Here is a 72,089-nt window from a genome sequence, read left to right as displayed (position 1 = left end):
TACAAAATGTACCATTTCTATATTTATCAAACTGCCTTCTGACCTACATACAATAAAGCTTAACCACAGTTATGAATACAAAATTATTTTAAAAGCCTCTGAGTTATTTTCTGGTACAACCAAATAGAGTTCTGAAAAACTTTTACTAAATCTAGAATTCTATCCTGTAAGTAGGGGTTTTTTAGTTAATAGTGGAGCTATGTTACAGCATAGGTTTATACCTGTCAGTTATGTGCTGCACTGTAAGATGTGTTTGACATATCCTATGAAGATGAAACGCATTATTCTTTGCCAGACTTCAGGGCAACAGTATTATGCGTTATATTGGATGTATAGGATAGCTATGGTGTATAACTGGGTGTTAAGGGAGCAATAGGAAGAGTGGAATTCCTATTACAAACAACTCAGTAAGAGTTCTATCCCCAGCATGCTGGTTGGTGACACATTGGTGTCAGCAAGAGCAATGTATTCAAATAAAAAGCATAATATGGCCATCATATCAGTGGAACTAAAATACAGTTTGGATGTTTACAAAGCTTTAAGAAATTGTAGATGTGAATAAAAAGCTGCACCTGAATTTTACAACCCATGAAGGTCCTCTGTGATCTATCTCAACTAAATCCATTTGTTCACAATGCATGATGCTAAGGAAAATTTTGCTTATAGGGACTTCCTACATGCTTATAAAATTAAAATAGGTAAAACCATTACATACTGGGAATGAATACTTTGGGATTTTTTTAGTATTTTGATCTCCAACTTGAAAATATGAACAAATGCATTTTATAGGGGCACTTGCCCCTATAATTAAAGATAGGGGTGGTTAATAAAACAACAAAGGCATTTTTAGATAGGTCACAGCACTGGCTAGATACTCAAGAGGTCCTTAATTATTACACACTTGTGCTATTGGGGCTGTCTTGAGCAGGCAGTAATCCTCAGTGCCTAGGTTCCCTGTCTGCCACATTTCGCTTCTCACATGATTCCCAAGGCTACTGATGATACCTGGGCTCTGCAATGCTTCATGAGTGTTTAGCTGTGCTGGATTTACAATGCACTCTCCAAAGCGTCTGTTAGTTGAGAGGAGACATTCAGATTTTCTAAGAGACTTTAACCACAATTACCCTTTACTTTAAATAGGACAGAAAATAGCTGTAGCCAAAATAATAAACATATCATTCTGCATGGTTTAGCTTGTTAGGAAAATGGTCAGCTTTTAGGAAGTGAGTCAAAGTCTTCTGGGAGTCTTTTGTGCCTGGTACATAGTTTCTTCCCTGAATCATAGAATCAGAGAGTCTTGTCTACTTATTGATTACCTGTTTATTTTTGTGTCCAAACACCTACAGGGAAAAGGACAGTTTATTTTATAAATGTTACATATACCATTGTCTAAAGTTTCTCTAGTCAGCCTATTCAAGTAATTAAGTTCCTTCCTCACATGCTGGCTACCAGTCCACAAGGCATAATAAGATTGATTGACCTACAGAAGTGCACAGTTAAATCTATTCAAATGTCATTGAGCCCAGATAGTTCACCCTTCCAACCTAGAACTGCTAGTGTGCCTCATGTTAGTCCATTGACTGCCTTTTCCTCAATCCCAGAAGAGTCTCTTTGAACAGAAATTAATCCCTTGAAGTCAGTTAAGCAACCAAGATCACACACTTACACTTAGTGACACTTAATATTTCATAAAAACACTGCAAAAAAAATCCCGTATGGTCTCCAGAAGTTGACATTTGTTGGAATAATTTATGCCTAGGCTTCTAAAGGCATTCAGGGGGGAGAGTTCTGTCCACGTGAGGTTTTAAATGTATTTTTTCTAATTCAGGTATCTTTAAGAATTCCTCAAAGGCTCCAGGTTTGCCTGCAAGCCTGTAATATCTGCAGGATTTGAGTGTCCAGTGGTAAGTAGTGAGTTATTATAGTATATTCAACAGTGAGAAGTAGTTTTAGGCTTATTCATCTCATCATGTTTGTGTTGTACAGAACTCTAAAGTAACTTACATTTCCAGGTCTTTCTGTGGTTGTGTTTTTTATGAAGTTCCACTTGGCTTTTAAGTGCTAGTATTCCTTCTGTCCTGCCACATCCATTTTCGCAGCACTCATTTTACCTCTTGATGAGACAATCAGGTGGCCAGTCTGCTGTGGCAGGAAGTTTAGTAAATGCTAAGGGACTCTCTCAAAATGACATGCAAGTTCTGAGAAAAGTAATTTGGTGGCTGTAGATTTTTAGTGATTTGTGTGATTATATGAAACTTCTTTCTTCGTGAGCCTCTCTGCAGAAAGGTGTGATGAGTGTAGAAAGACTAAACTGTGTAAAACAATCCGTGTGACTTAAAATCACAAATACTCTGGACACGGAACATATGTTCCTGTTATAGAAATTGTCCCATAATGTGGAATTTTGCCTCAGAGGTAATACAAAATGCTGAATAAGACCTATTCAATGAACAGATCCCTTGTTGTAGCACCTGAAGATTATGAAGCTCCTATTCTAAGATATCCACAAGCCAATGTCATTTGGTTTGAAATTTTGGGAGGCTGTAGCATCATGATTCTGGTGTATATATGAGGAATCATGAAAATTAAAACACATATTCAAAGTTTTCATATTTGGAAGAAATCCTGGCTTCATTAAAATTAATAATAATATTTCTGTTGGTATCAATGATGCCAGATTTCTTTCATTTGTTAGCAGAAAATGTGGTATTTAGATGTATTTGGAGTTTTTTTCATAATACCCTGCTTGCAGAGAAAAAGTTCCACATTTAAATTTAGAAACACTATCTGTAAGGACACCAAAAGTACACATGGAACAAAGTGAGAAGTATTTATCTGGATACTTTTCTACTCTGGGCATACTATGGAAAGTGGAAGGGATAAATACAAGGATGGATTGACTTAGGTTACATCTTACTTTGATTCTGTAATATATAGATGTGAGACACCAAATGTTTGTGGAATCAAAACTAGTCTTGTTCCATACTGGGAGAAACATTACATAAGTAGAGTTAAATAATTCTGGCTATTTGTATAAGAAAGGTTTAAAAAATCTGAATAAGAAAAATGTTTTATTATGTTTTCAAGGTTCTATTTAATGAAGTACATATAGAAGAGAAGAAATACTAAATTGGGAACACCTACTGTCTTTGACAACTGAGTCAAAGGAGATCAGTGGCAAAGTTTAGATCTAGTTTTCCTGATGCAATTATATGTGAAAAAACCCCCACATTTTTATGTTTTCCTCTCACCGACTTTCTTCTTCCCACAGTGGTCAGGCTGTTTATCTCATCCTCAGTAGATCATGGAGAGAATCCAGGGCCACCCACAGGTTATTCTGAACCCAAGACAAAATCAACTTATTTTCCTTCCAAAGAAACAACATTTTCTAAAACTGAAATTTATTGTTTCATTATTTAGGAATCAAGAAGTCTAAATGGGAAATTCTCAACAGATAAAACTAAGACAGGAAGAAATAGTGTGTTGCTACTCATGAATTTCATTTCAAAAAGGGAAAATAGAACCAATCAATGTTTAGAAGAATTTTCTAGGACTGGAAGCCCTAGCAGAAAGCCTCTCCATTTATATCAGGGACAAGGGATTTGGAAGAAGGGAAAAAATTATATATTAACTGCCCTATGCAAGGGTCCATGAGGGCGATGTCTCTTGAAACTTGTGAGAACAAAAAAAGAGGTACCATATAGATACAAATCACCAGATTAGAGAATACCCTCCATGAATTACCACATGGCAGTTTTTGTCCTAGTCCATTAATTAAAGAAACAAAGAGGCGATTCCTGTGAAAAGAGAGGGTAGTATTGAAGAGGAAATAGGTGGGAGTAAAGGTAAAAAGGAAAAAGTCATATAATTTTTTGACATATCCAGTAGCAGCATATTGTCAAGTAGTAGGGTTACATGGAATATAAGCACGAATATGATAAAAATACACATATTTTTCTTGTTGCTAATTCTTGTTGCTGTTAGTTTAAGACTAGAATTTAAAAGCATGACAACTCCATACGTCAATGTAGGTAGCATTTTCCTGCAAACCAATGTGCTTATCATGCAATGTGCTGATGTTGATCAGTCTTGATGTGTTGCTTTGTAGGTTCAGAAATAACTAATATGAATCAAAAGCATGTGGCAGCTAATCTAATTTATAGAAAATACTTTTCTCTTAAGAAAAGTAGAAGCAGAGATGATATGCAGTGCGGGCTACCTGGCCACTGTTTTGTACAGTACACTAGTTGTACAATTACCTACAGATAATTTAATCACCTGCCTGCTCTTCTATTAAGACTTGGCATTTAGTTTGGAATGGCAAGGGAAATGCATTGGAACAAAAGGCAATCTCACTCTGAAGCCCTAGTGGTGGGCAATGCCGTTGCCCAGCTATGGACTGCTTTTCGATGTGGACAGACCTCTGTGGGAACTTTTGATGCTGGTCCTTAAACCTTCAAACCTCATCTCTCACTTTTTCTTGTATTTGAGTCAGTTTCTAGCATTGTTGATGCTCTAGGTACAGAAGCAGGTGCTTTCATGGATGAAGGTCCCATCAAACAACTGTAACACACCAGAGAGGAGTATCTACTTGCATTCATTCAGTGGTTTGAGTGAGAAACTCAGGCATACCACATGCTCTGTCAGGCTATAAAGCTGCCCCTGACAGGGAAGGTTTGTTGCTAACACCTGACAATGAGAACCACTATTTGGTAGCAAGGTGAATGTGGCTGATCCTTCTCTCAGGGGTCTGAGGCAAGGCTTGAAGCTGATCTTGGACCCTCCTAAGACGATTCTGAGGACATGAGGCTACATGAGACAGACCAAGAGCAGCACACAGCACATAAACACTGAGAAACAACCTGAGGTCCAGGTCATCAGCTGGAGCAAGTACGTCTTGCTCCATTAACTTCAATGGAGCTTTTTGGATTTATGAGTTGGGAGCTAATTTTTAAATCCTGCTATATCCTGAATAGTACAGTGGGGGATAGAAAAAAGGACAATCCATGGGTTCTTGGACCAGAGATTAAACTTGCAAGGGTAGATGAAGCATAGCCAAAGGAGTCTTACAGTAGCAAACCCAGGAGAAGAGAATCCTCTTGCTCAGAGACAGCCACAAGACAGCTGATTTAGGGAAAGTGCTGTACCTGACTTGAGTTTGAATCTTTAATACATATCTTTCAATTAAAACCTGATCCAGGCTAACAGAAAGGTATGAGGTACAAACTGAAAGTTACAATGGTAGATTTATCTTGATTCACGTAATACATCTGCTAGATGAATAATGCTTCAGATACTTTAAGTAAGTTTGATTAATTAAGCGGCCTAGTGACATTCTACTGTTTCTTGGAAGTCTAATTTTGTTTCAGAGCTAATAGGAGAAGAGCAGAGAACTGAGACTCTGTCTCACATCTTGGCTATATAACAAATCTGTTACAAGTGCAACATGCAACTCAAATCCACACAACTGATTTGTAATTATGCAAGCAAGCACTTCTAATTGTATAATGATACATTACTGAGGTACAGTGACATTCACTTGTTATGGTCAAGGATACAAGTAGCAAAAAAATTATGTCAAATATATAATTTTAGTGTACAACTGGACACAGAGCTGAGAGTTAATAAGTCCTTAATTAATATCAAACTGAGCTGTTATTGCTTCTGACCATTAAAAATTGAACACTCGCAAACACTTATCAGTCATTACTTTTCTTTCTGCACGCTTCAAAGCCGGTAGTCTACAGAGTGCTCTAAACGTAATTATTATTACTTAGGGGAACTCAAACACCTACTATTCTTATTCTATTTAATTTTTAACCAAAAATAGTGCTTCATTTTTCCTCCTGCTTGTGTGCATACTTCTGTTTATGCTTTCAAACAATGTAATTTCTCAACAAGCAACACCCTCTCCTCTGTGCTATTGGTCTTCATCCATGACACCAGAAACAGTACCTGAACAAAAAATATTACATTGAGAAAATTATAATAATGCCCCAAACACCAAGTATGTGCCACATACAGTTTTTCTTTAGTTAAATGTTAGTATCCATCTTCCTACAATTTTGTTGTAAGCCAAAAATAACAATTTCTCACTGAGAAATCTTGGTGGTCCAAAGCTCCTGAATGTGTAGGCAAATTTGGCTATGATTATAGAAAAAGAGCAGATGAAAAAGGAAAACCAGAAAGAGAAGTAGTATATTATCATTACAGCAAAAAATGTATTTCTGAAAATAAATGCTGGGAATAGAAAGTGATAACAACACCAGAAAAATAATATAAAACTAAAATCTTTTGGCTGCTGTGAAAACTCCTGTGACATAAAATATGAATATTGTCTTCGAAGATTTTTACAGCAACCCTTCCCTTCTGATTTGCAAACAAACCTGAATTTTTCAGTATTCTCTTGCAGATCACCCTCGGAGGAAAGATCCTGTGTCCTGACTGAGAGGAAATAATTGTTAACTGCATAGAACAACTTCTCCATTGCAATGCTCTAATTAAAAGTGATCAGGTAATGAATTAGATGTAGAATCAAACAAGCTGTGGAGAATTCAAATGAGCTGTTTTCTCAACTGGATTCAAAGTCATCAACAGCTGAATAAAAATGCATTATCCCAAACCAGGTGCATAGGCATGGAACCCTCAGCATATAAAAAAATACCCGAGGGGTATTTAGTGGTTCAAGGCATCTGTGTCCCTGTCTGAGCCAGAAGTTCTGCAGTCACCTGCAGAGGTGGATGGTGCTGGTTTACTGGCTATGGGTCTATGAAGCAAGGGAAGAAATTAAATAAAGGGGTATATTGTTGAGAATATCTTCTGTTTGTCCATTTCTGCCAGATTTGCCATAAATCTCTGGCAGGTGGTGAAGCTTGCCTTGCCAGCACATAACTTAAGAGCATCTAGCAATATAAACAGGATTTATCGGACCATAGAGGTAAACTATGTCCTACCTTCTCTCAGGATTCAATAGCACTTAACTGGTGCCAAGTGGAACTGTTTGTACCTAGTGAGGTGTTTGATGGCTAAGTAGAAAGAACAGATAAACAGAATGTACCAGATCATTCTCCTATGGTGAGTCACTATCACACACAGGCTGGTTGTTTTTTAGTCAAAGCAAGGTGCTGGTATCAGTGTGATCACTCAAAATATAATTTGCTTTGTGAAAGGAATCAGCATCTGGCTCTGTTCTAACTAACATAACCCATCAAGAAATGTCTGTCATGAAACAAACAAATGTGCTCAGCAAACTGAAGTCAAATTCTGGTCAAACCTATGAAATTCTATTAGCTTCTGCAGAGCTATGTGGGAATAAGTGAGTGAAAATTAATGCTGGGTCTTTGCCTCAATCAATTCAGATACTTGGGTGGAATTATGGATGAGTTTAGCTCTGTCTTAAGTAGTGTGCAATTCCTCTATGTAAAGCAGTAAAGCCTTTTGTTAAGAAATAGCTGCACATGACCACCCATCTCTTACTACTGAACTCTAAACAGAACTACGTTTTGTTGATGTTTTAATTCACATGTACTGTTGTGATGTGCAACAGCATTCCACTCAAACTGTTACTATAACTAATGAGAAGACTGCCATGGTTTTAGGTTTGGATTGGGAAGCTGCTCTGAGTAGCAGTATCAAAGGTTTGGGAGACAGTAGTATTGTCTGATGCTGTGCAGGAGGAACATGGCCAGCTGGAGAAGCTTTGAGGCAGTCTGAGTAGGAGAGTGAAGTAGTATAATTAGTCTGGAAAATAAAGGCAGTCTGAGCCAAAAATGCTATAACACTTAATTTCTGTTGTATTTTTATTATGTATCATTGAAATCTGGAGGAAGGCAAAGACAACTATTCCCTAATGGACGGATGCTGCTGTCATTCTTGATACAAAGTGTCTACAGACTCCTTAGATGTTTTCATTTAAAAGAGTTAACAGAATAGGGATTTGCTCTGTCTCTGCTCTGTGCAAGATATCAGGCAACAAAAGAGTTAACACCAGAAACCTCTTACAGAGGAAATAATGCTGATTCAGCCACATTGCTTCTGAATTATGAATAAACAACTTAATGAGGTTGAAATCACACTTGATGTTTTGCTCTTGCCTCTACCACAATCAGTAGCTACCACCCAATTCAGCATTCCACTTAGGCTGAATGTAAGGATATTTGAAAGAAATCATGAAACAGTTTAACATGAAATGCACTTCAGAACACATGCTTCTGTGATAATGACACTGGGGAACTGTGTGTTACGGGACAGCATGAATGAGTGGGAAGCTGCTTTTGGCAATATATGCTGTAAAGAAGGGGTAAGTCTGAAGTATTGGTCTGAGAAATTCAGAAAATAACAAAAACATTTTGTGTCATACAGTAAAACAGGCTGGAGTGAATAGAAGCTTATGAGGAAGATAGGGAGTGAGGAGATCACAGCAGCAGCAGATGACATGAAAACCACAACTTCAGAAAAAAAGTCACTGCATTAAAAGCAATGATAGATATAATGGTTAATAAATGAACAGTCAAAACAAAGAAAGAAATTACACTTTTCACTTACCATAAAGTTCATGTGTATATTTTTAGTGCCTCTCACTAACAAAATCCGACAACCTTCAGTGTTAGAAAATATAAGAAAAATGAAAAAAAAAAAAGAATGGAACATGGAATTCAGAAGAAGCACTGTATAAGAAACAGTAACTAATTGAAGAACCACTAGACCATTTAGAAGTGGTAAAAGCCTTGGATATTTAGGGCTTTATTTTTTGGACAGCAAATGTAAAAGTGAGAATAGTGCTGCAGAAAAAAATGTCAAACAATAAAGTTTGTTCAGGCTGTAAATTCATGAGAAAAATTCTATAACCCTTGAAAATCCTATAGGAGAGATATGGAGACATTTTCCTTAAGGTGATTGAGAACTGTGGCCGGAAACTGCCCTTGACATTTAGAGAGGCTACTGCTATTGCGGCAACGAGGGTGAGCTACCATTGGAATTTGCCTTAGACAATATTAAGAACTACACATCATTCTGTGCTGAAAGTTTGAGTGAGATTCTCAGATGAAAGGAAGGTCTTATGTCTTAGATCATGAATGTCATAATAGTGTAGTTTTAGCTGCTAGTTAGCCTACCAGCTTGTCTCATGCTGCTACAGCTATATCAGATTTGTCTAAGGAATGTGCTACTTTTCTTGACAAACTTTGCGTGCCCTAGATAAGACTTGCAGTGTTTTCCTCATGTTTGCAAACACTAGCTGTATTTAATCATGCGAGAAACACTGATTCCCTGCTACTCTGGGATAGTTATATCCATCTCAGCTTTTGTGATGAATTATGTGCTTGCTGTAACATATATCATATCCTTTCTCTGAATAAGTTTGTACGTTAATGACCACACAGACTGCTCTTTATGTACATCTTCCTTCTCAAAGAGTCTGTGGGGAGGCTTTGTAGTTCCACATCTGGTTTTGCACATTCTTCTCTTTCATACCCAAGAACATATGCATTAAAAAAAAAGGTGAAAAAAAGACAATAAATCACGTTTTGTCTCTTTCTCCCTCCATCTTCCGCACCCTCCCCCCTTCTCTCCCTCCCCCATTTCTTTAAGATTTAGAATTTTTCACATTTAAATGATACAACTGTCAATAATCATGTTCTGGCATTTTTATATGCAAATGTCTTATGGATTCACTCCTACGTCCTGCTCAGATGTTGTAAACAGACCAAATGCTCATTTCTACAGGAATGGGTGATGCTGTTGAAGATACATTTTTCTATAACACAAAGAATAGGGTTTACCTGAGAGGTAGTGGACTTCTGCTCTATGAACTCACCTTGGACAACAGGCATGAGTTCATGACAGGAGACATTCAGGCAATGGCATGTTGTTATGCCACAACTGATTTTTCCTTAGCAACATTATAGATGTGCCCAACCTTTCTTCGTTGAAGTAACTTCTGCTACTTCAGATGATGAAATGTCAATGATGTTTTCGTTTGCTATACAGAGGTTTCTGATTTGTTCCATAGCCTCAAAAAAAATATATTTTTTTCTCTTAAAAGATATTCTTTTCTAATAGGAAAATCCCAGTGACATTTATTTGTGGGTGTCAGCATGCGGCGAAGACTGACTTCAAATCCATTAAAAACGATGAAGACTGTAGAGCATTTTTTAGTGCACAGGCTCCAACTTTATCAGTGGTAGAGTATGCAGGAGAGATGTGTCTCACCAGACATAACTATATTTACAAAAAGGGGAAAGTTTTTATCCAACCTTTTATTTCAACACTTTAAACAAGCAGTTATGAGTGGCTCCCCAGATCAACATACCTGTGGATGTCATCCTTCAGTGGATCACACAACTCCATTCACAGACACACACATATTTCTTCATTAAGCAGAATATGTCTAAAAGCCAAGCATTGTCATGCTTGATTGCCAAGGATTTAGCTAGAAAGGACTTAATAACATTGATTGCACAAAGTTGGAAAAAACCCCCCAAACAACAGAAGACCTGATAGCCTTTTTTTTTGCCATTTCTGTTTTTTTACAGTGTGCTTTCCACAAACATAGTTTTTTCAATTGAATGCTAAGCATTTATTAATAAGACCATCTTTCCTGCTTCTTGCTTCTTCACATGGCATTTAATTATATATTTGTGGGTGTTTATCCATGTAGTAGCTAGTAATGATGCTTGATGATGAAAAATTCTTGAATTTGCAAAGGGAAGGTAAAACCCCTGAATCTTGACAGAAAAGCAGTGGTCGGAAATATGCTAGTTTAACTGAGTTTGCTCTTGGATAATGAAGAAAAAAAGCATTTGGAAGACAAGGAAACAAAGTAGTTTTGGTTTTTTTTTTCATTGATATGAAAGCATAAATGAATAGGTTAATTTAAACGGTATAATACACTCCTCCCCACCCCTCCCATTCTTGACTTGACATAATAATTTAGTCTAAACTTAGATGTTGTTTATGCAATTTTACTACTGGAGCTGAAAGAATGAAAGTGAAGAATTGAAATGCAACTTAAAAGAAACTGTGCATTTTTCTCCAAAATGCTCTTACGTTAATAGACTTCCACTGACTTAAACAGCTTTCCTAAAAAATTGTGTGCAAAACAGAAAAGGGAAGAGCCAGAATTACTATTCCTTAGAGATATCTTTGCCCATTCTTTTTAATGGGAAAGGTGTTCAAATAATTTTGTCACTTTCAAAGAGCAAGAAGTAACAAATTTTTATTAGTATTAAATTGTGCAGCTCTCAAAATCACAATACCCATTTTACATACAAAATCACAATACCCATTTTACAATACCCCTCCAATGAGGACAATATAAATTGCCTTTTTGCTATCATGCTCACCTATGCTCTGTGAATCTAGATTTTCACAGCATATTGAAAAATCAGTGAAGAGGTGCAAATATTTTGGTCCATACTTATCTTTCTAACAATAAGTAAAACAACTATGTTTTAAAGTGATAGTGGTATAGCTTCCCTTTTTTAATGATAGGATTTCTGGGAACAAGCTTATTATTTGAGCCAAAAACCAGATTTGAAGTCATATGAATATTTAAGTGGCTAGTTTGAAAACAAAAGGGCTCCCAAGAAATACTTGAAAGAAGAAGGCTTGTCAGTGGAGCATATGCTACTTGCAGGATGTCAAAGTGTGTCAGTATAGCTATGGTTTATGTTACAGTGATGTAACTATGGCTTGTTGGCTAGTGCAGATTTGATCTCCACCCACAGCCCTCAGATTCTACCTAGGCAAATCCAAAACCAAGTATAGCAGGACAGTTAAAAAAATCAGGTATTTTCAGAGGAAACTGGCATTTTATGTACATTGATTATTTACATTTTAAAAGATTTCTCCTTCTACTGAATCCCACTGTCCTTAATTCAAAGGTCAAGAGTGGTTTCTCCACTGAGCTCTGACACTTTTAATTCAGATTCAAATAGATTTGATCTGGCAAAAGTTTGTATGAATCTTAAGGCCATCTGCCATGCCTATACGCAGACTTGTAAATACAAAAAATGGAATAATGAAATTGTGTATGGACTCTTATGCTAGAGGGGATAGAGTGTAGAAAGAATTTTTGATTTTGGGGATTGATTTTCAATTGATTGATGATATATCCTAAGACATGTAGAGATTTGTTTTGGGTTCATGTACCCTTACACTCAAAATGTTTACAAACATACATATTTGTTGTTTAAAATAACAAATATGTATATTTATTTAAATACATATGGTTGTATAATATATACTTCATGTAATAATAAAAACCTATTTTAACATATACTTATATATTTTTATTTAAAAAATCTGTGAACAAGAAATTGTTGCTTGTATTTGAAACAAAACCAGTACACATTAAGACCAATAATTGAAAATGCAGTGTAGGGACTAAAAAGTGGTAATCTCCTTCAAAAAATAAAGAGAAATATAAAGTCTTAGGAAAAAAATAGATTACATACAGAGAAAAAGAGAAAACTCTCTGCCCTCATTGGGGATGAATGCTACACAGGATGGAGCACAGTAGTGTGACACAGGCAATCCATAGCTCCCACAGTCATTTTAGATGGCTTACAAGGAGCAGGGCAGCAAGGCCAGAGGCTGTGCCTGAGGAAGGGTTAATCCTGGATAGATACAAGATCTGAAATATGGGATAATATGGGATAAGATGGTCTAAGTGTCACAGAGACCACACACTGAACCTGTTTCCAGAAATTAACATGCTGTTAAGCATCCCATGAAACACAATATCTTAAACTCCATATATCCTTAGCTCACAGAAATTTTGAGTTCTATGGATATCCCAACTTAGACCTTAACTGATAATAAGTACCTGTTATCCCGTGGAAACTTTTCTGTATATCCAAGTGCATTCTTCTTGTTGAAACCGAAGCTAAAATCTCTGTTCTTCAGTGAAGGTTCGTCAGTGAAGTCCTATGCATGTTCATATTCACTAGATAGACCACCAAGGGTTTGACAAAAATACATATGAAACAAGTGAATCTTAACTCTCTATCTTATATGCAGAAAACATGTTCCTCTTTGCTTAAGGGAAGTACTTCAGTCATGGGTTCTGAATTACTTACAAAATAATATTTATCTATTCCCAAGCTTGGTATACTATTTCCTCAAAGACTGAAAAAACATTGTGAAATTACGAATATTGTGACTGGGCTGGAAAACTGCTGTGTGAAAAGGGATTTTGCCCAGGGAGGTCATAACATCTTACCAAACTTCAGTAGCCAGGAGGTCTTTTTTTGCAGGCTGTGTAATGGCTAACTGTTCCAAATAGCATTCAGGAGTCAACTCTACTGGAACAGTTCATAAAAGGTGACCTTTAAAGAAGGTTGTACTTTGTCCTCTTAAGTTAAATTGAACTTTGAAATGCAATTGAGGATATGGCCACTGATATCAGTAAGACCATTATGTCTGGTACAAGTATACTGACTCACACTCTCAAATGTGTTCTTTATATTGGTGTGCCAGGTAATCAAAAGAGACAGAATGCAGAAAAAATGGCCAGCAGTTGTGACTCAGAAATGCCAAATGGGTTTTGACACTGGAAATGCCAAGGACCTAAGTACGATGTGATATTGCTATTCAATATGAATTACAAATACAAATTTGGTTTTGAATTAGAAAAAGTTGAGCATCATAGAATAGTTCTACAACCATCTTATTTATTTTTTGCTTTATTCTGGAGATGAAGGGAAATTTTTTTGACTGTGTACAAAACTGGAACTCAGCTTTTTGCTCTAAATCTCCACTAGAGATATGACTCCCTGAAGGGAATTTATAAATTAATCTGTAATTGAGACAATTTCATTTCCATCGTTCTCACTTCAGTATTCCTGAAGACGCTCTGGATCAATTTCTTTAAAAACTCCATTAGCATAAACAATGTGAATTTAATATTATAAGCAACTAATTAAGACATCTGTTCAAAAGAATTTTAACAAATGAGCCTAACAAGCTCACTACCATTCCCACCAAATCTGTTAATCTGTGAAGGTCAGAGGTGGGGGGGGTTCAAACAACTTTGGCAGGTGGCCAGTTGTTTCACCAGGCTGAAAATATTAAGAGGACCAAAGGCTGGTTAAAGTGAAGGACTTGTCAAAACAGAAGCTCCACTCAAATTTTTACAAATGTGCCAGTGGAAGGCAGTGGAGAATCAGTCCTGCCATCTGCATATGTATAAATATTGTCTCATCTGGTGCTCCTAGGAATTTGGGAGAGTCATCTGAACTGGTTAAACAAATCCATGGTATTTCACTCTTTAGCAGACAAGCATTTATGGCTTTCATTGATATTAACAGCATTTTTACACTGGTTTCCAGTGTAAAACTTAGGAAGAGTTTTGGGCTGTTAACATCTTGCTGTGATTGTTCCACAATACCATGACATAATGTTTGTCACGACCTTCCTTTTAAACTGGCATTGCTGTTCCTCTTCCAGAGGTTTGTGATTTTCCAAGCATCCTGTGTGACAATGCAAAGAGGAACGTGAATTACTGCAAGGCACTTACAGCTGTCATTTTATACTTAAGACTTATAAATTACGGAAGGTGTCACTCAAGCCAACTGTGCCATGAAGAAATTGAAGATAGATATTATTGCCTGTGGCATTTGTGCTCAAAATACTTCAATTCAAACACTGAAATTACTGTTTTCAGAGGTAAAAAATGCATGCTACCTTTGGTCAAGTGGGCACTTTAATTCAGCTTATCACTTGCTCAGTATTTTTTCCAGTACTACCATTATTAAAAGCCATTAATTAATTTTTTTCTTAGCTCTGTTCTATTTTTAAGGAATAATATACATGTGTATGTATGTATAAAATGTGTCCTGAAACTTTTATACACAATTTAAAGAGAATAATAGGAATAATAAAATGTTTCCACGACAATGATAATGATTTCTTTTCTTATTGTCTTGTTTTTTATCCCAGAAAATAAATCAACTCTTCTACTTAAAACAGACTTTGAGAAACACAGAGCAAAAGCAGCAGAGTAAAAACCATTTAAATAACTTGAAATGGCTGATGACAGATCACAGGCCTCAGTTTAATTACATCTGTATCTACTATCAGGTGCATTAATGGAAATATGGAAAAATTAACTCTGAGGTCAAATATTGTTCATTTTCACAGGAACAAAAACCCTCTGGTATATCATACAGCTGCTTACACCACAGGTGTTTTCAAGACAGTGGTGCATGAGCTAAGGGGGTAATATGAAATAAGAAAGGAATCCTTTTTCCCCCTTTCTATAAATCATGTTTTTACAGTTCAGAAGAAATTATAAGAAAAGTAGAAAAGAAATGGCAGCAAACTTTTCTGCATTTGGCATATTGCCTGAGAAGAAAGTACATAGTATTTTAATGCAGAGAGTGAGACTTTAGAGGATGTTTGCATTAATCTTTTTCTCCACTCAACTCTTAAGTTGCTCAGCACCAACAGGTTTTCAGTTGTGTCCAGGAGAAAAGAAAAAGTCCTTTAAGAAGCATTGTTCTTCACACTTGGTGAATGAACAGAAGAACAACCAACCAATGGATTCTCTCTTACTTTCTAATTACTGTTTGACAGAAATATCTGGTTGGAAGTCTCAATACTTCCTGGAGCACAGAAGCTCCTAGACTGCACAAAATGGGGGCTCAGCCTGTTCTCATTTCTGGAAAGAATGCTTGTAAGTGTCCACAGGGTAGGACTGGAAATGGAACGCTTGAGGTTTGCTCAGTAAACCTGCTGCTAAACACAACTTGGAAATGAGCATGATGACATAAAATACAATTAATATGTAGTGAATAGATTTTGGGAGGTTTTTTTGCCAAGGTTCAGTCTTGCATTGGTTGTATAAATTTCTGTCCCCTTTACTTGCATGGTAGGTTAGAGTGTCCAGGAAAATGGAGCTATTGCAAATCATTAAGACAGTTTGGGAAAACATTATTAAAGCAATTATGAGTACAATATTTAAATGGTTATACAGGGATTAATGATGCAATAGCTTGCAATATTCTGCAATTTTATTATTAGCAGAACTTAGCTGTACATTCCAAAGGAAAATTTAGCTGTTGTTTTTTTTTAATAAAAGAAAAACATTTATTTTAACAAATTACTTTTATATGTAATTATTTAAAGACAAAAACCCCAGTGGCAATGTTCTATTAAACTGCTCTCAGTAACAGTTTCCATATATGAATACGACTGCTTGTTTCTGCACTTGCTCAAAATATACTGAAGAGATGTTATTCATACTTACCCTTGACATAATCTTTTTCTGGTTAAATATCTTTAAGGTTTTACCATCAATGATTCACATATATTCAACTCAGTGACTAAATTCTGCTCAGTGCTTTGCTAATCACTGACATACAATCTGTTTACTTTATCAGTTTCAATTTGCTAAAAATCTAATTGGAGATGTCGTGATAGTATTATGTTGCTGAGATGGCAATTTTAATTGAGAAGCTTTTTTTTTTTCTAAGGCTTTGCAGTTCTGGTTCCTGACATGAAGTACTAGATGAGAGCAGTTTTTATTTCTGAAAAGAAATTTGAATCCTGTTATACCTGTTGAACAATGAGAAGATAATTTAGTCCTTAAGACATGTTTTGACAGAGTACTTCTTGTAAAAGCAGTATGCCTTGTGAAATGGCAATAGCAAATCCAGAGGAACTTGGTTCCACATATATCTTCCATATCTGTACTATATTATATAGGCAGAAAAAAAATCCAGAAATATTACTTATTGTGAGGATATGTGAACTGGTTGTTTCAAAATTTAAAAAGAAACTGTGAAAAGAAAGTGAAAAGGAGATCAAGTCAGATAGAGAAATAACATCCTTATTGTTAAGTGACATGCTAATGAAGAAAAACTATGGGAAAATAGTTTTCTTTTAATTTATATTCTGTTCCTTTTTTATGATTTGTGCTTATATTTGTGCTTCTTCACATAAGAAGAGTAAAATGAGCCATTGGGAGCCACAGTCTATGTAAGAGGAGAAAGAGGTTTTCACTTGAAATGACCTCATACAGTGCATTCAAAATGTTTTTACTTTGCAATTCAGGAAAAAACAAAACCAGAAATAATATTTTAGGTACGGAGTAAAATAACTTGGTGATTTTGTCTAAGACTACCACACCATGATTGCTCGAATACATTGCTCCTTCTCTGCATGTTGGGATATAAATGAACCAAGTTTTGCTATGGGTGGGTTTTTTTTACTACATGTTTCATATGTATCCCTGTCCATGGACAACTGTGATTCATTAATGTGACTCATTCACATTGAAATATAATGAAGAATGGATTGGCTTCAGTTTAAGAAAAAAGGAATGGAACCATAAAAATTATTAGCAGAAAAAACCCCCAACTTAGTAGTTTGCAACAGATTCATCTGCCTTGCTGAGCTGGAGAATTAAGGTCTGGGGCAGGTCCCTTCAGAGTATGGAATCACTCAGAGTGATCAAGTTGGTGGTAGAGATCTTCACACTCAGAGAAGAATCTCAAATGGATCTGGGTGAAGCTTTTCAGAACTGTGAGACACAAAGAACTTTAATTCCTACAAAATGTTCACATAGAAGTTTTTGGGATATGAATTTTCAGCAGAATCAAGCGTGGGACAGATACATATCAGAAACAGAGGCATAATCACATCTTTCATTAGTTTTTATTGAATTGGCTTGCAATTTGGCTTTGATGTAGACTCACTTCCATTTCAGCTGCAGCCCTGTAGAACAAGTAATGCTGAAATCTATGCAAAAGAACGTGCCATATCCCAGTGTCTCCACTCCCTTTCCTTCAGCATTTCCAGTCCCTTTACTTCTCACCTTCCCTAAACTGTTGGAAGCTTTTTTTTGGAGGAAACCTTCTGATTTTGTCACCTTTTAATTCAGAAGTGGGAGTCTGAATGCTGCAGAAATACTGCAATGAAAAATGTTCAAACTTGTAGCAATTACTGTGTACAGGTTGATATGGAGGATGACATGAAAATAGCCTGCTTCTCACCAGCAGAAACGACTGATGAGTAACAAACTACCCTTGAGCCTTTATGTAAACAAATATTGCATGGGTATCTTTAGAGGCACAACTCTCCCACTGCTACGGTTGTAGTGCCACAAAGTCAATAATATTTCAAGGTTTCACTTCTAGTGAAGGATACCCCGGTAACTTGAACAATAGGAAACAGAAGTAATAAAATATATCTAAGTAGATAGTGTTTGGATTACTGAAGTAGCCTAGCAAGAAATAGGCCTAAAATAGCTTTTGGCATAGGCAAACTCTTCTATTCTGCATCAGAAGGGATAAAAATATTAGTATAAACAAAATAATCATTATTATGATCCAAAATATTATTATGCATGTGGAAGTATTTGTAGTTAAGAAACTCCATAACAGTGAGGAAAAAGCAATTTTCATTAAGGCTGGGGCACCTGTACTTCATCTGGAGGGAATAAGTTTTGTATGTGCCCTGACTGTGGCACCCCCTTTGGGTGATAACAGAGGCTTGAAGGATCTTGAGTCACTGATTTTGTTACCACTGTATCCATTTCAGTTGCCAATCATATTAGGTGCAGGTAGGTTATACTACAATGGTGTTTTTTTCCAATTTTGCTTTGGAGAGTTGTATTTGCAGAATTATCAGCATAGCACATATCCACTTCCACAAGTCACATAAATTATATTAAAATGGACAATGAATATGACATTTTTTTGAGCGACAGCTATAGGTAAGACAGTTTCATTCTTTCCAGGGCAACCACTGAGATAATATATCTTTTTACGAAAAGGAAATTCCATGGTAAGATTATAATAATGCTGAAAATACTTACTCACATTGTGGATGACCCATACAAGCTTCTGCTGCTGCAGGTAATCAGGCATGCAGCTTTCTCAGAACAGCACCGAGAAAACGAGCCTGTTACTAAGAAAATAACATTTAATTAATACTAGCAAAGAAAGTGACTTGCAAATTCTTTTCCTAACACTGGAAGATCAAAGTAATGAATACTAAAAGATCAATTCAGATAAATGCACTACGTGGTTCTATTTCTCTTATGGCCTTCTTCATAAGCAAGAATTCTATATTAGAAACCCAAGATCGCAGGCAATTCCCAGGTAAAGTAAGAGTGACATTTAGAATAACATGCTGTGCATGTCGCTGCTGAGTGTTAAACAACTGGGTAGGTGTCTGAGTTATTAATCCTGTCCCTGAGTCAAGCTGACGCCTCTCCTGAAGAGTGCCTGGGTTTTAAAGAAATACAGTTCTATGAAGAGCTTTATGGTCAGAGCCTTTGGCTAGAAATACAGAAATCTTGGTTTGATATTTCCTTATTGACTCAACAAATTTAAACCTACACCACTTACTCAAAAATTTCCAGACATTATTATGGGTCTGAGACACAACATGATGCTGCAACCTGGTAGACTGGGCACTGGACTTTACAAGTGAATGATCTGGAGGCAGCAATGACTGACTCCTTAAAGAACTGGAAAATTTTTAAAGCCTTCTAAGGGACGAAGACCTCTGCAGAAACTGTCCTAGGCACTGAATTGCTCCAGCTTATGTGTTTTTCCATCATTTCCTATTCTTTTTCTAATCATATTAATATAAATAAAAAAAAAATAAACCCACACCTTTGAAACTGGCTAAGTAATCAACTCTGTTAGAATTGCACAGCTCTTCATGATGAAGAAATGTCATGTTTTAAAAGATGCAGTTAGTTGCTGAGATGATCTTCAAAGTTGAATGTGTAGTAGATATGCTCTGATGATGTTGCTCAAGTCGAATTCCTTGGAGAACATATGTAGGATATGACATAATTTTGGATCCTAGTCTAGCTGTAGAAGCAAGGTGTGAGCCAAGCATTGTGAACTACTCAGCCATGTCAATTGTAGGCATCTCTGGAATTTAGTTTTAAAAAATGTGACTCAGCTTGGTATTTTGTATGCCAGCACAGTGAGAATTTTTTTTTTGTGCTGTTAGGACTTGATTTCCAAACTACATTTCAGACTAGTTATCTCACTCTTGTCATGTTTTGCCCCTTGTAGGATTGTTTTCAGAAAGATTATTGCACAAAAGGATGGAGGGTAGGTTTATGTTGTAGATTAGGAGTAAATATAGAAGTGGATTCAGTTGTATATAAAGACACTTCGCATGCCTAATTCTTTTTGGATTTTAAGGTATCTAGATAGCAGGAAGTTTTTTCTTCTAATTCAGATTAAACATTTATTGTGCTTTTGTATACACAGCAGGAAAATACTGTAGGCAGAACAAAAAGGGCATTGTTCCTAGGTTATTTTCATTGTTTTGTTAGAGCATGTCTCAAGATAATTTTCTTCCTTCCAATTACAAATCTGGCATGTTTCAGACATATGGAATGTACAATAATTATAATGATCAAGTAGTGGAGTGTTTGAATGTGTGCCTAAAATGTATGGGTAATTAGTATAGAATGTGAAAATCTTTGATTAAATGCCCTGAGACACTCCTCTTCACATTTAAAGACTGAATTATGGTGTGGAGACTTCATGCAAATAACACCTGGTGTGCTGTGCTTTGCTCATACCTATTACACACGGTTACAGTAATTCACTGACTGTTTCCTCAATAGCAACTACTTTCTGAGCTTTAGCAAAATAAATGAACATAAGAACCTAAATTTGTACTGCACTTGGCAATATATTGTTCAGTTTATTTATGCAGATGATCTTTATTGTGCTCTTAGAGAACACCTTCGTGTTTGTGAGTAGCTCATCAAATGAACCATCTGGACATAGTTGACCTTTATTTTCTCCATTAGTCATCGTATGCTCCTTTAGCTTAATTTTAACCTACTTTGAAATATCTCTTTTGAGATTATTCAGTTTATCATATTTAACAATTAAGAGTTAATTGACTATTCTGAATAATGTTGCTGTCCTAGTCCTGACATTGTAATCTGCCTTTAGGAGAAAAACAGAAGGGAGAGAAGGCAGACTAAAAGAATTCCCTAAACCAGGCAGAAGGGTACTTCAATGGTTAAAGGCTCCAGGTGTATAATTTTCTAATTCTAAATCTTTCCAAGAAGACATGTCTAGAATTACTTATTTCAGTACTTTCTAAATGTTTTAAGTTACATCAGGATGGTTGGATAATTCCTGCAAAATAACTCTGAAAAATTCTGTTTTCTTTATGTATCATCTTAACTGTGTTCCCTCCAAAAATGAAGATTCCTGAGGGAGAATTTCACTGAGGAATGCAAAGAAAATGCCTTGTGTTTTCTGAAGTTGTGCTGAAGTTTTATGAGAAATTATGAGTCACATTTTTTTCTTAAATTATTATGCTATTTCTAATCCTAGAACTGCAAATGAAAGCACATTTTCCCGAAATGAAAAAAAACCCCCAAGAAATATTAACTCTCTCTTCCTTTTTGCCTGGTGGATATTTTTTATGGGACCAATGGCCAGTTCTCTATTTTCCCATTCTTTCCAGACCGTACTAACAGTACATAGTTCACTCTATGCTTCCTTTTCTTTCCTCCAGGGCATTCTGATGTTTGTAAGTGAAGAGGAGAAAGGTTTTGTGCACACAGCATGACTATTCAGGAGGATGTAGCACAGTCTCATTTTGAACTTGCCACTAGTAGCACAATTCTATCAGGTTAAATGAAGTAATCTGTGACATATCAAAATGTACATGACATCAAATTCAGCCTGCTCTGAAAGTTGATTCCTGCAAGGCCTTGATATTGAATCCAGGGATGGTATAGTGACAAGCTACTACTCTGTCATGGAGACAGCTTTCTCCATGAGATGACAGAAAAACCTGTGAATAAAAAAGCCCAATAAATGTCACTCTATTTTTTATCAGATAATACCATATCTAAAGTAAACACTGAAAATGGTACACAGATTACTGGTTATTTGTCTGCCTTGAGACCTACTTCAGCCCACAGAAATCAAGAATCATATAGCCAAAGTGAAGAGGCAAACACAAGATATTCAATATCCTGGTAAAAGGAGACAGAAAAATGGAGTAAAGGAGCAGATATAAAAAAGTTAAGTGGTCAGATTACATACAGTAGGGGATAAAAGTTTTTAAGGATAGGATCAGCTAAGTGCCAGAAATAAGAAGACTACAATGGTTATAGCCAGACCATAAAAAGTGGGAGGTTCAGGGCTGGAGTGATAATAGACAGCAGCAGAGACTGAAAGGTGATAAAACTGAATGGATGAAATAGGATTAAGAGAGATATAAATAGATTAAATCAATAGAAACCCTCCTTTGCTTCTGTAGTGTAATTATATACAGTATTTTACTTATCATGAAGCTCAGAAAATAGCAGTCATTTTCAAAAGCCATGCTTGTTCAAAAAAACCCAGACCAAAAACGTGCCAAACAAACATACACATGCACAAAGGGAATATATTTTTGCCGTTCTCTTGATCTTCCTTGAAATACTTTCCTCTCTCTAAAAGCCTCCCTGTGTCAACTAGATAAAACAGCCATTCTGTGAAAAACATCACATTCTGTTGCTCAAATTAATTTTATAGCAAGAAATTTCCCTGACAAAACTGAGTTAATCAAGGGGCCCTTTTACTATTTTATTACAGGGCCTTTTTTTTCTTGTTTTTTTTGGGCAAAGTATCTACGGGGAATCTTTCCATCAAGTGGGAAAGACATATATATATTCTATATTTATGATCTATTAGTTTTAGTAGAATCCACTAGCAGATTCTAGTAGTGAGATCAATCTCAACTAATCTATCTATCAAATGGGTAACAATTATACATAGTCTACATTTGTCATCTAGTAGTTCATCTCAAATAATTGTATGTGGTTGAATCACCATGTAGTCAAAGTCAGTGCCATGTTATTAGTCACTGGAGAGAGACTAGTGCCTCCAAAGTGCAGTTCACCTTCTTATTTCCATAAGAAAGGAATCTAGTCAAATATTTTCAAATGCTTGAAGTTAGGCGAGAGGAATATCACCCAAAGTGCCCCAAAAAGACTAAGCAAAGTAACATGGATCTGCTGTTATCAGTGGAATTATTTATCAACAAAAACTCTTGATGGTTCAATTTTAGGATACAGACCCAAATTTGTATTTTTGGCCTCTGTCCTTTATGAATTAAAAATTTTCTGTGAAACATGCTGCAGAACCATTTCGGATAATAATAGGATAAGTTAGAAGAAACAGAGAGAAAATTAGTGATAAACTATGCTTGTGATGTCTGTCTTTTATTAATAACAGGTATGAATTGCTGCAGCTGTGAGGGAAAATTGTTACCTGACAGTCAGACCCAGAATCAGCTACAGCCTGGGAAATGTGGCCTCAGGAGTTGCCTACTGATCACTAGAAGCACTTTATCTGACCATCTTTAAAGGGGTCTGTGTCCAATAAATTTGCTTTCTTATCATATTTTTATGAGTCAAGTGCCGTGGAGTGGGATGCACTGGCCAAGAGGAAGGCATAGTGGCAAAGATTTCAGTAAGTTATCACACATTTTCCAAAGCCAGCCTTAAGTGGCCTTTGCTCTTATTTCAACCTCCCTAAAACTTTCATTTTTCCATGCCCATTTTTAGTACTCACTTAAACAGGAAATACCATGAATAAATATGATACCCAAGAAACTATATTACAGTAGTCCTTAAAAAAAAAGAAGTAAAAACTACATAAATCATGGTGATTTGCTATTTCTTCAAATTGTAAAAAGTTTATGATCTGAAGCTTGAACAACTTATTAGTACATCACTAGGGTATTAAGAAGGACTTAATAACTTTCTAATGCTTTGATAACAACTTCAGTTTTTCCTCAAATTTGAAGATAGTTGCAAATTTTCTGTCAGATCAGTTAGGGTCATTGCTTTGGAATTTAAATCCAGCTTGCTATTGGATATATTGTATTTTATTTGCTTATTACAGAAAAATATAGTTAAACTATGCAAAGAAAAGCCTGGATTGCTGTTCCAATCCTCCGTGTTACATCCTCCTAATAAAGCAATTTCAGAGTTTTATCTATTTTACTGGAAGGTAAAAACGCCTACAAAGCCACAGATTTTAAGTCTGAAGAAGGGAGACTGATATCACATAGGAACATTGATTTGTTATGAGGAATAGGTAATAAAAGATTGCATTCTAAACTCATATTTTGTGAATTAAGAGGCCAAAATACAGCAGATATTGATCTCTGCACAGAGGTAAACAGCAGTTACAAATTTCTATTTCACAACACCATTCATGCAAGGTGTCCCAAGGAGCTTTACTTGGTATCAATATAAAATCAAAAAAACTGCTACTGAACTAGATAAGCCTCAGAAAACAGATGTCTTTTAAGTAGTATTAAAGTCAGAAAGCCAGCTGCTTGGGTACAGCCAAAAGCTGATGCAGGATTTGAGAAAGAGAATCTGTCTTTAAGTCACAGTCTTATCTGGGATTGACGAAGGCCAGGTAACGGCTCACTGCCAGTAAACCTACTCCACTGAGATGGAGAATGGGGCAAGTGGAACAAGTCTCTCAGATTCTCCCATACTTCTCCAGATTGCTACCAGGGGCAACATCTTTTTGTGCTACTCAAGCAGTTAGAATCATCAGGACAGGGGTTGAAGAGCCCAGCCAGGTCCCAAAACTGTGCTGCATCCCCTTGGCATTGCTTGGCAATATGTTGTTTGTACTAGAGAAGAGTTTGAACAGTCCTGCTCCCAGGCTGCTGCTGTTTAAGCATTCTGTTACCATCTTGTATGGGGTTTGTGTAATCTATCAAGCCAAGAAGAGAAGTGCATATGTACATAAAGGATCCCGTTTGACTGAATGAGGATTTCCTACATCAAATGAAATAGTACTATGCCTGTGTGGAAATGCATCAGATCTCTGGGAATCTTTTATGACTGGTCTTTTTGTTATTTTATCTGGTCACCTAGGGACTGGTAATTTGTCCTACCCTTCTCCCCTCCTTAGGCCAGTCACTTCTCTCTTTGCCTTCTCTGTTCCCTTCCCTGTGCTCACATTTCTTTCTACTTACGTTATTTTCTCTTAAGTAAACCTCAGTTCTTACAACTGACTGCATATATATGTCTGCATTCTTTACAAACCAAATTGAAATTAATAGTGTGATGTCTGGTCTACTTGTATGTCATACTTCCTTTTTTCATGTTTATCTTTTCAGTCAGATGAAAACTACTGAGAGCAGGGACTGTCTGTGATGATGTTTTCACACTTTATGAGCACTACTTTTCAGTTGGTCCCTGGAAATACATATTACATTTGTTATAGCATCTAATGGTGTGTCCCCTAATTAATATAATTAATAATTCTGAGCTTACAGAAAAATTAAAGTTGAATAAAAAATGCAAAGTATGGAAACAGAAAGACATAAGGCTGTAATACTTTAATATAATAAGCTAATAAAGAACGATCAGGAATATAGTAAAAATGAGTGATTTTTCAGGAAGGAAGATATTTTTAGGCAGTCACAGCAAATTATGTATCTGTCAAAATACATATTTTAGTCAAATGTGTGTATATGAAATACTGCATAGAAACCAAGCCTTTTCAAAATGCTGTTTTATGAAGAAAAGCAACTAAACAGTAGTCAAGTGCCATCGACAGTAATACCTACCTATATTAAGGATGCTTCAGAAAAATAAAAATCCATTTGAATGTCGTTGTTACCAAATACATATCTTGCATACAAGCTTTCCTAAATGCAATGGAGAGCTCTGATGTTTACAAAGCACTGCTGTGAGTGTGCACATGGTAATGGCCTAATGTCTTCATCCATTGAATTCTCCCGTGAAGTAATTACTTTTTCTGTGTAACTTTCAGATATAAAATGAAAGATTTTGCAACCTGTTCAAGAGTTTTGAGGTGACTGAGTTTTAGCAGTGATATGAATCTCAGTTTCCTAACTTACCAGTGAGTGCCCCGTCATGTTATGTGTTCTACAAATCAACCCATCATGTACTCTGCACATCTAAGTATCATTTGCAATCTTATTTAGCCAAAACAAACATTTTTAGATGAATGATGCACATTTGTCTTTCATAAGATGCAGAAACTTTCCGTGAGTAGTTCACTCATGAGGGACCTGAGATGCCCGTGCAGGTACCTGGGACCATTGTTTTTTCCTGAACAGAGGACAGTTTGGCAGATGGGGTGATGAGCCTGCAACATAAAACAGGCAAGGAATAAGATTAGACCAAATTGTAAACTTCCACTTGTTTTGTTAATATGGTTTCTATTTTTGTCTCTTTGGTAATTCATTTAGCTTTGAAAACCCAGTCTTGAAGTAGATCTCTGTATGGTGAAGCACAGAAACTTCTTGAGACTGGCAGTATGATCTGATAGGAGGCAGGGCAGCCCGTGACAGCTAAGAGGCTGAAGTCTTCCTTACTGAACAGCTATTCTGTATTTTCTACCTATGAGGTCACTGCTTTAAATGCCTGCTTTTGGGAGGAACTACCTTCGATACAGGAAGGGTAGAAACTGGTAGTCTAAATGTTTGTCTGGAAAAAAAATTGACCTGCCAACTCCAGGTGACAAAGAAAACTTCTCTGGGTTTTGAGACAGGCTGTAATTAAATGATGGATTTTTTAGTATTTATGTATTATATGCAAATGTTTGGTCAAAACTCTGGGAAGTCTTTATAGGAACAGGTAAGATTTTTAAGGTGCATGTCAAGGACTATCAAAAAGAACACTGCTTTCTTTGAAAATGTCTCAATCTTACCATAGCAGAGGTGATGCTGATGAGAGAAGTGGTGGTGTCTGATAGCCAACTAAGGTAACTCTTAAAAAGGATATGGGAAGACAAAGGGGAAATAGAGGAAGGTGAAAATTGAAGCAGACACAAAAAAGATTAATTTGAACACACAGAACAAATAAAAAAATCAAAGAAAGAGAAAGAATGGGATTAAGAGCAGAATTGGAACAGATAACATAGGAGGAGAAAAAGCCTTTGGTGCTAGAACACTACTTTGCAGTACATTGAGATTACAATATAATCTGTTTCAAACTGTCATTAGTTGTGATGGAATATTAGGATATTTGTGAGTCAGGCTTCAAAAATCTGACTAGTAACATATGTCTTTTAGGAGTCTACAGCACTCAACAGCTTCATGTTACGTGCTGTGGAGGTTCATACACGTTTCTAGGATCGTGATCACTTCCCCCGTGTCAGAGATTCTGACTCAGCTATGCTAAGAATGATTCAGCTGCGCTAAGTATAAAACTTAAGGAAAAAAACTACTAGAAAAAATGTGGTATGAAAAAAACTCTAGCATCATAAAAATTGAACTTCTCTGTGAAATTATATCACAGAGAGAAAAATTTTCTTCTATCTTCTCTGTTCTTAAGATTAGCTAATTCTACTCCTTAAGAATCTTGAGCTCTTTAATGACATAGCCCTCAAAAGGAGTACAAGTGAAAATTTGTTTTTCTTAACATGAAATTTCACACCCATGGTGTCCCTGTGAATTATCTTAAAAATAAATACAAACACTACATTTTTATCTGATTGGCTGTGATTTTGAATACAGAATATCAAAGCCTGCAAGACTTTGGGATAAAAGAGCTATTGAGAAGGTCCAAGCAGGTGTGCAGCAGATGCAAGAACTAATACAAGTGTGACCAGCGCTGGAGTTGGAAATGGTGCAGAGAGGAAGGTCAAAGCATGGGCAGAAAAGAGGGGTCTGGCGAGAAGAGGAACCTGTTGGTGATTTGTGCTAGGTCACATTGCACAGCTGATGGCTGTGTAGCCTTAAGGATGTAACGTACCCCAGAACTTCCACGGTCAGAGCTTGGATAACCGTTCCTAGGAGCTATGCCTGTGAACCGTTTCTGCTGGGTTGTGATAAATCATCACAATGCGATGTGTGCCAAGGTCATCACCAGTTTATCTAATCACAAATTGGTAATAGGTTACTGGAGGTAGGCAGTAAAAGACAACCAAATGGAAAATTAGTGTCAGCACTTCTTTGTGTGTTGTTGGCTGACAATCTGCACAGCTTAACCTAATAAGAACTGCACCTCATGCTTATTTAGGTCTCGTATCTTTTTGCAGAAAACTGTTTGACACAAAAAGTTACTTGTCAATTATTGACCTATGAGTTATGTTTTAGGCCTTGTTATTTTCCATCGGTAGGCGATGGTTCAGTTTAAGTTTTATGAAAAGGAACCTAATGAGAGAAGCAGATATCCCAAGGCTGTTCTATAATTTTTTAACAAAAAAAAAAATCTCTCCTTTTGGTAAACCTGTAGTATGATTTTAATTTTAGACCAGAAAAAAAAAAAAATCAAGATTTATGCAAAAAATTAGGTTGTATGTAACTTTAAATGAAATTTAAAGAAGTGTTCATAAAGTGACTCACAAAGTAACTTGCTACCTGGTATGTAATGTATGCAATTCCTTCATTGCTGCTTCAGATATACATTTCTTTGCCAGAAGGCAGAAGTTTTTTCTGAGGAAACGTGTTTAGGCATTGAGTCTTTGCTTTAAGGGGACCTTTTGAGGTCTTAAGAAGCAGTTTTACATTAGCTGTGGTATTATCTTAGCTGTGAAATGCAGTAATAATGCAATTTTAATTAGCCCTTGAGAATGGTAGTTTTCAAATGGTAATCTACAAGAAGACTTAAAATCCTAAAAAAATGAGAGCTGCTATTTTAATTATAATGACATCATGCTTGAAGAATTGATACAAGCTAAGTGTTTGTCTAGTTCATGTGATTAAGCAATCAGAAAATCGCCCCTCTTACAGTTTGCATTTTGCGTGGGAATCATGAATTTTTTAAGAGCCACTAAAAGTGGCTGCATAGAAACAGGAAGAAAAAATATCTTGTTTCATTGCTAATATCTATAACCCCTTTCTATGATGTCAAGAACTTCAACAAAGATAACCAACAAATAGAAATATTTCTTTGTAATTGCTTCTACTTCCAATATGAACTGTGTTCTACACATATGAAAGAGTTCTACATGCTGTAAAAAGGGGCAAGGATTTTTAGAGGTCCAGACAAGATGAAATGCAAGGAGTGCAATAGCTTTTTTATCAATGCAACTCCAGAAGTTTCAGAAATATTTCAAAAATATGTGAAAAAAAACAGTTTAGAAAAATAAGTCACTCCTCAGACATAAAATATTACTGCATTGCAATAATCTAATTGTCCAAAACTTAAAAAGTTGTTTAGTCAGAATGAATGAGTGTTGAACGAAATATTTTTCAGAGCTGAAAAAGACTCACAGCCTCATATTTTAGCTGGCAGAAATGAAAATAGAGAAAAAGATGCTCAGTGAAGCTCCAACACAGTGCAGTTTCCACCACACTGACAGATTTAGTGCCTGTAAACAGATAAAAGAACAGATTTTTTAGTGCAGGAAACAAAAACTATTCCTGTAAATAAATGGGGGATTTTAGAAATTAAATGTCAATTTTATTTAATTCAAATAACTATTAGAAGATTTCATCTGTATGTATACAAAGCACAATCATCCCTCAATTAAAATCTCTTGAGAGATTAGGTAGAATTGAGTTCAAAAGTGCTTCTCCTAAATATAAAGTAGGTTGATAATATATACAAAAATCCCCCTACAAACACAAATGTAATGGATATCAAACAAGATGGGAGTTTTCTTGAAAGCATGCCATCTGTATATAGCAAAGACAGCACAACAAGGAAAAGCTTTTTTTTTCAGAAATTCTGTCCTTTTTTTGTGCTTAGTTTTTGAATATTGTTGGTATTCTTTTTAGCATTTCAAGTGCTAAACCTGAACCCAAGCTTATACCTCTTTTGAAGTTACAAAAATGGTCTTACTTGTTTTAGTTGCATGCTATTCATTTTGTGTGGAAGTTGGCAATGTTAAAGCTATTGATTTAAATAGCAGCATCTAAAGGCAGTGCAATTTGCAAACACTTCCAGTAGCTAAGTTAGGACTTGGAAAGAATGTTGCAAGCTATAATGAAAATTCTAGTTTCTCTCACTTCCTATAATGTTGTCACATTCTGCATTCTTGATACAGGCTGAAAATCATTATTCAGATTTTATAATACAATCACTATCTTGCCAGGAAGTATAGTACCATCATTTTAACAGCAAAGCTTTTATACTGTACTATAGCCACTTTTTTCCAGCAAGGTTTTACAAACATTCCCACCTCCATATGAGGCCAAGATATAGTTCCCAACAGAAACTTTACAAATAAAAGCAGAATAAATGGCATGCTGAGCAACAGGTATAAGTACCTGCCTCACATAATCAGAAAAAGACAGTAAATGTTTGCATCCTGGGAGGTGCTAGAGCACCTCATTTTCTGCTTTGTTTTGTTTAGTGGAGGACAATGGCACACCAAGCTAAAACCTTAGAAAGAAGTCTGGTTTAGGCCAGAGCTTACTCCTATTTGATTCAAGACAGAAGAGCAACTGAGGACCAAATCTGATTCAGGCGTGTTCATAGCTGAGGTTCTTTACAGACCAGTACTTTAATGAATAGTAAGCCTGTGCAGAAGCAGATAGACCCCTTCACATTCAAAAAATGTGTAATTCATATTATCTGGCAAACTGCACAAACAGTCTTCCATGGATCTCACTGAATCACAACAGAGTTTTGTTTTTGAGCTGAACCTTGTTGAAAGTTTGAGGGGAAAGCAAGCTCAGGGTCAGAGACAGTATTAAGTTCTACTTGTTACCTTCCTAAGTAGGAAGACACTTCTACAAGGAGTGTCTGCCTCTCTCAGGGTGGTTCTGGAATTCATTCCTCACATAGTCTCAGTATACATACAGCAGTGTTGTTGATCAGGAAGATCAGCTCTGTTAGTTAGGCAAAGCAACAAAAGGAGGTGTAATGACTGGTAATTCTGTTATAACATCCACTGAAAAGCACCAAGTATTAGCACATTGATCTAGAGTTACATGGTCCCTGTCTTGTGCCTGAATGAAATGGGTGACACAAAATTTTTTTAAATACTACTTGACATATGGCTGACTATATTTGACAGATCCTTTATCCAAACACTAGATAGCATCATAATGTTTGGAGACATAGTCCTGTAGCCTGGCAGAAGCAGTGTGCTTGGAAGAGTAGTAGGATTATTGTTTCACATAGACCAAAGAAACATTTTTTTTTCAATACGCCTGATGAGGGAGAAGCCACCCTAAAAAGAAAGAATGAAGGAAATTATGACTTCATTTGCTCTGCTCCTACTAGGCAGAGAAGAAATTAAAAGTGACTCACTAATGCTCTCTATGAAGACTGAAACAGATAGTGTCAGGTAATCTATCACATAATTCCTCAGCAAAGGTATTCCTTGTATAACAATTCCTCAGATCAGAGGCACCTGTGAATCACAGAAAATGGAGAGCAACATTTCTTTTCAGAAATGTGAGAAAAGGTTTCAAGAAAGAGGATGAGAAACCTTAGCAGGCTGGAATGAAGGACTTTGTGGACCCCTGCTCAGGGTTTGCTTGAACCTAAACCTGATGCTAATTGACAATATACATGTAAACCCACTTGAGTAGAAGTTATTCTTCAGTGTGCAGACTGACCCTACTTCATACATCTAGTATGCTTCATCAGCCCTTTCCTGCCCATGATGTTAAATTTCATTTTTTCTTTCTTTAACCACTAACTAAAACTGAAGGGCTATGTGAAAATAATCTCAGATCCCAAAGAAGCCAGTGAGTCTGACTTCTTCACCTAAAATATGGAAAAAAGCTTCTAAATTTTGTTAATAAACCCAGGCCTTTTGCTTTCTACGCACACACTCTTTACTGAAGGGACAAAGCAAAGGTAATCTTTGAAGTTTGGATCATTAGTGCCTGTCTCCACTGAAAGACTGCTTGCAAAGCTCATGCAGCTTTCCTCTCGTTACTTTGCAGAATAATGCAACCCATGTTGGCTATTCCACTGCTGGATAAACTCCCCTTGATGACCCTTCTGCTCACCAGCCTCCGCCCCCAGATCTGTAAACTAACTGTATCTGTACTGAATGGCTGATTCAAGCCCTCACAGCAGGGGTGGAATGTGATTAACAACTCATGAAAGCAGATCATCAACGTGGTTTTACTGGAGGGACAAATTTGTTGAATATTTATGGGGCATAACTTGTGCCAATTGTTCAGAAGCTCCAATATAAAAGCCTCTAGAAGACTGTAAAGGAAAACGGCTATCTCAAACTGAGAAAGGTCCCTCAAAATTAAACATTTAGCAGGTTTCTTCTTTAAAAAAACACAACTGTGCTCCAGTTCCTACAGCTGCAAACTGTAGAAATAAAAGTAGAAATAGTTAAGGCAGACCAGTATATAGAGTGAAATCATAGGCCACAAAAATTTCTTATGTTTTATATCCTGAGGGTAACAGCATAAACACAGTACTGCTTCGCAATTATGCAATGCCTTTGAGCTGAGGAGCCCAAAATGTTTTACAAAAGTGGGTAAGAACTAAGCTTTTGAAAGACTTACAAACAGCAGTAGGGAGTCTTATATGTGGAGCTATGTGACAAACTGATTATTTTTTCTGTGATTCTCTGGCCAAAATGAAAAAAAAAAAAGTAACAGAAGGTTCATTTGGGTCAATAAAAGATTTTTGGGTTTTTTTTTGTGAAGATGAAGGTCACACATTCTTTTTTTCCATCTAAAATAAAACATTCTCTTTTCTTTTGCAAATCAAACACTTTTTCTAATATATCTTTTATTTAAAGTGTTTTGATAACAAATAAGTAATGTTTTATTTTTAGAAGCAGTGACACGATTGACAATTTTTGTCTCATTTTGAGGTCTCTTGGTTTGGATGCAAATTCATTAAATATTTCTTCTCTTCTCCTTTCTAGTTAATGAAGCTCAGTTCCACTCTGCTCCCACTTATGCCACTAATAGTTCTACATCCTGAATTTGCAGCAGTAACTGGTCCTGTATGATGATTGATGTAACAATTCAATCTGAAAGCAGTGTTGTGATGCCTGAAATACACTTAATTGCATTCCAAGCCAAGCCAAGCAGGGGATGGATGCAGTTTCAAGGCAAGCAGTAACTCCACTTATTAAGAAGCTATGAGTAATATTAATAGTAAAGGCTATCCACATGGTGAATCATTCTTAATGAAAAATGAAATATCTGAAATAATCCTTGTTAATATTCTTGAAGTCTGAAACAATTAAACAATATGAAAGGAAAAAAAGCTATGAAAACTTTGACTGAATTGTGTTTCATGAATAGTTTGAAATTTGTAGGGATTTTTACAATATCTGTGAGTAGATGGGAAACTGTAAAAGAAGAAAAAAAGGGAAAGTAAACTTTTTGGTTCACCACTTTCCAGGAAAGTGTTGTGGTTGGCCTAGAAAAACCTCAAGTACATAAGTGTGACCATTCTTCTATTGTACTCTGGGAGTGCAGCATGTGCCTGTCTCTGGCTGTAGCTTACTCCACTTATAGAAATTTTATTCACAGGACCCTGGAAATAAGTCTGGCATCTAATATTTGTGAACTGAAGTTCTTAATTAAGTCTCTCCTAATTCTTAAGAAATTGACGTTGTCTAGGATATAGCTTATGCTAGGATGGCTTATGCTCAAGTAAGGTTTTTGACCACATAGAGCTGTCCACAAATTATCCTCTCCAGACTTGAGTTTTGGAATAATTAAAGATATTAGTGTTAGGGAATCAATCACAGCTTTTACTGGGGTCTAATGCCAGATGGAGGAGTTTATTCTGAACAGAAATTCTAGCTAAGGATTTGGCAGTGGTGAGTGTTAAATACAGGAAAGACCTCAAAAGATGAAGAAAGGAAAGACCCTTAACAAAGGAGCTGTCTGAAACAGGGAAAACTTTCTACTTTGGTTGTCACTAATATGTGAACTAACACATGTGCAGATGTAACTGTAAACACAGCCCCACACTCTATTTGTACCCACATTAGATTTTCATATGCATACTGAGATCTCAAAAAAATGTCTCCCAACTGAGCACCCTTTAGTGCACAGAGACAAAGCAGCAAAAAATACAGACTCTAATGTAAGGGATCAACTTCTCAGACATTCTGAGAATTGCAAGAAGAGAGAAAAATTGCAAGTTCTTGCAATTTTCTTGCCATCTAAATGTCACAAAGTCAAGGTAAGTCCAATGACTATAAGCACACACAGAGTCACTGAATCTTGTCAGATATTTTTATTCTTCAGAGTCTGATAATGTGAATACAGAAGGTTTTCCAGAGCGTGCCCAACTTCCCTTGTCTAATCACATCTAAAAATGAATAGACTGAGAAAACAATTTTTTTTTTGACTCTAAGAATCCCTTTAAGATTTGGATTTTGGTCAAAGGTATTGCAAGGTTGTTTTCAGTGTGAAGATTGTTTTTCTCATTATAAAGTTTTGATATAAGAGCAATTTGATTTTTCTTTTTCCTTAGGCTGGTTGGTAAGTCTGTTTCCTGAGAATTCATCTCTGTGAACCATGCTGGAGAATTCATTATTTGTGACAATATAAATATATAAATAGAAAAGACTGGAATATGTTTCATTACTTATATTCATGTTTCAAAGAGTAGATCCATTCAAGATGCACTGCTTCACTATTCTTTTTGTGTAGGAAAGTATAATGTGTTTGTGGTTAAATATACTCAGAAGATACCTCCTCTTCTTTTTTTATAGCTTTGTTTCATATTTCCCACAGCCATGAAAGACCACACAAATAAAATACTTCTACAAAAATGAACAGCACAGTATCACAGAAATTATCTTTGTTAATTTGAGCACATAACAGTTGTCAAATTTGGTATTCATTTTTAATGTGAGATACTTACTGTCTCTTTTTCTCTTGTCTTCAAGAAGAAAAGGAGATGATGATTTGTTTTAAAAATTAAAAAGGAGATGCCAGTAAGAGTTTATATTGCTCTGTATGGAACCAAAATTCTTCTGTAATCCAGGAGAAAAAATCTAGTTACTTACCTAAGAAAAAAAGTCTTTCCACTAAATTCATACTACTTGGTGATTTATAAATCAGGATAAATACTGTAAAAAACCCCAAGTATATTCATACATTTTTTTAAAAAGTACCCTAGCTGTGGTCACATTCTTTTTATATCCTCTTTCCAAGAATACTGCAGCAACATTTTTTTTCTAGAAGAAACATGTATAAAAATAGACAAATATTAGCATGACTAATTCAGAATGTGTGCGAAAAGAAAAATTATTTTATTTTGTAAGCTTTTGTATATAAAATACATTTCCCAGACTCAATAAAATACTTAGGCATATGGTTTTTCTCATTATTTTTGAAATTCATACTTATAGACATGAGAAATAACTTGAAAGTAGTGTATTACTCTGAAGTTTCATTCACTTCTTAGAAAGATGAATTCCATGTATGTAGATAAGTCAGAACATAGATGCTACTCTATTGGAATGGATAAACCACAGAAACAAGGTGTCACACGAGATTTTTGCCTTCCATTCAAAATTAATTTGATTCTGAAAGTCTAAGCCTCATAATGGACTTGTGAACAAGATGCAGACTAAGATTTCTTAAAGAGAAAATACTCAGTAGTTAAGTTTTTCAGAATTTCAGAATTTTTAGGCAGGCAAAAAAAAAATAAATTATTTATGATAATTTTTTTCATCTAATCGTTAGAAAATTATCCACTTAAAAGGAACAGAGGGTCTTCTTGAAAGTCATGATTGGTGACATCCAGTTCTTTTATATTTCTAGCATTTTTATTACTGTGGTCTTTTTCTGCTTTAAAAAAAAAATATTCTGTTTGCTAGCAGATTCATTCTGGTTGTAGTCAGTGGTACCAGGGCAAGCGTGGGCCAAGACTGAAAATATGTAACAGAATCTGTCTGGGGCCTTGTCAGTACTTGCTCATTAGTTTTCATCCAATAACTATTGAACTCAACAGAAAATCTTCCAATATACTGTGGCTACATCTCTGAGAAAGGAGAGTCTGTATTTTTCTGGAAATCATGGCTGCATTGCAAACTGAAATAGTTGGTGCTGAGAAATCTGCAAGTTCCTTGTTCTGTGAAGTCAACATGTTCTTTAAGAGCAATTCACTTCCCTCATAAGTTCATTACTTTCCTTGGTAGATCATTCCATTTTTATCACATACAAATAGTAATTAAAAATATTTTCTAAAAGTCATAGAACTATATGTTCATTAATATTTTTTGTACATTCTGTATTTGTGCCAGACTTCAGTTCTTATATTCTTGAAAAAAAGCTATTAATTTGTACAGTGTGACAGAAATTATCACCCCCTCAGGGCAAATAAGTTCAGCAATTCTCATTCTTGTTATATTTAGGTGTGGGAACCATGCTGACTTCTTTCTATTGCTGTTTTCAGTTTTTTCATTTTCTTCTTCTTCTTCCTTCCTTCTTCCCTTCCCTTCCCTTCCCTTCCCTTCCCTTCCCTTCCCTTCCCTTCCCTTCCCTTCCCTTCCCTTCCCTTCCCTTCCCTTCCCTTCCCTTCCCTTCCTTCTCTCCTCCTCTTGATTTAAGAAGAAAAAGCATAGACATTCTTTTATCATTTTGTACAACAGCGACAATTGCTTGATGTCATTCTCTTTTTTTGGTACTGATATGCTATTACTCTTGAAAAATCAATTGGTTCTGCAGCTCTCAAAAACTGAAGGACTCTTAAAATAGCCAACAATAAATCTCTAGTGTTTAGTTAACCATCAAAGTAAGGAAAACACTGGGCAGGCTGCTTAAAGCAAAGCAAGTACAGTAACCATGTCCTTTGGGATATTTTCCCATGATTTTCTCATACTGGAATTTTCAAGCTGAAATTCAAAAGCTGAGTATATCTCTTCTAATTTCCTGCTACTAAGAGTAGAATAGAAGCTTCCCATATAAGCATTCTCTGTAAGCAAAAATATATATAACTCTGTATATATAGAGTTCCACAGTTATGTTTTTTTCTAACCTTGTTTTAATGTTTTAGATTCTGAACAGTCCTAAATACTTTCAGCTATCATATAATTTAACATTGAGTCATTCTACATTCCTAAAAGAAACCTTCTCTTATGCATGATTACATATTGTTAAAATGGATAGGTTAATTTTGCAACATGAATTTTTCATGGTAGCTGTTCTGCTACTATTTTAGTCTGTTTTTAACGATATACTCAGTGCAACAGCCCTCTTATACACAATTACAATTTTGAAAAGTCACTAACTTTGGTTACAGCTATATACATAATCTCAGATTCTCTCCTGTGGAAGAGTTTGCATGGACATTTTTGAGTGTTTCTACACCCAAACAAAGATATTCGACAGAACATGATACACTACAGCCAAACAGAGTGGATCTGTGTTACATATATATATATATATATATATATATATATGATTTATATAAGAGAACTCCTGGGTACAGGAGGTCCATTAGCACCAGAGTATTTAAGAATCTGCTTTTACTTTTGCACACACACACAGACCCACAACCACACACACAGAAACACAAAAAAAAAAAAAAGAAAAAAGCGCCTTTGCTGCTGAATTTAAAAAAGCCTTAAAATTAAAATTCAACTTAAACCTCTGGTCTGTTTCTCTGTTTTTACTTCATGTCTTTTAAACATGAGTTGAGAAAATTGACATTTGGTAGCCATCTTTTGTCTACTCAGCAAAATGGAAGGCTAAATTGACAGAGACTGACAAACACTGAAACAGTCATTTCAGATGAAATTAATGGGGCTAGAAGATGCTGTATGACATCCCACTTTAAGTTACATTGAGAACGAAAAAAGTTCTTAAAGAACAGTCTGTTATTATCAAATTTGCCAATAGGTCAACACAAAACTGCTATACAGCAAGGAGCAGTAACTGAGAGAAAGAGAGGTTAGGCAGACAACAGAAGCACAAAAAGCATCTGTGTTGGAACTTCTTTTTGTTCTACAAAGAAACAGCTTTGGATCATCCCCATGTGGAGGATGATAGTGATAAGAAGCTCTCTGGTGGTAAGCATCTGGGATGGGAGGGAAGATCATAGGATATTGTGGGATTCTCTTTGTTTCTTTCTTTAACTGTGTATGTCTTTGCTGGTTTTTGAAGCTTGTCCAAACCCCAAGGCTTCTGAAGTTCTTGCATCACTTATTTTAACATTTTTTTTTATATAACAATGTCAGAGCAGTGTGTATATATGTTAACACAGGAGAATATCTGTGTTGGGCCCCTAATTAGATTCATATTCATATTGAAATTTTAAGAAGTCACCAGCACAAATGAGTTACTGCAATGATTACTTCCCTCCTGATGGGAAAAGATAGCAGTTGTTCTGCTATGTACTAGTCCTGAGCCAAGGATATCCACAGATTCAAGTTTAATTGAAGTTCAAATAGATTGTGACATAATGAACTTCATTGTTCAGCACTGCCTTGAACAAACCAAGGCTCCCCCACTAAGTTTCAAACTGACTTGGAAGATCCTTGCAAACTCAGTGTATGTGTGGTAGTGTTGTTTGAAATCAATTAATAGTCTTCAGAGTCTTTAGTACCAAAAGATATTGTACTTCACTGGAGGATGACCAAGTAAATATTGGAGTGTTGCCATGTATGTCAAAAGAGAGAGAAACATGTTAATGGAGCCAATTTGCTGCAGGGAACTACTTTAGGGGGTGGGAGGAAAGAGTTTAGGGCACAAGGGAACAAACCCAAACATGCCTTATATTTATTCAGCACTGTGTAGGCAAATCTCCAGTGGCCGTACCTTTTAATGCTGAACATTTAATTTTTTTTTTTGTAGACAAACAAGAGCTCAGTAAATATTTTATTTTCAAGGTCTCTGCTTATCCCACTCATCATATATTCTTTGATCAGTGGGAAACTGAAGTAAAAGCAATGCTTTTGGGACTGATCTAGAAAGCTAGATAGTTTTATTTACATGAATAGAAATAGACAAGCCTATGCTAATGAGATGGGGCTGTACATGGAAATGTTTAAGAGGTAACTTAGGAAGAGGTAACTATGGAAGGTAACTTGTCTGTATGTGAAGGCCATTCAGACAACTAACTTTGCTAATAAAGATGATAAAGAAACCGCTAAAGTAGTAAACTAATTATCAGCATGGATTGAAGAGGAATCACACATTTTACATCTGATCTACAGGCAGTTGATCCAGCAATTTTTTGAAAACTGTGTTGAAGAACACTGTTTTCTTTTAGTATCTTTAATGCTTTCAGTCATTTCTATCCAGAGAAAAGAGTTTGAAATTGGAAGTCAAAATCCAATGATTTTTTATACTTGTTCCCATAAGAAATCAGGTCTTTCTCAGTCAGCTGATATGACTTCCTGTCTGTTAATATGGCAGTTACTGAAAAATATCATCTTTTACCCCCTGAGACTTAAAAAGGGCAATAACTTCTCAAAAAGCCTAACTAAGTGTGAAATTTTGAAATATGTTAGAGTATTTCTCCAACTTAATTTTGTATAGAGATGTCCATGTAATATATCTTCATAAAGTTTGAACAAAAGTTGATAGATTGAATACAAAAGTAACTTAGAATGTCTCATCAATCATGAAAAAAACCATGTCAAAATTTTGCTAGTTTATTAAACCAAGGTTTTGTACAAGAATTCACTTGTATAGACAATTATATCCATAAAAGCTGCTTTTTACTTAATTGTGATGAACAAAAAGTTCTCAAGATTAAGACATTTCATTGGTTACTGTTTAAGTTAAATGTTTGAATTGAACTTAGGAACACATTTATATGGCCTGTGCTTTATACAGAATCAAATCAGCCGGACACTGTTAGATCCCAGGTGTTCTGCACTGCCGTTTTCCACTGGCTTACCTGCATTTTCAATGACCCTACCACATGACAGGAGGGGCTTTTCTACCTGTACAAGTTGGTTTCCCTGTCTGAAAACTATAATTGGTTTGTTATGTCTGTAGAAGCATAAATAAAATCCAGTGGTGCCACTTGTTCAGGGTACAGCTTATTGTTTTTTTTTTTTTTTTAATCCAGTATCACTAGATGCAAGTTATTATGTTATAATTTGCACCAATTTTCTCGCTATCACTGCCTGTTACATCCCCACTGAGAGTAGCTGTAATCACTGGTCGTTTGCCACATACAGTGACATGACTGACTAAATACCAAAATGATTTTCAAGATTTGAAGATGTATGCAATGAAATTATTGACTGTATAAATTCAAAAGGGATTATGCATGCCTGCAAATAAGTGTGATCTACAAGTGCATGGGTCATAAGAGGTGATGGGAAACATCAAAAGATTAATAAAATGTTGCAAATGAAATGCTAGATTAAATATAGAAAACCTGACAATTGCCATGTCTGCTTGTTAGTGTCTTTTTTCTGCTCTTTTTCTACCTTTTAATCAGTCCTCTCTGTCAATTAGGTAATTTTACACCTTGATTTCTAATTTGGCTGAATTTGGCAGCAGATACAGAACATAGATGGTCTCTATGCTCTCAAAATGACTCTTGTCATTTTGATTTGGAAGCCCTAAATATTGACAAAAAATGTAGTTATTTGCTTATTCATTTTCGTCATCATCAAATACACCTCTGTATGGAACCCTGATGTGTTTTGCACTTTTTTTTTGTTACAACCATGCTTTTTCAAATATAATTCGTAAGAAAAGATGATATATTGCACAGTAAATTTTCACTATCTTTACAATATTTTGTGATTTTTTTTTTTTTTTTTTTTGTTTTCGATCAAGAACACTTTTCACTTTCTTGTGCTGAAAAGTGACCAATGGCCCTTGGTGAGAACCTTTACCAAAATGACAGGGGAGCCTAAAATGAGAAACTTTTTGACAACTGGACAAAAATAAGTTTCAGGATTCCAAAGCCATATTTTATCTTGGCAGCTGCCCCGGCCAGTTTATTTGGAAAATGCTTTCAGTTGTGTGACTGAGAAAGAAGAATGTGACTCTGGACTATATAAAGGTTCTGGATTTGTGATTGTCCTAGTTTTCCCACCATGCTCTTGTGCTTGGGACTTGTTAGGGCTCTTACACAAACTGCTTCTGTAAAATGCCTCAATACTTTTGGATTTTTAGGAGGAGTGTGCACAGACAGAGGAAGGTGAATTCAGCTACCAAAAGAAACTTTTTGTTCTAATAAACACTTTGATTTGCTTAATCTGTAACCTACAGGGGAATACCATTCAGTGGGTTGTCAGAGTTCACATGATTCTGTATGTAATTACTTTGGTATTATAATTGCCTGTAACTGTCTATGCTGGAAATGATGTAAGTTTCTGACCAGGGGGTATATTTTTACATTATTGCATTATTCAAGTTTAAAGCAAGTTGGTGAGGAGTATAACTGGAAAGAGAGAAAACAAGGAATTTAGATTAAAGCCCTTCATAGTAAAAGAATTTGGGTTTGGAAGATTTATTTTTGTATGGCAGGATTTTTGTAAGACAGATTAACACATTTCCTATCTTATAGAATCATTATTTCTGCTCAGAAAAAGAATTAAAATTTTATAATAAGGAGGATTTTGGAAGAAGTCTTGACCCTATGAACAATTCCTGAAAATAATGTTTTGGAACAAAACACATCTTTGTGAGAGTGTACAGATTCATGTACTACATTGCAAAATAACAGTGTTTCAGGGAATGATATTATAACTCTAATCAGCTTGCAAAGTAGTTAAATGTAGTTTCAGTATGCTTGTGGACTGGTTTCCTCTTTTTCTGGAGAAGTGGAATCAGCTTTAAATTTCATGGGAAAGGCCATAAAATCAGTAAGATTAGAAATGTAGCAATTTCTACACATGTGCACTAGCAAAACTAGCTTTAATTACTTTCAAGTAATAATATAATTTAAATTAACAGTTATTTTCACTTGCTGTCACATTTTCTATTAAAACTCACATCGTAAATTAAAATAAGCCAACTTCTAAATTACCAGCAAATGTTTCAATAGGCAATAGTTAGATTTTATGGAACAAATGAATGTGTTGATTCTCATTTGAAATATTACCATTTCATATTTTCTCCTGTTGTTCTCCACATTATTTGTACCACATACAACTTTTGTAAGCTTCATAATTCTAAAATCAATCATTCAAATTTTGGAATGAATTAAAAACTTACATCAATTTTAAAACAGTTAAACACTGAATTCTGAGAGAATAAGGTGAGGTTTTATTTAAATCCTGATTTACCACCCTCCTGATGTTTTATCTTTCTATATTATCATAAAGAGTTTTCCATTCTGTCAATTATTTTAAAGTTAAATGCTGATGACTGTAAGAAAAAAAAAAAAAGGGGATAAAGTACTCCAAAACCAATAAGACATATATATTTTATGTTTATTGAAGGTAGAATACGTTTTTAGAATTTACATCTCTGTGCAGAATATATCCCATTACCCGCTTTATCAGTTACAGCAAAGAATTCAGGACTTGAGGGGAAAAGAGAGGATATGTTTCCTTACAAATTAATGATCATATTTTAAGTGCTATACAATCTTTTAGAATAATGATGACATTCCTCTCATTTATGCATCAAATATTTATTCTAAAATAAAACTGCTCTTATGATTTTCCATTTGCCACATGTCCACAGAGGACTCAGTTATCTTTACTAACAATAGTCATTCTTCCAAAAGTTTCTTTTATGACTTGAATATGAACAGTATCTTATACTGAGCACCTGATCTGCATGAAGTAATTAGGATTGGTCAGAATTAGGCTTTGGACATGTACAAAACAAGCACAACCTCCCTGAGTCTCTCAAGGAGGGATAATAATTTAGCGGAAAAGAACCCCATGGAATTTTATAATAGTTTTAATGCTTTGAGACTTGGCTACACCAGCTTAGCCCACAGCATCATTCCTGAATATATTAAACTACTGAAAGATTTAATGACTGAGTGATGATTTTAGATTAAATTGTATTTCATCATATTCATGTGTGTAACTGTGTGAGCATGCACAGAATCCGTTGCAAAGAGCTGCAAACCATGGCTGAGTCATCAAATGCCTTTGTGTTAGGACTTTGCTAAGGGGTTTTGCAAAGAAAAAGTGTCCTATGCTACACATGGTTGTCAAATATATGGGTTTTTTTTTTTTAATTTCTCTTATTCTTTCCAGTTTGTTTTGTCTTGCATTTGTAAAGGCATTAGCAATGCTGTACCAAAGTGATCATGAGTCAGAAAACTCTTCTGCAAAACACACAAAACAAATATTTTTTAAGTAAGAGAAGACAGTTCAAAAGCTTTTTTATTATTTTTTTAAATTTTCTTTTTATTTTCAAAGAGGACTAGCTTTAACTTGTGTGGCAGCCTTTGTAAACTGGGTCTGTACCTGAATCTCCAAGACTGAGAACAGTGTCCACCACCTGCACGAACTGTTGACATAAAGCAACAACATGCTTCTGCTTGGTCTGAGCTGCAAAATGCATGCTCACAGTCTTGCCTGGCTTATTTAGTGACTTCACTAGATATGATCTTTGTAGGAAACCTTGTCTTTGGTTTTACTCTGAACATATATACTACCACTAATGTGAATGAAATGAAAGTGAAGAGTGAAACATGATCTCAAGCCCGAATTTTTTTGGACTAAGAGGCTGGAGCTTTTGGGATCCATGGGGCAAGTCTCTGCTTCATGTGAGTGATTGCAATCACTCCATAACCACCATAAATATGAATAGCCCCCGAGCCACTCTAAGTTGTGCCTGGTAGCTTCAGTTTGCAATAGATAATATAACACTAAAGAATACTGAGAGGAAAGGTGAGCACCCACTGGCTGTCTGTTTTCCTCTCCTGTAATGCACTGCACTGTAGTTCAGTAGAGGCTACAGGAGTACTCCTGTAGCCTCTACTGAGCAGTGCCTGCACTCCTGCAGAAGGAGATACACTTAGTCAGCTGCTGCTATTTTCTTTCACTTGTACACTGCTTAAGAGGTGTAAAAGAGCACAGAACAAATGAGAATCTGGCTTTGTCTTTCTCTTTTCTCTTTTTTTTTCCCCTGATAATAGTTCTTGCGAAAAATGTATATTTGTTAAGTGAATGGGGGATGAATACAAAAGTATGCTGAGCATGACTGAAAGCAAATTGAAAGAGTCAAAGATACTGTTTTGGTGTTATTCTCCTAATTCAACACTGGTTATTGAAAAAGTGATGAAGATGGAACATTCTTACCTATTTTCTCTGAAGAGATTCCAACATTCAATTTAGGAGTTCAGTAATACACCTCAAAATAGAAAAACAAGCAAATGTGCTTGTGATTGTTTTCATTATCCACGAAAAGAAAAACTAATTATGAAAATATTTATTTGATGTTTTATTCATGAGCAAAATTTTATAAATTAGTTGCTATAATAATACAGTTGTATACCTTTCTGTTTGGTTCCAGCAGTTTCTTCTATTTATAGCTATGAAAGCTAAACTATAATGATGCAAACGGGGATGACTGATTAGCATAATGGATGTACTGATCAAACAATTTCTTCAGAAATTTCCTCTCTCTGGTTTCAATAACTATAATTTTTTTTTTTTTAAAGTGAATTGTGGCAGCAGAAAGTACATCCCTTTGGTGTCTTTTGCATTCTGTTTCAAGTGAAATGCCTGACAATAAACAACATTGTTCCCCTTTGTTCTTCTGTATGAAATACAAGTGAGTTTTCTCACTTGTAATGTTTCACAGGAATACAAATGGTAATCTTTAAGTTGTTTAGAAAAATAAAGATTTTGACTAAAAATTTATTTTCATGTTTAATACAAATCCTTTTTTTCATAATGAAGTCTTATGGTTAATATATAGCAATTTTTTCTCTTTAGCCTGAAACATTTTTTTGTTCTTGAGAACTGATTAAACAAATCATGAGATTATCTAAATGGAAAGATAGTTTAAAAAGTAACAGTTTTTCAAAATTAACTTATGAAATTAAAACTGTACAGTTACTGATTTTTTCCCAAATTGAATTAGGAAGAATGATTTATGTCTGCTTAAACTGAGGAAATCTGAATCCAGTCCTACCTATAAACAAAATGAGAAAGTAAGAATGAACCAAATATTCCTTTGAAACCTTTCTTTAAACCTGAAAACTGATAAAATACAATTAAAGGGAAAAAAAATAGGAAAAAACCCTAAAAACCATTTTTCTCTTCATAAAATCATGGAATCATTCAGGTTGGAAAAGGCCTCTAAGATCATTGAGTCCAATCTCTGACCAAGCACCTTGTCAAATATTGTGGGATTGAAATCCATAGGGCCACATAAATACCTGATTTCTTGCATTCAAAATTATGTTTATGGAATTCATAAATGACAGTACAAGAGAGAAAGTGACTTATTATTCCCACTGTGGCTTAATTAAGAGGAAAGGCATTTTATTTCTACAGTTTGCTTTTAATCCCCTTATTGGTATAGTACAATTGCTAAAAATAAGTTATATATAATTTTCCCTTGTATCAGTCATTAATACGCTGACCAAAAAAATTTGGTGAGCTGCAGGTAGGGAAACATGTAAAAGGATGGTGAAATCCTTTTCGAGGCAGGCTTCCTATATAAATGGATTCCAGATTCTGCAGAATCAGATCTGTAGGTCCTTAATGTGAGCCCAATACTAATAACTGTACACCAAGTTGTGCCTTATGTTATATGAAATTCTTTTAAATTAATTAAATTGCTTTCATATGAACATAAAATTTGCCAAAAGCAGGAGTTTCAATATCTGGTTTTAAAATCTGGCACCTTATCCATTTACCCTATGGCCTTATGGGTTGGTATGAACCCGCATCTGGTCTTTGCAAGTCAATCTATGAAGCAGACTAAAATTTTTTGAATATAATATTTATGAAAAAAAGCTCTTAATTTTTGATTTTGTTTTTCAAAAATAAAATCTCCATGGTCATCTTTCTGCTTCTGAATCTCAGATGAAGACAAATCCTTTTGGATAAGTTAGTTGGAAACAAAATTCTTCACAACAGAGTTTTCTTTTGTTCTCCATTTTTGTAATTTAGTCTGGCTTAAGTTCAAGTAACTTCTCCATTTAGCTACCTTGTGCATCTTGTCTTCGCAGGTTAAGAAAGTGGTTTCTGTTCTTCTGCCAGACAGTATGAACAATCAGGGTAGGAATATTGCCATCTTTTTAATGCTTGTATTCCAAGACAGTAGGAAGAATTCCCAGGATATTAATTACTCCTAGCTGAATTGTGAATGAAATTCATAATTAGTTAAGCCCTTCAGTTTTCTGAAAACCTTTATTAATCCTACTGTAATGTTAACTGGAAAACATAGTATAGTAGTAGTGACTGGAGTTCCATAGGACTTTCTTTTTTACTAAAGGTTCTTCTTACTCGACAAGGATCTTCATTTAAACAGATAATTTTAAAATGCCTGTGTGATTAAGTGATACCTACTGCATTCAATATAGTTGAACAGCTAAGGCAGAGAGACACAGAAGAGCTGCATGTTTTTTTAGCTTAAACTTGGGCCCACAGGGTGACTTTTGGCTATTTACTTTTCTTCTCTGATCTATTTGTCTATTTACTTCTCAGCTTTCTCACCTACTGAAATATATGAAGTGTCCTTCTTTTGTGAAATAGTTACCAATCTATAGAGGAAAGGTATTAGGTAAATGGAAATTATCTACTTGCAGTAATGTTCAGTTGTTTAAAGTTACAGAACCACATTTCAGACCTCGTCTTTGTAGCCCAGCTCCTACCAAACTACCATTCTTTTTTCAATCATATGTACAAGATAGGTGATCCGGAAATTTTTCTCATAAATCACAAACCTGTCTGCTGCACTATTGCTCACATTAGCTGTGAGGCTTTTCCCAATGGAGAGCACACAATATCATGGTGAAGTAAATAGGAAAGTGGGGAATACTGCCCTGATGAATCAGAGTGTATATGGGTTCTTCTTCACAGTGGAAAGTCTTCAAAACTTCTCCATGTTTTCTGGGCTACTAATTGCAGGAAAACTTAGTTGCTTTAATGGTGTCCTTATTTTCTTAGGTAAAACTTGGTATCTGTAATTATGTTTGTATATGAATACACAGAAGCACACACAAGTATCTTGATGGAATAGCTCCTTAATATCAGAATTAGCTTTCAGATAACAAACAGAAAAACTGTTGAGTTTTTCCTTCTTAGTAGAACCCAAACTCCCAGTCTGGAATTCAATCAGGATGCTGCAGTTAAAGCTCTAGATAGTTCTACCATTCTGTTTATTTGGTGAGTCACACACATCTTTTATGTTTCCTGGTGGATTTTTTTTAGAGAAGGGAGGCTGGTGGGGTTTTTTGTTTTGTGTTGTTTTGTTGCTTTGAATTAAGTTTTTTTGAGGGGGAGTGGGTTGTGTGTGCCTTTTTGTGTCACATCCTTCAGTCATCAAAGTGCCCTTAGATCACTGATCCTGTTAGAGGAAGTGTGAAGGGTCTTCTTACTACTTAAATGCTGAACACTCAACATTACTTAAAACACTGCCTAGCAAAAGACACACCCTGTTACATTTTACATTGGAGTCTGAGCACAGGCATGTAGAAGTCTGCTCATCGGTTCTGTCTGGAGTGGTTTGTGAGAGGAGGTTGCAATTGTTCCAATGCCTTTTAAACTGGAGAGTAAGCTATTATTAGCTTGTCTTTTAGAGGTCATAATGGGGAAAAAAGAAGGGAGGTTATTAAATGCTTTGGCACTGATTTAAATACAATGAGAATTGTAGGTGGTTAGATCATAATATTGCTGGAAGGGGATTCAAGAGGTTATTCAGTCAGTGTCCATTCATCTTCTGCAGGGCAGGGCCAATTACGGGCAGGTAAAGTCTGAGAGACATCTGTGCAGCCTGGTCTTAAACACCTCCAGCACTGGAAATACCATAGCTTTCCCAAAAGGTGTGACCCAGGCATTACCTTACTGCTGTTATTAATGTGTTTTTGTTAATATCTTGTTCTTTATAATTTAAGCCAATTGCTGTTTTTCATATTCACATGAATATGATATTAGGATAATTCCTTCCCTTTTCCTGAATTTTTTATTTAGGTGAATATTAATTCTGTTTGTTCTCAGTTTCTCTCCTTCAGATTAAACTCTTCTATCTCTTCGTTCAAGATACTGTATTAAATAATGCTTTAAAACCTCTCATATTTGTGATCCTCCTCTGGAGTTCTTGCCACTTTTCTTGAAATGTATTTCCTCAAGCTGGACACAAAGTTCTTGCACCTTGTCCTTACTAGTGCTGTCCAAATCAAAAGATTACTACATTTATTTTTGGTTTATATATAACAAACCAAGGCTTAATTGGCTGATTACAGAAGCATTACTCCATTGGCTTATGTTCAGCTGCTTATTAATATAACTACTATATACATCTCTCAGAGTGTTTTTTCCCACCCAATTATTGCAGACTTTGTATTTATGTAGATGGCCATCCCTAGTAACTTCTACTTCTCTCTGTTAAATAACATCCAATTACTTTTCAGGATGTATCTCCAGTTTGTCAAGTTCAATTCTCTGTTTAAACATATTTCTAATCCTAATTTCAGGAATTCACCACCCAGTCACTTAATGAAAATATTAATAGGTATGAGTATATAGTTGCATGAGGAATAGAGCTCTGCAGAAATCCGTTCACCATCTAGGACAGAGGGAAGCATTAAGAACCTCCACTTATGTCTTGTTCATTGGAGAAGAATTTTTTATATTTTCTCTCTTTTCTGTAGTCACAATTCAGTTTGATGTTCTTTCATTTGACAAATTGATTAAATATTAAAAAATGGCAGTGATTTTCATTGTTGTATCATCAGAAATAGCCAGGTCACGTAATATAAATTTCATAATAGCTTAACATGAAATAAATAGCTCAGTTGTTCTCTTCTGAGAAAAAAGTTTAGTTCTAATGCCTTCTTTTCTGACAGTGAAATTAAGTAACTGATTCCTTCTACATGTACAAAGACAAGGTTGCAAGGAGGAGCAAAATACTCACATGAATTTAATTTGAAGTCCCTACTCCAGAACACAAATGCTGTAAGTGTATTAGCTTCATTCAAGAATCATGTATATGAAATAATGCCTTTGATGAAAGAGTGGTGGTACAGAGAATGAGCTCCAGAGATAAACCAAGAAAATGCCATAGAATTTTTCAATAAAAACAAAACCAAATTCCTCCCAAGTATTTGCACTTCTTTTTCAAAAAGGAGTCCAACCTGACTACTGCTAGTAGTAGTCTAGAAGAAGAGCAGGGATCACTCAGAAATCAAAGGAATTTTTTAATTTTAATAATTGTCTATTTTTAAATAGACAATTATTGAATTAATTGTACAGTTATAGTGACTATAATTTCCTGTCACATATCTATCAGCAAGATTTCTTCCCCTGCACATTTAGTGCTTACACCAGTTCCAGTCTTGGCAGTGGAGGTATTCAGTTCACTCTACACCATCCTGAAATGCAGTTATTTGCATATTTTCCCATTTACTCATCCTCTCCTTCAAGGTTATGCTACACCTCTGATGGTATCAGGCAACTTGCTGTCTGGTCTAATGATTTCTCAGCTTGAAAATTGTCTTTTTTTTTTTTTTGAAATAAAGTATCTGGCTGGGGTGAGCAGAATGGGGCTTCTGGAAGCAGCTGGGATGTCCCTCCCTGTTTCTGGGCATGACCTTTGTGTAGGAATAGCTGGACTGGCTGGGGAGCAACTGATATTGAAAAAAGACTTTCTCCAGAAAATTCTAAATGGCATTATTTGTTGAAAAAGCTGTGCTTTTCCTAAACCCTTTGAACGGGAAAATCCTGAGTCAAAATACATCATACAGTCAAAATACAAAATACAAAAGCATAATTTTTCAAAACAAATGTCTTCATAACATTTATTTCAGAATGAGAATGGTAATTATTCTAGCAGAGTAAGTGAATATAGTTCCATTGTTTTATTTTGTAAAGTACTAGGTTGACATCCATGGAAACGAAATATTATTTACAGAGTAGGTATGACAGCCTGTATTTCTCACCATTGTTTCAAAAAATGTATTCTGATTCTAATACAGGTCCCAATAGTCCTAACACCAAACATTTACAATTTATAGGCCTTATATGTGCATTAACCATACATGCCTCCCCTTACATAAAACCCATTAGTCTATTATTTTCACAGTCCACTGGACTTGTCTGCTGGTCTGTGTGCCTAATTTCACCATGCTTTCAGCTCCTGTGCTTTGTGTTGATTACTGTAATTGGAGCCTGAAATTGGTAGTTTTTTTGTATGGGTAAAGCTGGAATATACATAGTTGTGCATAGGTTATATTTGCTTTCTTTGAGGTACACATATTATCATTTCCTAACTGTCTATCTGGAGAAACAAGAGAAGACTTGGGATGAAGAGATGGCACTGATGCAGTAGCCTTCTTCTAATTAAGGGCTCGGAGCAGGAGAATAGAGGTTGTTTTTTGGTTTGGTAAGGTCACAAATCGTTGCTGAAAATCCCCATTCAGCTCAGGGGAGGCTTGACCTTGTGGCACATCCTTCTATTGGAGCAGCTGATGTGATATGTATGAGACTGTGAGAGAGGGAAAAGGGCAAAAGGTTATTTTACCCTTACAGATACTGCTCTGTCAGGGTCAGATTTCCCTTATCAGGCAATTGGTAAAGGTGTTTACCACATTTTGATGTTTGAGAATGACACAATATACAGAGCTGTCTTCCTCCTTTTGTGTGGCAGTAAATAGGTTTCTTCTGCTTATTTTATCCCTGCTGTGTGTGAATGCTATCACACACACTCCAGTGTTTATAGAACAGGAGAGGTGAACTTAACGATATTTTTTGGGGAGTATGAGAACACTGTAAGACCTATTTGACATACAAAGGTGCCTGCATGTGCACACAATTTAAATATTCTTTCTTTTTCAGATGTGAAAATTGTTTATTATTTCCACATCTGCAGATAGGCTAGGAAGATAATCAGGCTGAAATGATTAGTTTTGCACCAAAACTTTGATGAAGTGATGGGCTACAGGTTTACCCTGGACGTCTGACTACCAGCTGTAGAACTGAGCCTTATCATACTGTTGACAACCGGATCCTTGAATTGGATTTACTGCAAGAAGAGGGTGCTTGGTGGCCCTCCTTGTGGTCAGATTCTGCCATCTTTTAACAGTGAGGTCAAAATCTAATCTGACAATATGATCTGACCATATGATGTTTTCGATTGGAGAAGCAAATACTTTCTAAGTGTGGTATTTGATTACTGGTCCTATGATGACAAAAGAAGTTTTCAAATGTGGCGATGGTTTTGCATGCAATAAATTATGAAGAGTTAATTATCAAAGATATCAAGTATGTTTTTCTTGTACCATTTGATAATTACATTCGAAAGCCTACAATTAAATCAGGGAATTAAGAATCTACAGATGGGAGGTGTCGCCTTCCTTTTTCTTTCACCCTTCAGTAAGATGATTAGGTTTTATACTCAATTTTAATCACAGACAGAGTTATTGACTTCTTAATTTGGTGATGTGAATCAATTCAATATGGCATAGCTTAGATTAATTCTACTGTAGGTAACTGCAAGATACAGATACTTTTATAATAAAAATTCTTTCTTTTTATTCAAAAACTGTGGATTTGAGCTAGCTGTCTAATAAAACCCATTTTTAAATGCTGAAGATAATTTAACACTGGGAGAAGGCAAATATCGAGAGTTTAAAACAATGTTTTAAATAGGATTAATTTTGATTTAGAGCTCCTACAATATACACCACAATTTTGATACCACCGCATACAAGATGATACAAACTTGTTAAACATAATTCCTGCTTGAGTCACTTCTGCATTCTAGGTTAGACACAATTTCCTTATTTCTTATAAAATACCTATCCTTAAGTCTATGAAGAATACCTTTACAATTTTTTCCTTTTTTCTCATCACAGTGTGTGCTATGTGACTCTTCTACAGTGTATCTTCTACTACTACTGCTGTTTCTCATGTTTTTCTTTGATCACCTGAGCTGTAAAAGAGCATGACTGTTTTATGTTGCAACCAGTAGGAGATAATCCTATCCAATTCAAAATTCACTTTGGGTTTCTCATTCACTGATGTAATGAATTAAATAAATAAAAGAGCAACTTCATATGATATTCATCTAGTCTGTCATTTTTTTTGTTCCCATCTCCAGAGTTCACCAACCCAGCCCAATATTATCCTCATGTTGCAGACTTTTAGATAGTTTTCCTGCTCCCTACTAGATCAGCTTGTGAGACTGTTTTCTGTGCTCAAGTTCCAAACTTTTATAATGGACACAGCAAGTTTGAAATTTTCAAGAGAATGTTAGGTTTTAACTTAACTGAAAGCCTAAAGCCCTTGCAATGCCTCTCAGAGTGGTCAAAGTGGACTACAAAAGGAGACTCTTCAGATCATACGGATTTGCACTCCTGACCTATCTTGTCTTGTGTATATCCTTTCACATCACCAACTGTATTCAGACATACTCTATTTTTTAAGGCTACATATCAAGAATGAATTGGACCAGACAAGCTATGTGCAACCAGACTAAACAGCCAACACAGAGAAACAGGATAGATGAAAGCTTGCCAGATAAAAGAGGAGAAAATGATGGAAGGCTGGAGAGACGTTGACATATTTTTACACCTGCTGTGTCCCCCAAACTTTATTCTCTTTTATTTTCACATGCATTGCAAATTTTTATCTTGTGTTACATGAAAGAATAGAAGTGTCAGCATTCTGAGGGTTGTAGTGGTGGGGGTGCCTGTGGGTTCTGTTCTTTCCAGTTACAGCAGAAGTACAACACTTATGTTGAGACACTACTTTTGAAATACTTGCAGAATAATTTTACAGGTTAAATTATTTATCCAGAACTTTTGAGAATGTTATGAACTTATTCATTTGAGCCCCATGGACACCTGAGACTGACTCAGCACTCTATTAAACTCCCTTGTCTTATTTCCAGTCAGGTACATAATATACACAGACGCAAGAAGATTTATATTCATCTTACCTTACAATATATAAGTCCTAAATTTGTAGGGGGTGTATATGTTATACATATATAATTTTAGAAAAGTCCCTGAGGGAGTATCTTTCTTGAAATATTCCACTATGGGAAGAGAATGATTTTATTCCTAACATTAATTGTCTTTGCAGTTCTGTTGTATGTTCCTTATTTCTGTAAATGATATATTGCTGATTTTACAGTCCTCATTCAAAGAAAACCTGATGAGACCTTTGAGGAACTTCACAAAAGTTTTAATGCAGCCTTTCAGTAATTAATTACAATTTCATTTGTTTTCTCCCCTTCATCACACACCAAGAAACAGCCATTTACTTGCCACAGGATTTTTGTGATCTATAAACTCAAATGTCATGATGTGGTGTGTCATGACAAGGAAAGTCTTGGACATCTCCATAGAACTTGGCTTTTTTTCATGGCTACTTCTGACTGCTATTCTCCTCGTGATTCCTTGGACCTTACCCCAGATTACTGGGTGCTCCCTGTCATCCTATGTTTATTAAAACATCACAAATATAAGAACCTATCTAAGAATCTTCTGAGGTGTAGTAACTGCCCTTGAACTTGAACTGCACTGTAATCCTACAAAATATCTGCCTTTCTGTACATGATGATCAAATCGAAGGGAAACTGCTCTCCCTGTGCTGTGCTTACCTTTGCCAGGAATGGACAAACGATAGAGATGGAAAGCTGGAAACCATAAGTTTAATGTGCCATCTTTGAGGCACTGTGGTGTCTTGTGTAAATTAAATGATTTGGGGTTCCAACCCCAAAATACAAAGCCATCTGTAGAACAGCTCAGAAAAATGTGGGACATATCTCAGAGAAACTCCCAAGTTCTAATTGTAGTTATAATGTTTATATTAACACAAACTTCTGAATCATGTGCAGGCTTTTGATACAAATACTCCAAGATGCTTTGTGTGCATTCACAAATGTGTACACCTGCACATGAACCTAACACATGGTGTATTCTGCAGCATAGCTTGTCCTTCTGTGTGTATTGTCAAGATTCTTGATTAATTTGGCATTTTGATCACGTGTCATATTCCTGTAGCTGTGGAGTTGGCTTCGCTCAGAAAGCTCAACAGTCTTTTCACAGAATGTTCTCTAGTCACACTGGGAGCAGATGCACAAGTCCTGTGGAGAAGAGACACTACCCTTAGTAGTTCTGCCAGAAACACTAAAGTCACACTTGTTTTTTTTCAAGTATGAGCTGAGTGCATTGTCATCAGATGATTCAATGATGGGCCAGAAATCAAAGGTCTAACTTTTTAAAACTAAAACATATATTGAAATAATTTATAGCCAGACCCAAGAGTTCAGAAAGGTGTAGCATAAAACTTATATTGTGATTAAAAAAAATAGTGGAGAAATTTATTTGACCGAAATGTTTTAGAATGGTCTGTAAAATGTGATATAAGAAACTAAAATAATTGTAGATAAATTAATTTTAAATTATTTCCAATGAAGATACACAGCTCAGTATCTTTGCTTTCAACTCATTTCCATCGTGCACTACTGCTGCAAAACAAAACCCATGCCATCTAGTGAAACCACTCAGTGCAGGGACCAGCAAAAGAAATCAATCAATAGAAGGCACCTTTAGCTAAAGGTCAGACAAAGTTGTATTAGATCCCTGGGGAAAAATCCCCCGGGGATTTTGTTGCCAGTTGTAGAAAAATCCCCAGGGATTTTTCAAGCAGCTATTAAGAAAATTTGTCTTCTGAGATGATGTTTACTACTGGTTTTGTGCCTTCCTTCACAACCTGTGTGGGCTTCAGAGATCACTTAAAGTAAATTCCAAATGAAATGTCTTTCCACTTTGTATATTTGTAATAATTTTACACAGAAAAATGGTGAACTCTTGAGGTGATGAGACCATCACTGCAGTCAGATGTACTTCAAATAACTTCAGTGGTACAGATTTCTTTGAAAGAAATTTTAAAAGCAGTTACTATAAAACAATGGCTTTTTATATCACATCCATCAACATCAGTTTTTCTTTTACACAGTACCATTCCTACAGACTGATTTTATATGCAGCTACATCTTCCTGTGTTTTATAAGCAAGGCCACCAAAATTCTACAACTCTTTTTTATTCCCCTTCCTCTTAATGAATGAATTCCTATCCTAATATTTAATCCATACATTTCTTATGTGGAATACTTGTTTAATGCACTAAGCTCTACATTTGAATTGGAAATGGAATATATTTCCCCGACTTGATAAATAAGAGTAGATCAGAATGGACTAATAACTAGGCTACAAGTAGATGCACGTGAATCAGTTGGTAACAATCTTACTGTGATGAGTCTTTTGAATTTCAGCTCTTTCTGACATTTGATCACAATAAATTTCAGCTAAAAATGTCAGCAGTTTAAAGCAAAGTCTTTTCATTAAAGAGGGGTTGTGGAAAAATAAAAAATTAGGCTCCAGAAAGGTAGTTGTTGCAGCTCACCTGGAATACAAAATTGCCATTGTTATCACTGCTTCCTTTGCCATTGGAACATTTTATAATAGGAATAATATATTACAGTAGTGTTAAAATCTAGAAAATATACTCGTTGTTCCTGATCTTACCTGAATACTTCCCTGCATAACTGGAGCCATGTCAAGTTGACTTGCCATTTATTATGTGCTGTATTTCTCAGACATTGCTTGCAGACAACTTCTTTTTGTCCTTTTTTTGGTCCTCATTCTACAGCAAGACTGTACTGTTTTTGTAAATACAAATGAGAGAGAGAGGGGAAGGCAACAATATTTTCTGAAACTGAAGCACTATTGTTTAGGGCAGCCAAATCCACCACCACCATGTACATAATTTTCACGGAACTAGATTTTTATAGACACTTGCCTCATTTTTTTTTTGCTTTTAAAATTAAGAATGTTCTTTTATGTATAATGGGTCATACCATGTACTCTGCACTAATTTTTTTGCACTTCTGTCCTGTTACTATATTTTTGTTGCAGTGGGATAGGGCATGAGAGATGTGAGGAAAGACTATTTATTGAAATACTATTGTGGGGCTGAATTTATGATGTGTACAAGTATGTTCCTTCCATTCTTACTCAGAAGAATCAGAAGCTAACACAAGAGGGGCTTTTTCTGAATATATGGCACAGAGTCAGTCTCCTATGCATGCACATTTGGACTCTGAGCCTTTCCATAATTTATATGCTTATTGCAGCTTATTGTATTTTTCTTGCAGCGTATCTGTACTGGACGGTAAAAAAGTGAATTGTGGTTCTTTGTTTCTAGACAAATAATTGGATAAAAAATAATATAAAGCCAGCTTAAAAACATGTTTTGCTAACGTCCATAACTTGAAAGTAATACAAATTTTGAAAGGCCTTTTAGTTTTATGATGAATTAAACAATTCCTCTTTTCATAATTTGTAAGATTGTCCCGAGAGGAAAACAACCATAAAAACTCATAAACAATTACTGGATAAGACTGTTTTTTGACTGCTGTGTAAACCTATCTTTAATTGGAAAGGCCTGCACTATTTTGTTACACAAATTACAAGCGATTTAATATTTTATTTATGCCTTGCTTCTGGCATCAAAAATTGTAATTCTACTAGAAAAAAAAAGCTTTATTTAGACTTATTTTTAAGCTCTCTTTCTACTCCTATCACTCCATTTCATACCTCAACATGGTTTTTTGTGCTAAGTTTTGAGACAGTATTAGTTTCAGAGCATTTTGGGTACTCTTTTGGTTTTGTGTTCAAAGATACATATGGGATGTTTTAGAGCTGCTTTATAGTAATTCAGTGTTTTTTCATGGAGCGTACAAGGGCCAAAAGAGGTGACAGCATAATACAGGGGCAGAACAGGGATTAAAATAGAAGATTCTTTCATAGTCTATTTTAGTCACTAGTGAAAAAATGTCTTTTGGCAGAGCCTGATTTGTGGATCAGAGGATCACTGATTAGCATTTTTCCCCCTTTCAGGTTAGGTGTGAGAGCATTACAAAGGACGAAGTGTAGCTCTGCTTCTTGCAAATGGGTTGAACATTAGTTACTGGAGGATGGTGGAAAAGTTATTAGTTTCTGCTGTGTTATTATACTAATAAATACGTTCCTTATGTTCTGTTTACCACTTTATGACGTTACATTAACAGATGATAGTGTTGCAATCCAATAAATAAACATTTAAATATGTCTTTCTAAATGCTCATGGAAGACTGTTCACAATAGTATCAGAACACCTTACAAAGGCTGTTTCACATGAAGACAATTAAGCAGGTAATTATTTTCAGCTTTGTCAAAATAAACTGCAATTTGGAGTCCGTGTGAGTTCTCATTATTTGGCATTTTTTCCCTTACTCGTTGATGTTTGCAGCTAGTGCTGGGCTTGCCTCACCCAATTCAAGACAAAACTCCCATTAGAGTGAGATTGATGGACTGTTGAAACATGTGCATTAATTTCTCTGTGGGGTAGTTTAGACCAAAGTCTGGAATAAAGAGCTATATACTGCACCTGATGGTAGTCTGCTAATTCCACAGATGAAAATAGCATAATGAGTGCTTATCAAGGTCAGGTTTTTGTTAGACTTTCATTTTATTTTGTCCTTATGTCAGTCCTTATTCTCAAGTTCTGTGAAAGTGTTACATTTTATGTACAAAGCATTTAAGCAGGGGTATTCAAATCAGTGCTGTTAAAGTGGTGAAGGAGAAGAGTACCAGACTTATTGTAAAAAGCCATAAAATATAGTTCTACTGAAAGTAGATAGTAATTACTAATAGATGTCTTCATATCCAGGTTACAGATGTGGGGAGAGTACATCTTACTGCAGTACAGCATTTCAGTTCTGTGGCTGAAAACCAGGCAGTGCAAATCAAAAGTAGCTACACGCACTGAGTTCTTCACTGATCCAACAAGACTTAGTAACCATAATAGCTCTTAGTTGATCTAAACAAAATACTAAACCAAATAGGCCTAACGACATTGTTTCCCCTACTCCCACCCCTGTTACACTTACTTTTGCTATAATGGGGAGAAGAAGGGAGGTGGAATTAGACCGTAAATGTATGGTCTAACATACATCTCATAAAATGGTTGCTGAAAAGTTAAATAATGAGTAACTATTTTAGCTTTTATTTTGTTTTGGAAGGAGGCAAGGTTTGCTTTTCCTAGCACTTAAAAGAAGCAATGGCATAAGTATCTATTCTTGCATCCCCATAGCCTTCACCTGTAAAGCATTCTCAAAGGTGAAGAAACACATGGCATCCTCAACAAATTGAAGAGCCCTCTCGATGTGGGAAGTGGGATACTGTCTCCTTTCCCTATTCTCTAAAGCAGCAATCCAAACCAGGATTTTGTTTGTAAGGATCAAGAATTTTATGGGCTTCCAGAAATGACACATTTTTGTTTGTACATAGTGAACTAATGATCTCTGTGTTAGAGATATTGTTGTGTGTTTTGTCCACTGGCTGGGAAAAAAAAGGGGCTGCTTTTTTCAGGGCATGGGGTCACTCCTTTTCTCTGGCATTATTTTATGCTCTAAGAAATTTATTAAACTTTCAGCTTAAGCTCCTTCCTATCACCACTAAAGCTCAGGTTGCTAGTTCCATTCTCCTTATCTCCTTTCATTTGATATAAGGGAAAAGAAGACATAGGGACACAGAGTAAAGGCTTGCCCATTGGGCTAGAGTGGCTCTAAGCCAGGTCAGGGGATAAGAGCAAGTGATAATGACTTTAGAGATTATTTTGCTCTTCTGTCTCATCGTTTCTGTCTTCACAACTGGAGTCAAATGTATCTGAATGTAATGCCAATTGGGTGCAATATATTGAAATTTTCATAAACATTTGTGTTATTTCATTTAATTTTAAATATGATTTCTACATTTCAAATGATTACTATTAAAGACAAGTGAATTTCAAAATGCATTCTCTGATCAGTTGAGGAAGATGTGCAATTAATGTAGCATGTGTGTAGTAGCAGTGACAGGAACAAAATCAGAAAAGGTACAGAAACTGTTAGGTATTCAGAACTAGTCATGAATCTTAAAGTACTCAACAGTTTTCAACGATCAAAGAAATGCGCTTTATTTATAGGCATAAATGAAAGAGCCTTCAGTGTAGCATGAAGGCAACGCTGGATAACTTGTTGCTATGCTATGATAAGAAACCCCCCAGCATTCTGGGGGATTTTAAAATTAACAGCCTGTCTGCTACTAAATGTTCCAAGTACATCCAATTGATGAGTAGATATGTGATAATATACCATTGATCGTATAACAATAGGTGATGTCAATATAGTGGTGCAGTGAGTAGTTAAAAACAGCTACCATCTGTCAATTGCTTTATTTTAATTTTCTAGCTTTTATAATTCTATTTGATCCTCCTAGACACACAGTAATTAATTTGGTTTTCTTCTGCCTTTTTCTCTTATTTGTCAGACTGTATTCTCTCATATCCTTCTAACTCCTGGTGTAACTGAATTTAACATAATTCTGCATCTTAAACATCCTCATTTGCACAGAAAACTCAGTGGTGTTGGAAAGACTTTTGGAAAAAAAGCAAAGCCTTTAAAATAAATAAATTGTTAAGTTCTTACTCATCGCTTTCTTGGTTATTCAGAAACAAGTTCTATCCATAAATTAATCATAAAAAATTCAACAAAATCTTTAAAGACAAAAATTTACATTAGAGTGCTAAGATTGCTAATTTAAAGAATACATTGTAGATGCAGTTGTAAAACATTAAATTTTTGTAGAGTAAATGTATGTTCACGATTCTCATTAAAGACTTTGGATTTTTTTAGAGGTGATGACCTTACCAGGATTGCAGTACTGCAATGAATTTAATTGGGGAAAGAATTTTCTTTACTACTTCAAAAATAACAGATTTTTCATATTGAAGTTCAATAATTCTGATTGTTGCTACTCTATTAATAATCTAGTGCAGGGTGACAAACCTCTCATTGAAACTTTATGACTTCACAAGAAAGGTCATAATGGGTCTTGTTTCTATGGAAGGATCTCAATGCTCCTGCAAGTGTCCCAATACAATAAGAATTTTCCTCCTTTAACTGTTTCAAGCTCCTTTTAGAAAGCTTTGACTGCATTCAGTTTCACTTAGGTTTTTTCATTCTTATGCCACTTAGGATCTTAGTCTACTAAACCTCACTCTTTGATTACATGGATCACCTTGTGGTAGATCCTAAGATAACTTCCCTCTTCTTGGAAACCTATTTTATCTGCATTTGAGTTCCTCATTCCTGCTGGCATTCATAATCAAAATAATGTCTGACAGAACCAGACGTGGGCCTGCTTTGAGTACTGCTTACTTCCCACATAAGAAAAGAACTATTTTGACTTAGTTTCGTGAATCTATTTCTAAAGATACTTTAGCTCTGTTTGGGAGTTTAAGGCTTTCAGAGTATGGGAGGTATTGAGCCAAAACTTCTGTTTTCACTATGCCAAATTTGACTACCCAAGAAATCACTTCTGTTATTACTGCTTGAATAGTTCTAAGTGTTCTCTACACATCTGTGAAACAGATTGGAATATTCATTTTGAAGAAAACATGGCAGGGGATGGAGGTTTGCAGTATAGGACACTCGGAGTCAGGTCTCTGACCTTTCTTGCTCAAAGACATGATCTGCTTTGCACAACAGACTAGCACATAGGTCTCTGCCATCCTTGATCCTAACTCCGTGAGACTTTCTGTCAAGTGCCACGGGGATGGGCCGGCTGCTGCTGGGTGGCACATTCAGCACAGGAGGAGTCTCACAAGCTGGGGTGCAATCCACTGCCCCCGGCAGGGAGAAAGGCCAGCCAAGGGGCGGCAGCTGTAGTCAGCCAAGAGTCTGCATTGCCAGGCACTCATATTGGAGATTTATTAGCATCTTGCTTCTAAGAGAAATAGCTGGACTTAACAGCAGGTCTATTTTACCATAAGATTTGACTAAGAACATGAAAGGCTTCCTGTCCATTGGCTGAAGTACTTCAGATTTCTTTTTCCATGTTAAGATCACAGACTCACTTTTCTTATCTGCATGGTCCTCTGTTATGGAAAATCAGGTTCTTGAAAAACAAGATCTTCTTTTACCATCTCTAATTTTTTCCATCCCATAGCCCAAGGAAGATTTGAACCGTAGCTTTAAAGCATGAAGTAGTAAAGCAGGTGAGATAAATGGTTTTTATTCAAAGGAAGAAGAATAATTATTAGACTTTGTACAGTATGGCATTATTAGTGGATAAAATATTTTTAAAAGAAATTGTATCTGGCAAACAAACTTCCTGAACACAGCAATGTCAGATTCATCTAATCTAGCCTTGGGACTCCGTCACTGAAACACATAAAAGTCCAAGCGCTGAAAATATTTCTGTGAATTAAAGTGATTAAGTTGCTGCTGGAATCTTTACTTAGTTGCACAAAAGCTTTTAGTCACATATTAACAGCCATAGCAGTCACATATTTTACTGATAAACACTTTTGTTGTTCATAGCTACTCTGTCAAGATTCATTAATTCTGTGAAAATAGTATTTGCCTGATCAAGCAGCACCAAAGGTCTGTATTTGGGAAGCACAGCATCTATGATTGTACTGAGTGGTTTACATTTTCGTGCAGAGGCATCAGTGAAGATGCAGCTAGTGTCTTTGACAAGAAAAGGCTGAATTGATGGAAAAGCAATGTCTCAGAACTCTAAACTGTAGAGGGAGAAACTTCTACAGCTATCTTCAGAAGCTTCTCTGAATCTCTAGGTGTTCGACTTGGTAGGAAATGCCAGTCTTAAATTGCTTGAGTCTAACAGCTCTTTTGAGGACAAGACTGTAAGTTGGCCACACAGGTTGCCCACTGGCCTGCAGCAAGAAATGACAAATAATGTGACCTGAGAACTTCAAATATAGTGTCTGATTCTAGGAGGGCAGTAATGTTCACCTCCAGGTTTCATCACTTAGTGTCACTGGAACAGCTGATGACCATGGGTATCTTTCAAACCTTTCAGAATACTTCATAAGTTTAGTCTAAATCCAGAAGACAGCAAACTATGTCTCCATACGCACTGAGATTAATTTTCTTAGGTATGTATAATGATAAGCATTAGATTTTTATCAAGAAATATACCTTTAATTATTTTTGAGTTTGTTTTCATGTTCTCAGTGCATTTTAAGACCAAGTTCTAAGACTAAGTAAAAAAAATCAACAAATTTGTCTGAAAAAAGTGTATATTTATTTGAATAAAAAATTATGGTGAGTTGAGATAGGCTTCCTTTTTGGAGATGATGTAAATGTTTTTCTAGGTCCTTTTTAACTGTGTCAAAATCAGTAAAATTTTTGTTATTTTCTTCTGTGTTTCAGTACAAAGTTTTCTTCAATAAATTTCTTTTATAACTTGAATTTTTTTTTCTAGAAAGCCATTTAAGTTTGAGAAGCAAAGTTAAATGAAGTGCTCTGAAATCACGGAAGCAAAGTGCAAGATTCGGATAGAGTTACTGTCCACTGTAATGAGATTTCAATTCAGTATCCTATTCAAGACAGAGGCAGTATTTGAAAAATGAGCTTTCCTGGTATGCGAATACTATTTCTCATTGAATAGCAGTTATGAGATCAGAGACCATTTAATATTCTTTTTGTTTATTGTGCAGTTTAATGAAACACCCTGAACTAGAAAGTTCTGAATGCCAAGTGATTTTGTTTGGTTCTGAAGACTTATAGGTAGGGTACTTCTAAGCACTAGTTTACAAAAGAAAAAAGAGTGTTCAGTGGAATTCCTCCTTATTTTCGTTGTGATATCAAAGTATCTATACAAGTATATACACATACACAAACATATATATGCCTGCATATATGCTTGCAAACCCACATGTAAGAAAAACTACTTACTTTATATGCATAAGGGATTTATATCTAGCACAACTGACAGATATTTTGCATTTTGTTTTCTACTAAATGGACCCATGGTATCCAATCTTTATTAATTCTGTTGAGATTATGATCAAAAAGAGAATTACTAGAAATTAGTTTTCATAGCAAAACAATGAAGAAATACACATATAGAATAAATTGGTACATGGCTTTTTCCTTAGCCCTGATTAAACAGCCTGAGAGAAAAAATGATATGAAATAAAACATTCCTATGTATCCATTTCACACCATTTGCTGTTTTGCACTTTGTACCTCTTAAATGTGAAAACATAGAACAGATGTCTTATGAATTATGTATATTTCATAACAGAAGACCATTGTCACATGTATTTTGATACTGAATAATTCATAGATAATCTGCTACATCTGCAGAGGGACTGATCCACTTCTTTTTGTAAGAGAGACTTAGATAAATACATGACCTGCCAATGTGCATTTGCAGTCCAGAAATCCAATTGTGTCCTGGGCTGCATCCAAAGCAGCTTGGCCAGCAGGGTTAAAGAGGGTATTGTACCCCTCTACTCTGCTCTGGTGAGACCCCACCTGGAGTGCTGCATTCAGCTCTGGGGTGTCAGCACAGGAAGTACATGGAGCTGTTGGAGTGAATCCAGAGGAAGCCACCAAGATGGTTGGAGGGATGAAGCACCTCTCCTATGGTGACAGATTAAGAGTTTGGGTTGTTCAGCCTGGAGAAGAAGAGGCTCCCAGGAGACCATATGGCAGCGTTCCAGTACCTAAAGAGCACCTGAAAGACAGCTGGAGAGAGACTTTTTGCAAAGGCATTTAATGATAGGACAAGGGGTAATGAGAGTAGGTTTAGATGAGATATTAGGAAGAAATTCTTTACTCTGAGGGTGGTGAGACACTGGAAAGCATTCCCAGAGAAGCTGTGGATGCACCACCCCTGGAAGTGGTAGGATGAGTCCCTCAGCAACCTGATGTAGTGTCCTTGCCCAGAAGGGTTGGAACTATATGATCATTAAGGTCCTTTCCAACCCAAACCATTCTATATTTCTGTGACCCTAGAAACAAACAAAAGAAATACCAACCCAAAACCACAAGTAGTTGGTTTTTATTTGCCCTTGAGATATTTTAGGCATCAGGCTTACTAAGGATTTTGCTTTCAGAAGTTTCTGGGATGAGTAAATCTAATAAAAACTTCAGGCATTTCTTGTGCTAGCTGCTAGCATAGGGAATTTTCATAGGCTCTTTTTGAAAGAAGCACTTTTTTTGGGAAATATTGTGTGGTGAAACTTTTGTCAAACTCTTGAGCTTAAAGAATAAACATTATAGACCACCATTTCTGGGTGTAATATGCTCAATAGATATCAAAATAAGGTTAGGAGAGCATTTTTATCAGTAATTTGGAAAAAAGCCTGACAGAATACTTGAAACATATTTGAAATTATATTTGCCAAGTAAAGGATAATTTGAAATTGTCAGTACACTCCATTGGGGATGAGAGAAGAAACCTTCAATGTTAAATGGAATGTAATTTAAAAAAAATTCAGGAATTTGTAGTTCATTAGAAATTAGATGTTACTATGTTGATAAATATTTTATACAGAATTTAATATGTGTCTGAAAAATTATCAAATAGAATATTATAAATTAAGGGCATCTTCAGATGATCAAAAATGATTGTCACCTGAAATGAAGAACTCACTTAAACGATTTTGTGCGCATTTAATTTACCACATTGGCAATCTTTTCTCCTTCTAAGTAAAATGAAACAGTTGAAATCTCTAGACATTTGACACATTTAAAATCTTTTTTACTTAGCAGTGGGGACAGTTGGTGTTGTGCTCAGGCATGCAGTAACTTCATTACAAGACATGGAATTAAAAAGAAAAGCAAACACAGGCAGACAAGACTTGTTTTATTCAGTATTTGTCTCTAAGTATATTGGAAAGAATTAGACATACAAAATATTTGAATGCCAGGAATTAAATAAAAATAAAATACATTTTCTGTAGAATGCAACTTGAAATGAAAAGTGTACAGCAATAAAGTCTCGGAATAATTAAATAATTTATAGCATGCATTTTTTTTTAAATAGAAGAACAAACATAGAAAAGATGTTAAAGCAAGGTATTAACTCAAGATGAATATTAACTTTTCAGACAGTGACTAGCATCTATATTAAAGGCAATTTATTTTCATTACATCAAGAATTTAGTTGCATAAAATTTTTGGTTCTGAAATGGGACAAGAATTTCCTTACAGATATGAGAAACAAATCATTAAGTTTCCAGTACTTTTGAAAATTTGAAAGAATTCATTAAAATTTTGACATGTAAGAAAATCAAAAAGGTTTTGAAATAAAAATGGTTTATATTCTGAAAAACTGGGTACAGTAGTTTCACATATTAAAATGCGCCTCTATTTTTTTTTCTCTTTCAAACCAACCTTTAGCTCCTATCCAATTTTCAGTACCAAGTGTGCCAGTACCATTCTACTAGTAACTCCTATTGCCCTTTTAGATTGAAAAGTAAAACCTTGAATTCTACCAGTAATTTGCCAAGGTAGAAACTACATTAAATAAAGGCACAGTTTCATTTAAACTTTTAAGACCTAATTGCAAATAGCAGCAGGAAAAACCATCTACATAAACAGAATTCTGGTGTTTTGTGTCTTGCAGAGACTGTTGTTTACAGTCCTCCTGTTTTAATGAGAAAGACTTGAACCAGGTGGAAGATCTTTTTAAGAGTCAATCAAGCTCATATAAAATGAACTGATGAGCAACTGCTATCAAAATGAGGTTGTTGATGTTCAGGGTTCACAGTCATTCATATATATCCAGTGTATTTTTCTCCATTTTCCAAGTCTGATCCAAAGCTGAGAAAGAAGAGGATGTAGAGAGGATAAATGAAACAAATCCACTTAAGACTATAGAATATGTGTGGGACAAATCTAAATCCTTTAGCATTACTGTGTTGGGATTTGTATTATCCCTGACAACTGTAGCTGGATAAAAGCCAAATCAAACTAAAATGAAGTTGAATGTTTCAAGGATAAAATTAGCTGCTAGATATGTTGTGGAAAGTAGTTGCCAAAACAATGAATACAAGCACAGAACAGATATGAAATTTAACAAATCAAACAATAAGATGGTATAAAGTAGTTGGGATATGTATTAAAGACCTTAGTTTTAAACCTGCTGAAGAAACCCTGGAGAGAAAACATTTCTTAAAGAGAAAAAAACCAAGCAAAATGAAAATTATTAGACCAAGTAGTTGGGCTAAAGTCAAAAATCTCTCAAATTTTGACTGAATGTTGAAGAATTCAGTATTCTGCACAATGATCCAGTAAAAAACCCTACACTTTTTGTTCCTGAAGACCTCTCAGCACTTTATTTTAATGAGCAAAAATATTTATGATCCTAACTGACTGCTGTTAATGACTTCATTATGGCTGAGTCAAAAATTATCTATGTCACACTGAAGGCCATTTTTATGTTTTGACAATTTTCTATGCCTAGTTCCCCTTCTTTTTATTACTTTAATGGTTGGAGGTGTATCCTACAAATTGAAAATTTTCATGTCTTCTACAGCTTTAAAATGTTTAAAATCCTGCTTCTGAGGTTCATAAATAATGAGGTCTCTACACCATGGTGGAAGGGGAAAAAATCCCATCTCTCCTATGAGACATATGAAAATGTGGTACTAAGAGTCCAAAATTCATTAGGAAAAAGTGTTTTTCTTAATGTATAAATGAACTTTGGTGTATTACAGTTTTGCCTATTACCTCTTGCCCTTTTACTGAGTACCACTGAGAAGACCCTACCCTTGTCCTCTTTACTGCTACTTGTCAAATATGGTTAAGATCGCCCTGGAGCCTTCTCCAGGCTGGACAGTCTCATCTCTCTCAGCCTCTCTTCATACAACAGATGCTTCTATCCCTTAAACATCTTCACAGCTCTTCTGGTAAATTCATGTCTTTCTTTTATGTGGAGCCCAGAATGGGCGTCCAGATGTGCCTCAGCAGTGTTGAGTAGAGGGGAAGAATCACATCCCGCGACCCGGGGATGCAACCTCTGGGATGCAGTTGCCCTTCTTTGCCACAAGGGCACATTGCTGGCTCAAATTCGTCTTGTCCATCAGGTCTTCCAACGTTCTTTCTGCGAAATGGAATTTCACTTGAGTGGGAGATTCAAGCCCTTAAGTATTTCAAAACTTGTCATGACTAAATTTTATCTACTTTTAAGTGCATTTTTAAACCCCTTTCCTCTTCACTTTCAAATATTTTATTAAAACAATGCTTTATTTAGACAGAGAATGTGTCTACTGAGTTATAAAACTAAATATCATCTCCAAGATTTTAAGAAATTGACCATTTCCCTGAAAAATAATGTATTTTACATTAATCTGAACTCTTAATACATTCATGGGCTACAATATTATTCTCTCATTCATGGTAAGTCCAGCTTTTCCTTTCTTTCAGGAATAAAAGTTGAAGGATACCAAATAAGGAGAGCACTTGAATTCTTAAGAGAAATTATATCTGGACTTATAAATTGTTATTTTCACAGTACTAAATAGATACTTAATATCTAAAATATTATACTTAATATATATAATGAGATAAATACTTAATAGAATTAAATTAATAATATGCAATAAAACATAGTAATTTCAAAGTAATAAAAATTTTTCATGATCTCAAATGGAAATGTATTTTATTATAAATTAATAGAAATGTATTATTATACATTAATATTTTAGTGTACAATAATTGGCTAGTACTACTAATCCTGATTTGATTATCAAGAAGTTATAAGGAATACAAATTGTAATTATAGTTCCAGCTGGGGAAATAAAATTCCCTTAATTTTTTGTTTTGTTGGCAATAATTGGCTGCTTTGAACAGATATTAAATAAATGCTTCACTTATGCTGAGGCCAAAGCTTAAATCTAGCTATCTACAAATAGTTTTGATTGAAATTATTTCTAGCTATGTGTTAATACATATTTATTTTCAAAAATTATAAAACCCAGTGACATTCTGCCAATAGATTCAAAAATCCAAAGTTATAAAAATGTTGTTTCTGCTCAGTGCAGATGTTCTCCCTGTGTAGTACCTGTAGCACTGCATTTGGCAATTCTGGTAGTCTGGAGTGAGATGTAAATGCTGCATTTGTAGGGACTATAATGTGAAAAAACCCCTGGTATGCTTTTCCAGGGACTAGAAAGAGAAGTGCTTTGTTTGTTCTGTATTTATTCTGTTTGTTCTTATTTACAAATAAGAGGAAGGATTGTCATCAGACTGTTACAGGTTTTCCTGCTGGTTTTGCAGCTTTCTGAAAAGAATCCTTATACTCTATTTAATTTTTTACCACTCTGGTGGTTTTGTCTGTGTTAGAGTTAATTTTTTTTCACAACGGCTGGTATGGGGCTGGGTTTTAGATTTTTGATGAACATAGAGTTGATCATATAGAGATTTTATCTTTTATTGCTGAGCAAAAGTGTTTACACATTTTTCTGCTTTTTCATACCGCCACACTGGCAAGGAGGGTTTGGGTGCCTCGATAGTTGAGAAGAGATGGAGCTGGGACAGCTGACCCCAACTGCCCAAAGGGACATTCCAGATCATATGCTCAGTATATAAACAAGGAGGAAGAAGGAACATTTGGAGTGATGGCATTTTGTGTTGTCTTCCCAAGTCACCAATATTCATGATGCATGCCTGGAGATGGCTGAACATCTGCCTGCCCATGGGAAGCAATGAATGAATTCCTTGTTTTGCTTCGCTTGTGTATGTGGCTTTTGCTTTCCCTGTTAAGCTGGCTTTATCTCAACCAACAAGTTTTCTAGCTTTTAACTTTCTGATTCTTTCCTCGATTCCACTGGAGGAGAGTGAGTGAGAGACGACATGGTGCTTGGTTGCTGGCTGGGATTAAACCACAACAAGCACATACAGAGTTCCTACTCTGGTCCAGTCCAGCCTACTGTCTCAAAGGTTCTTCCTCAAAAGCAGAAATTGATGATGAGGTAGGAGCATTGGCTCTCAGCCATAGGATCCTAAGGGGCACGCCTGGCTGATACTGGAAGAAGAAGAATGCTAGTAAAGGAAGCACTTAAAAAGAGCATGTTTTGCTCTTTGGGTGCATGTCCCAACTCCAGCTCAAGGCAGGACAAAGCACGGGGTGGGGGAAGGGGAGGGGAGAGAAGAGATTAAAATTATGGAATTGTAGAATCATGGAATAGTTTGGGTTGGAAGGGACCTTTAAAGTTTATCTAGTCCAACTCCTACCAGATAAGCAGGGACATATTCCACTAGATCAAGTTAGTCAGACCCCCATCCCGCCTGACCTTGACACCTCTCTAGGCAATGTGTTCAAGTGTTTTACCACCTTCATTGTAAAAACTCTTCTTCCTTATATCTTATCTAAACTGATCCTATTTTAGTCTAAAACTGTTACCCCTTATCCTATTGCAACAGGCCCTGCTAAAATGTTTGTTCCCATCTTACTTCTATGACCCCCATAGGCACCCAAAGGCTAAGGTTTCCCCATAACCTTTCTGCTCCAGGCTGAACAACCTCATCTTTCTCAGCCTGTTCTCATAGGAGAGGGGCTCCAGTCTGCTGGATCATCTTTGGGGTCCCCACTCTGGGCTTCCTCCAACAAGTCCATGTGTTTTCCTGAAATGTGATTTGAAGAGCTTGAAAAGAGAAAAAATATTATTTAATTTCTGAAAAGTTAAGGGTCTTTAGGGTGGGTTTTTTTCTCGTTGATTGTATTTTTCTTTTGTTTTGCTTTTTCTAAAAAAAAAAAAAAATTAAACCAATTTGATCCAGGTTCTAGGTCATATAAACTTCAAGTATTAACTTCATACATGCTATTAATATGGAATACGCATAGAACCCACAGATTGTGATTTGAATACAAATATATTTGATGAAATCACAAATTGTTTTCAGAAAATCAGATCAGTCCACAGAATGAAAAACAATGGCAATTTTTTCTTCTTAAACAAGTAGGATTTTGTTTATTATTAGAGAATGTGCTGTAATTTTTTTATTTCTTCAGGAGATTAATATTATGTGAAAATGAATGTGACCACTTAATAACTTGGTAAAAAAAGTTTTATTTTCTAATTTAGAATACAGGTACTAGTTGAAATTTCAAAATGACTTCTGACACAAATTCCAAAACAACAATGTGAATACTTGAACAACAGGTTTCAAACACATAGATTAAAAAATTAATCTATTTTTGCCACTCATTCCCTTCCTGTTGTTGTTTCTGTTTGGGCTTTTGGCATCTAGAACAGAAAGTTGTTCCTGTGTTTTGTGATAAATGAGATAATAAGGGTGTGAACTCTAGCAAGAAGCGGTATACACATAGTATCCTATAAAGTGTCAAAGTTGTTACCATTAATTTGGCGCTTTAGGAAAGGAAGTATTTTCATAACCTGAATAAGAAAAAGGTCGGAGGAAAGAATAGTGAGAAAACTCTTACAGAACTATCTGATTTTTTTTGAATTACAACGATGCTACTTACTCAGATGATGCCTCTAAAATGGAAATGAATTGTTTTTCTAAAGGTACTTTCTGAACTTCAAAAGACAAAATGCATCCAGTTTGCATGTTTCTAAACAGATGAAATACAAATATCTCATCTTTCCTCAGTTTTCAGATTACTCTTTCTAGGTATTTGGCAATTTGCCATGGTAATGAGAATGCTGGACCTTGGCAGTGTGCCATGAAATTGCAATAGAATATATTGTAATTGCTTTTATGGGAATAGTGATCAAGATGAAAAATATACTTTGAATCTACTAAAAGTTGGGGCAACATTAATTTCCTTCTCCCTCTTTCCTGTCTTTCCTTCTAGCTAATTTTTGGGGCAAGAAACTAATTTGTCTTCTAGACAGAACTGTTTTCTAACAACATGCTCCATGTAATGAGGTGAGGCATTGTAGTGCCAAAACCAGGCTTCAGTTGCATCCTTTGGACGCTATTTGTTGCACTATGTTTTCTTCCAACACCTTCAGAATTCTGTCCACATGCTATAATATAAATAAATCAGAGATATACTGATTTACAGATTTTCATTTTTCTGGGGCATTTAAAGAGTTCTAGCTGTGAAAGTGAGTGAAACAGTTACAGGTTCCAATTCTACATTAGTATATATTATAGGAGTCCATAAACCATTTTCTCTGGAAGAGCATTTGGATCATAAGAGCCGGATACATGTAGATACAAAATTAGATAAATGTTAGGCGTAGCAAAAGCCAGGTCATATTGTCAGCTGGTAGACCAAAGAATGACTGCGGTAAAACTTACTTATTTGTTTTTCTTAAATTTTAGACAGACTTTGACATCTTGTCCCATATTCTGGCTATGTTTTAAATGGCAGCATAAGTAACCAATCAAATAATTTTCCAGGGAATGCACTGCCCAGTGGTACCATTACTCATAAAAATCTAAGGCAAAACTCCCACTGGCCCCAAGGCTTGTCCAGCCTGCAGAAAATAAGATCTTGAAAGGGAACCTAACAGAGCAGCAGCATGCCCATGCCCATGTCTGTGGAGGTTATCCAGAACACAGAATCGAGGCCTTCACAGTTTTCTAGGATGGGAGGACAAGAGACAGCAAACACTGAAATGAGATTCACATTGGATATAAGGAACAGCTGTTGTTTTATGAGACAGTCAGACAGATGAAGTTGCCCAGAGAGGTTATGCAGTCACCTTCTTTGCAGGTTTTTGAGACCTGGCAGGATAAAGCCCTGAGCATTCTGATCTCATAGCTGACTCCATTTGAAGCAAGAGGCTGGATTAGAGACCTTCTGAGCTCCTTTTTGAAGTGGTTTGTCCTGTGATACTAAGATCCTATAATAAGTAACTTCGAAAGCCAGAAATTGTTCACAGAAAACCTCTTCTATAATAATAAAAAAAAATTCTTAAATTTTATAAATTCTCAAAAGATTTTCTAAAGTTATACTACACAAACATGGATTTTAATATTATACCAGACTGTATTTTTTCTCCATTTAGAAATCTTTACCCTTCTCTTGACAGGAAGTCTCATAATAGAACAATTAATATAGAAATGCTGAAATTAAAAAAATCCTTGTTTTGCATGCTAATTAGACCTTCAGTAATATATCCCAAATAATGGATTTTTTTTTTCTGGTGGCAAAGACATCTTGTTTTATTTTTCTCTGACTGTAATAGTTGATTTTTTAAAGGTTACCTTTGCCTCCAAACCTCGCCTTGCTTATATCCCCAGACCATCATGGGTATGGATAGAAAACCACTTGCATTACTTGTTTCTCCTAAGTTCAAAGACTGTTTGTT

Source organism: Corvus hawaiiensis, chromosome 5, assembly GCF_020740725.1.
Source record: "Corvus hawaiiensis isolate bCorHaw1 chromosome 5, bCorHaw1.pri.cur, whole genome shotgun sequence".
NCBI lineage: Eukaryota > Metazoa > Chordata > Aves > Passeriformes > Corvidae > Corvus > Corvus hawaiiensis.
This window is presented reverse-complemented; position numbering follows the sequence as displayed.